Raw genomic sequence first — 71,677 nt, 5'->3', positions numbered from 1 at the left:
CACAGGTTCCGAACAAACTTCGCCTCTTATAGAAAACCCTCAAACCAAAACCCCCAGTTCTGGATGTGCCGCTAAGAGGCATCGTCCCGAACGAACAGCCCCGTAGGGGGCACCTGTGAAAGCAGGTGTTTGGAGAGTGGCGTCTCCATGGACCCCAAGCCATGCGGGTTCGCCCGCCCACGTCTGGCTGTGCGTGACTTTCCCGTGTCTGGGGAAAAGGGAATCCTGGTGGTTGAGCCGAGCCCGGGGCAGGTTTGGACCCTTCGGGGCCCCCCGGGCGAGGCAACACCACTTCGGCCCCCGCTTCTCATAGACGGGAGTCCTGGTAAGGCCCGACCAGGATGATTCATGGCGAATTCGGGTGGTCAATCGCCGGCGAGCTCACGCCGGCGGCACAGGCAACGAAAACCGCGCCAGCGGCGCACCACGTGACCCTCTCCACCCGAACACAATGCGCCTGCAACTGGCGTTTTCATCTGCCTGGGTCGCGCGTGAACTTCGTTAACTTCTTCCACGATTATTTTATGATACAATAGGCACGCTCTAGGCATCAGCAACATATGTTCGGACTCTGAGATGTGGGTAAACAAATTGTAATATATTTTGTTTAGATTCTCGAGGAACTGTTGCCATCTTACAAGGATCCTAGAAGGCTCACCAGCGTTGCCATTTTATATTTCATTTTCTTGTTATTACCTTTTTGCTGGAATCCTCAGCATTTTGATTTGACCCAGCCCTCTAAAATAGTAATGCGCGTTCAAGTGTCGAGCTGCAGCACTATCAATACATTTTTTACAGCGGTGTAATAACACGCTGTGTCCCATAGGAAACTGATCTTGCGGAAGCTTCCTTTAAAATATTTTATCTTTATCTCCGTTGTTTTTGCTGTCTTTCTGGGACCACGGAGGGGTGTCTGTCTCAATGGCTTCGTTTTCTACTCGAATCCGCTATCGGCGACCATTGTTTCGTTTGGTTCCCTTTCCCGATTCGGATATGACGATACCGGATACAGTCTGGCAGACAAGCTGCCCGACCTCTTGGAGCTCGGGCAAAAATTGTGCCGGTAAATTGCCAGCACACGCCTGAGAAGTGCCACCCGAACGGCGCGCACTCGCCAGCCTTTGACCACGCGAACGCCCTTGGCGGAGATATGGCAAAATATTTTGCCGGGAAATGACCACGCGAATTCGCCATCAGTCTAGTCGCCACTTCTACTATCCCCTCTCTACTTTCACTTTTGTCTGCTCCTCCTTTTCACTCTTCTGATTTCTCTTATTTCCTTTTTCAACTCCTTTGGCGGCAAGGGCTAACCTTGGGTGGCGAAAGACCTCTTGTCCAAAACCACACTTGGTTATAGAGACTGGGCAGCACTAATAGAGTAACGTCGACCTTCAGCCAAGCCCATCTTGTTATGAAGTGTTACCTATTCCCTTGTTGGGCTCGGTGGTGGGCGGTGCACCACAGTTTCCGAACACCATTCCCCTCTTATGGGTTCCAAGCTGAAACAACCTGATCGGCCTCCGAAAAGAGGCCGGACCGAAGCACTTTTAACATTTCTAAAACTAGACAACTCAGACGACCACTTTACAAGATTTTTCGTCTTACACCCCGACGACACTTCTAAGCCGCTGTCAAAACTATCTCCATTCCTTGTTGCCAAAACTCTCCAAAACACGCTCGGGGCAAAATATGAAGCAAAAAAGCTTTTTTCCGGTGACCTTCTTGTCGAGATTTGTGAAAGGTATCAGGCAACTGCTTTGCTTAATCTGAAAATGATACATGACCTCAAAGTGACTGCATCTGCACACCGTACGTTGAACACCATTCGCGGTGTGATATCAGAGGATGATCTTGTAACCAGTTATGTAGAGGAAATCGTGGAGGGTCTAAGCACTCAAGGTGTCGTGGCCGCAAAACGAATTAAAATTCGTAAGGATGGTGAGGAACGACCCACCAAACATGTGATACTAACATTCGAGAAAAACTCGCTGCCCCCTACTGTATAGGCGGGTTACATCAACTCCAAAGTGCGGCCGTATGTCCCGAACCCGCTACGCTGCTTTCGCTACCAGTGGTACGGTCACGGTTCACGAGCGTGCCGTGGTCGTGAGACCTGTGCCAGGTGCAGCGGAACTGACCATACCGCTGATGACTGCAACCTTGACTATAAATGTGCAAACTGCAATGCCAACCATCCTGCCTACTCTCGATCATGTAACCACTTTAAAAAGGAAAAAGAAATACTTGCTCTCAAGGTGAAAGAAAACATTTCCTTCCTGGATGCAAAGCGCCGCCTCTCTGCTTTCCAGAGAGGCTCTTTTGCCGAGGCGGTGTCCAGCAGAGGACGTGCACCGTCTAAGGTATCGGTGGCGACCCAGGTGTCTTTTTCAGACCACGGGAGCCACTGCAGTCCTCTACGCCCAGACTGAAGCTTGCGCTTCCTGGGCATTTTATCTCAGCTGTGAAAGCAGCAGAGCCACCTATTCGCACCAAGGACATAGGTGCCGCAGCAGCAACGGAGGTCACACCTTCGTCTCTGCCTCCTGGTCCCTCCCCTCAGGCAACGGAGCGAGCGTCTCGCTCCTCCTCCCCGGGGAGAACTTCCCCGTCTAGGAGGCAGCACGTGCCATCTGCAACAGACGATACCGGCGGGACTGTGGGCCGACCTAGCACGTCAACCGCTGCCCCATCAGGTCAATGCAAGGGCTGTGGGTTGCCCTTACGATCCGTAGACAACTCTAAGGCCTCCGGTAGGCCTGCCAAGAAGTCCCTACAAGCAGAAAAAACTGTAGAGGTAGGCGACCTTTCTGCCCCAGAGCCAGATGCAGAGGATGTAGAGTGGCAGACCCAGAAACCAAAACATAAAGGGAAAACACCAGTTTTCCCTTTTAAATGAAGCATCACATACATGACCCCTTTTTCAGTGATGTGATTGCTGCGCCAATTGCGCCAAACTGCGCCAAGGGGCTAACCCTGCTACATCCTGCTACATTTCGCCAAAATGTGGCTAATCTGCGCCAAGCCTGCGCCAAAGGACCAATTTTGGTCGCCTTTCAAAAACGAAACTAAACTGGGAACCGTAATTGAGCATGCATGAGCTTGGTGGCACAAAAGACGCCGCCAGACACAAAGTTCCCTGCACCAATCGTCTATTCGGTCTTGCATGATTTTTCCCGTCGTCTCGCGTTTCACGCTGTCGTCGTCTCGGGAATCTCGTCCGGCGTCTTTCTTACTTTTTTATTTTTTTTTTATTTTCTTAGCGATAGACGCGGGCCTGTGCGGGCGCTCCGATGTTAGTGTGCCGAGTGCCAGACATGCCGCGCGGCGAGAGTTCCTTGCGCGGCGAGTTACTTTGTGAGCTGAAGCGCTCGCGCGACAACAGTAGCCGTGGTTGCGCGACGTCGTGTGTTGCCGTCCCCACGTCGCTGCGGATATGGCGCTTTTTAAACTGAAACGCATCGACATTCCTGCTCTTGTTTAAATCATACGCTGCTACAAAAATCCCTCTTTAACTCAATGACTGCTTGGCGAAGTTTTGATTACCTAGGTTTCTCTCGATAAGCTTTCTTTCGAGAGGGACCCCGGTACGTGAAAAATCTGCCTCGAAAAAGTTGATGACGAGAAGTGAGCTAAAGCAAAGAAGGCAATGTCTGCACGCTGAACCCGCACACCGCGCTCGTTTCTCTCGAGTTCAGTCGTTGCACAAAGCGGCCCAAGAATTTTTTGACCCTGATTCGCAATGTCTTGTATCGATACGCTCAGGTTCTTTTTCTGTGTGTATAGACCAACACGCGGCTCTGACGTCACGCTCCTGCGGTGGCGCTGTTGTCGCCACGGCGCATGCGCAGATGCTTCACCTCATGTGAATCTGGTTTCTGCGCTTGCGCAGTGCCCACACCTGGTGTGGGCAAATGCGCGCTTGTTTGTAAACAGCGTGTCGGTCTATAGCCTGTACCTCACCTGCCGGCCTGGCAAGCACGCGCCGCTGGACTGTTTATTGTCGTATGCTGGACAGTTACATTTTGCATACTATTTTGGGAACCAGTTGGCGACTGAGCGGAGTGGCATGGTTTCGGTTTCGGTCGAACAGGCGTTGTCTCCGCTCGCGCGACGAAGCACGCGCAACTGCAAGCCTGCCGAAGTTGCCTTCACGTGCATGTGAACATGATTGCACGAGAGGCACCAGCCGGGACGCTTGCAATTCATTGTTTTACATTTGCTTACTTATAAAAATCTGCCACGTCGGGAAGCAGTAAAACAATAGCAAGTTTTTTTTTTTCTTTTTTTTTTTTTTTTTTTCGGAATTGCTTGGCAACGCTTACAGCACTGTATACTTGTGGGATGTCTCAGCAGCAAAAACACAAGCAGCGAGTTCCGCCCCAACACGTCACAACACAACACATAGTGCCCTTCGTTTGTCCAGCACTTATAACAAGTATTTATTTTTCTAAGAATATATGCTCCAAAAGTAACTTTTTTAGCTCCGAAACACTGTTTTGGCTGCTCCAAAGGCCACATTTGCTGCTCCAAAACACTGTTTTGGCTGCTCCAAAAGGTGCTCCAAAATGGCTCAGGCCAATCACATCACTGCTTTTTTCTATCACTCCTCTGATAGTTAAATTTCTATAAAGAATGACGGCGATCATGCAGTGGAATTGCCGAGCTGTACTGAGGAACTTTGATGATATCGAGTTCCTCCTGGAGCAACACCGCCCACAAGCTTTATGTTTACAAGAAACGCATCTCAGTTCGAAGCATACTAACTTTCTTAGACGCTACCATATTTTTAGAAAAGACCGAGAGGATGCATGTATTTCTGCAGGAGGAATTGCAGTGGTTGTCCCAAAGCACCTTCCCTGTTCCGAAATCGCTCTTAATACTGCGTTAGAGGCAGTAGCGGTACGTCTCCTCCTTCACAAAGTAGTGACTGTTTGTTCCTTGTACATTCCTCCTTCTTTTACTTTTTCGACAAATGATTTTAATGATCTTTTACTCCAACTCCCGGAGCCCTTCCTTTTACTTGGAGATTTTAATGCCCACAACCGTCTATGGGGTAGCGACCACGTTGACGCCCGTGGTCGAATGATTGAGTCAATTTTAATGTCGCATGCAGTTTGCCTTTTTAACACTGGAGAACCGACCTATTTTAGCCCATCATCCTTATCGTCCTCATGTATTGATCTTTCCATCGGTAGTGCATCCATTTTTACTTTTACGTGGGCAGCAGGCACTAACCCATATGGAAGCGATCACTTTCCTATTTTTTTAAAGAACACCATTCCTCCAAAATGCATGCCAACGCGTACTGTCCGTTGGAAGTTTGAGAAAGCGAATTGGTCTCTTTTCACTGAAGCGACACAACTTGCATGCACGTCACTTGATGAACTTTCTGTCGACCAAGTTACAGAGTTGCTAAGTAATTTTATTCTTCAAGCTGCGGAGCTTGCTATTCCCAGGACTTCTACGCATCTCCCGCGGCGACCCATGCCGTGGTGGAATGAAGAGTGTACTGAGTCACGGAAAAAACAAAACAGAGCCTGGGGTATCTTTCGATGTTACCCCCCGCAAAGCAGCCTCCGCTGCTTTAAACAAATGAAAGCTCAGGCGAGGTACATCTGACAACAGTCAAAGCGTAAAAACTTCCAGGGGTAGGCCTCTTCCATTAATAGTAGTGTAACAGTCAAAGAAGTCTGGGACAAAGTTCATCGCATTGAAGGGAGATATCATGCCTTCTCAGTCCCACTCCTCTCCTACAATGGCATTTGTCCGGAAAGTCTAAAGGAGCAAGCGGATCTTCTCGGTGAGCATTTTCTCTTGTATCGACCTCCGAACGTTATTCATCTGCATTTCTCGCATACAAAGCATGTGCAGAATCACATGCTGTGAAGACTGCAGGTGCCGCCCATGAAGACTACAATATACCTCTTACGATGCGTGAACTCGAAATGGTCCTTCACTTAACTAAGCCTTCAGCTGCAGGACCTGATGGCATACACTACCAGATGTTAGCACATCTTCATCCTTCTACATTATTTCTTGTTCTGTACCTTTTTAATTGCATATGGCACGAGGGCAAATTTCCTTCAGCATGGAAGTAGCCACGGTTGTTCCCATTGATGTGATTGCTGCGCCAAACTGCGCCGAAGGGCTAACCCTGCTACATCCTGATACATTTCGCCAAAATGTAGGTAACCTGCGCCAAGCTTGCGCCAAAGAACCAATTTTGCTCGCCTTTCAAAACCAAATCTAAGCTGAGTACTGTAATGAGCACGCGTGAGCTAAATGGCGCAAGCAGGCACCCGACACAAAGTACCCTGCATCACTCGTTCATCCGGTCTTGCATGGTTTTTCCCGTCGTCTCTCGTTTCACGCTCTCGTTGTCTCGCGTTTTTTCAAAAATTTTTCAACGATAGACGCGGGTGTCTGCGGACGCTCCGACACCAGCGTGGGTACCAGCCATGTCATCATGCTCTGAAACGAAACCACGTTTTTGCGCGGCGGGAGTTTTTTTTTGTGAGCTGAAGCACTTGCTCCTGAAAGCAATGGCCGTGGGAAAACTACATTTGGTACCTGCCTGCCAGTCGCCGTGGTCGCGCGACGTCGAGTGTTGCCGTCGCCACGTCGCTGCAGATATGGCGCTTTCTAAACTGAAACGTAAGGACCGCCTTAATCTTCACCAACATTCTCATTCTTGTTTAATGCTCCACTAAAAAAATTTCCTCTAGTTCAAAGACTGCTGTGTCGAAGTTTTGCCTGGGTTTCTCTCGGTAAGCTTTTTTTCGAGGGGTCGCCGGTACTTGAAAAATCTGCCGCAAGAGAGTTAGTGAAATGAAGTGAGCTAAAGCAAAGAAGGCAATGTCTGTTACGCTGAAATCGCACAGCGCGCTTGTTTGTCTCGAGTTCAGTCGTTGCTCAAAGCGCTCCAAGAACTTTCTGACCCTGGCTCGTGATATCCTGCATCGATGTGCTCAGATTCTTCTTTTTTCTGTATGTTTAGCTTATACCTCGCCAGCCGCTCTGGCAAGCACGTGCGGCTGGGCTGTTTTTTGTCGTATGCTGGACAGTTACATTTTGTGTACAATTTTGGCAACCAGTTGGCGACGGAGCGGAGTGGCATGGTTTCGATCGAAGAGCTATCTCCGCTTGCGTGACAATTTCGTATTGCACTGCAGTGGTAACGTGGATCAAAAGTTAGAGACTGTTTCTATTTATTATATAACTAGTCAACCTAATGCTGCGATATTTAATACTAAGCTGCATGGTCACTTTAAAATAAATTTTAATAGATGCAGTTTGATTTTTAGTTACCTATAGCAGGTACATATATATGGTACCATTTTACTGAAAGGAGCAGAGCAGCGATATTCAATTGGAATGTTTTTCACTTGACACGAGCTTACTGGCACACCTGGGACTTAAGGATACTCACACGCAACGCCACTGGCCAAGAAACTCCTTTGTTGCGGTGTAATTTCAAGGACAAAAGCGATCATTTTCATTCAATCTCTCCTTTGCAAAATTTGATGACGTAACGTGGGGATCGCAGTACACCCAAGTGACGATATTTTAATGGAGTTCATAGATTGGACCCGAGCATTGCGTGGGTACTCGACTTGGGCTCGTGATAATTGCTAGCTCGAGAAGCATTCGGGTAGTGACCCGTGTCCAATCGCTGCAACGGCGACAACAGCCGAGCCATAACAATGTCTGGAACTCAGCGCGTGTCCTGCGCTTTGCCAACCCCAGCGCGTGGCTATGATCACTGGCGGCATATAATCTGCTCCAGATCGCGTGGCCACTTGTTCTGACTACGAGTTGAGGGAGTGAACGCTGCTGGTTTTTCTTTCATTTTTTTCTGGGACTTCTTTTGCGTGGGGTGAAAAACGAACGCGTGTTTCATAGGTCATAACGTCAGGGATCCGTTTTAAGCGGTATTTGCGCAAAGTACAAAAATTGTTGCATTGCTCCTTGAAGCATTGAATTATGTTTCATGTGATTGGCATTTCAGTTACATGTTGAAAGACTCCCAGGTGGTCTAACTTGACTATAATATGTTTACTGCGGCGAGAAAAGTGTCCTTCGTTTGTCCAGCACTTAAAACGAATAATTTTATTTTTCTAAGAATATCTGCTCCAAAGTGCACTTTTGCTGCTCCAAAACACTGTTTTGGCTGCTCCGAAAGGTGCTCCAAAACGGCTTAGGCCAATCACATCACTGTGTTCCTCTTTTAAAACCTGGTAAGGATCCTTGTGCGCCAAGCTATCGCCCTATCCTCTTACTAGCTGTTTGAGCAAGACTTTTGAGCGTATTGTGAACAAAAGACTTATGTACTATTTAGAAAAAGAGAATATCTTAAATCTTGGATAAGAATCAATGTGGGTTTTGTTCCTATCGTTCTACAGTTGAACATTTGGTTCGTCTTGAGATCGTAATTCGTGAAGCTTTCGTAAACAGACAGTTGTGCGTGTCAGTGTTTTTTGATATGGAGAAGGCATATGACACAGCATGGCGCCATGGAATCCTCCGTGATTTGCCTGAAGTTGGGATACGAGGTAGGATGCTTGCTACCATCAATAGCTACCTTTCTAATCGAACCGTTTTGGTGAAGCTAGGAGCATCTTTCTCTAAAGAATTCGTCCAGGAGACTGGTGTCCCTCAAGGGGGAGTCCTCAGCGTTACTCTCTTTTTGGTAAAGATGAACTCAATAGCCCGTTCCCTACCTTCTTCTGTGCAATACTCGCTTTATGTTGATGACCTTCAAATCTGTTTCATCGTGCAATCTTTCTATTTGTGAACGGAGGCTTCAAGTTGCCATCAACAATCTCCTAAAGTGGGCGGATGAAAAAGGCTTTAGTTTCTCTCCGGAAAAGACGGTTACTGTCTGTTACTCCCGTATACGGGGAGTCCCTGCGGTTCCTTCTCTATATATGCGGCAGACCCCTATCCCGGTGAAAGTAGATCACAAGTTTCTGGGCCTCACTTTCGACCGTAAGCTTTCGTTTGTGCTTCATATAAAAAGTCTGAAGTTAAAATGCCAGAAATCACTGAACCTCCTTAAAGTCTTGTGCCACAAAACATGGGGCTCTGACCGTCTATGTCTTTTGTGAATCTATCGCTCGGTAATCCGCTCACGCCTGGACTATGGCAGCTTTGTGTACGGATCTGCTAGGCCATCAGCTGTTAAGGCACTTGATCCCATCCATCATCAGGGACTTCGCTTGGCAATAGGTGCCTTCAGAACGTCGCCTGTGCTCAGTCTCTACGCTGAGGGAAATGAGATGTACCCCTCGACAGACGGCGATTCTCCTTGGGATTTATTTATTCATTAAGGATACAATCAGTCGCTCAGCATCCAGCCCGGGAGGCAGTGGAGGGCACGAAATATCAAAGGACATTCGAAAACAAGCCTAGCATTATCCCTCCATTCGGGATGAGAAATAGGAATGTGGCAGAGTCAGTTGGGATAGACAGTAAGCTTCCAGTTGCCGCAGTTCCAAAAACGGTGGCACCTTGGGATTTCAGCTGCATACGTTGCGATTTGTCACTAACAAAGTTTAATAAAAAGGATACCCCATCCGAGGTCATGCGACAAGAATTTTACGAACTCCAGAAGCAGCATGATTCTCATTCACACTATTACACAGACGGCACAAAAACGGAATCATTTGTTGGCTGTGCCATGATCGGCCCATCAGTAAGAAGTGCTCGTAGGCTAAATTCGTTCGCGACAGTTTTCACTGCTGAACTGTGCGGCCTTCTGCTTACAATAGATCACATCATCCAAACACGTTACTCCCGGTCAGTTGTATATACAGATTCGTTGAGTGTGTTACGGGCTCTGATTTCACTTGAAACCCCAAAGAATGCACTCTTTGTTTTATTACAAAGCAAAATAGTAGCAGCGACCAGGAAAGGATGTGATGTTCTATTCTGCTGGGTGCCGAGCCATGTCGGAATCCCAGGGAATGAAGAGGTAGATTGTGCTGCGGGCACTTGTGGCACTCGTACTGAGGACATTAGTGGTATCCCATTTAGAGATTACTGTGCCCTAGTCAAATGTCATCTTAAAGCTCAGTGGCAAACACAATGGAGCCTACAGGTGTCCAACAAACTGCACATGATTAAGCCTTTTCTTAGTGAATGGGAGAGTGCTAGGCACAGAGACAGGTTTTATGAGGTAGTCCTCTGTCGCCTACGCATTGGGCACACGCGTCTGACGCATGGACACCTTTTGCGTAGGGAGGACCCTCCGGAATGTGAGCATTGCCAGCAACCTTTGAGTGTCTTGCATATCCTTCTCGAATGCCCAGCACATGATGATAAACGCCGCCATTACTTCTCCCAGCTCTACAGAGAGCATATTCCTCTACACCTATGTGTGTTGCTTGGAAATGAGCCACTACTCCCACCCACCTAGGTTTTTAAGTTTTTAAAGAAGTATTGATCTTTTACACAAATTGTAGCATTATATATAATATAAGGTCCTAGTCCTATTTGATACATTTTTTAAATTACCAGCTACTAAAGCTCTTTCTCCTTCAAAACCCTCTTCTGCAATAGTATCATTTCTTGGCGCATCATAGCCTTAAGCGCGAAACACATGTACGACGAAACCGTCCGATCCGACGTGCGGACTGCCGGAATGACCTTGGGAGGAGAGGGTTTCCGTAGCATCGGAGAGCGTTGAAAACCCTCGCCTCCGACCGTCGTATTGCGCGGTCGGACGTCGGATCGGACGGTTTCGTCGTACATGTGTTTCGCGCTTTAGTTGCTTTTGCGCCACAAAACCCCAGTCTACTACTACTACCACCCGAACGAACAATCATAGTGAAAGATAAAGAAGATGAGACTTTTTCAAGATTCATGATGATCCACTCCAAGGTCCCTGACAAACCTCTCTCTAAGATGTCACTGTTTCTTGTAGCGAAGATTCTCGACAGTCAGATTGGGGGTGATTACAAGGCAAAGAAACTGCATTCTGGTGATCTGCTTGTAAAAGTTGCAAGAAAGTCCCAGAGCATTACTCTTCTAAAATTGATATCCCTACGTGACATACAGGTAACAGTGAGCACACACAGAACCCTCAACACCATTCGAGGGGTGATTTCAGAATCTTGAAAGGCTTGCGGGCATCTAGAGTAGTGGCGGTCAAACGCATTATGACGAGCCGTGACGGTGCAGAGGTTAAAACTAAACGCCTTAAGGTCTCCCTCCCCCGACAGCTGCGCGACCCGTGACCAAAACGCTGGCAACGGAAGTATCGCTGTGGGTTCGGGACGTACGGTCTGACACGACAATTCAAGTAGCCAGCTTTCACAAGTGCAGGAAGCGTGTGACGTTCAAACGTCAGGATAAAGACCGTACGTCTCGAACCCACACTGATGGTTTTGTTGCCAGCGTTGTGGTCACGGGTCGCGCAGCTGTCGGGGGAGGGAGACGTGTGCAAAGTGTCGGAGCCACGACCATGTGGCCGACGTCTGTGAAGGTTCGGTTGCCTGCGCGAACTGCAGGGGTCCTCACCCTGCTTACTGTCACTCCTGCCCACTGTGGCGACAAGAAAAGGAGATCCTTACCTTACGCGCCAAAGAGAACTTATCATACCCTGAAGGAAAACAAAGGTTTGCCTTCATTTCCAAAGGTACCTACTCCAACGCGGTGCGCAGGGGCCCTGCACCATGTACGGAGTCCAGGGCCACTCAGTTCTCTCTTGAGGACTTGGCAGGCCTCTTTCAGGCCCCGAAACAACCTGCGGGGAAGCAGGGTGCCCCAAGTAATGCTGGGAGCACTCAGACTCCCCAGTCGATTCAGGCACGAACTCCGGCTGACCGGCAGCCTCGTGCCAGTGGCTCTTCTCAAGATGGAGAGCGAGGCCGTCGTTCCAATTCCTCAGAGGCGGCCCGCCTTGTTACGAAGCAACAGGGCCCACCTGCTGCTCCATCAATGTCAAAGGACGTTGAAAGCGTGAATGTAGGAGGGTCCCGGCCTGGTACGTCGAAGCCTTGTTTGGCGGGGTCTGGCCGTGGCCGGAAACTCGTGGCTCAGGTCTCCGACCACGTCGGAACTGGCAAACCTGCGTCCAAGGTTCAGGATGCAGTGGGAGCTGTTGACATTGCCGACTCTTCAGCTCCTTCCTCGGATTAGGAGGACGTGGAATGGCAAACTGCTAAATCGAAACAAAAAGGAAAAAGGCCGGTGGTTCCTCCTTAGTGTGTAGCACATGCAGATTTGCTTTAATTCATTTATGAAATCTTTTATCCTTTAAAGTGGGCTCTGTAATTCTTCAGTGGAACTGCCGTGGCTTATTCACTAACCATGCAGATGTTGAGTTCCTTTTAGAAGAGTATAAGGCATCTATCTGCCTTATGCTTGCAGGAAACACACTTGAATACATCTCACTAACTTTCTGAAACGCTACGGTATATTTCGTAAAGACCTCCCTAGCACGCCCGTTTCTTGTGGTGGCATGGCGGTGGTGCTCCAAAAGATATTCCGTGTGCAGAGGTTCCGCTTCAGACGCCACTCGAAGCTATCGCTGTTCGACTCTTGTTGCATAAAGCCATAACTGTATGTTCAGTGTATTTTCCACCTTCTCTTTCTCTGAAGTGACAAGATCTCGACTCTCTTTGAAGCCAGCTTCCAGAGCCCTTTCTTATACTCAGTGATTTTAACACACATAGCACCCTTTGGGGAAGTGATCATACAGATACATGTGGAAAGATAATCGAATCCATATTATTTTGACACTCACTATGCATATTTAATACTGGCCATCCTACATATTTTAGTCCTTCATCCTTCTCATCTGTTGTAGCGTGCGGATTGAGTTATCGCGACTGAGTCATCGCGGAAGCGCCGCCCGGCTCGTGACGTCATGTCTGTGATAAAAACGCTGCGCTCAGGAATAAAGCACTTCTTGTTCGCCAGCACGCCATGGTCTACAGTCACTTCATTTGGCGACGAGGCTGTCTACGTGCCCTCGTAGGCAACGGAAAGCGACAGCGAGGCGAGTGACGCGAAGGAACGCACGGCCACGGAAGAGCAAGCGCAGCTTGTCATGCGTTGAAGCCTGCCAGCGACGCTACATATTCCCGGAGTATGACATCGCAAGCAGCACGCCGGCCACCGCCTTCGTGTACCGACAAAGGGCAACGAGCAACGCCCCCGAGATTTCGCCTTGGGGAACGCGACTTGAACAGCAACGGGGACAACCTGCTACGCAAGGGAACGTCGAGCGGATGAGTACTGTGTTTCTTTTGGGGTTCCGAAATGTCACGCTTGGGAAGAATATCGGAGTTTGACCCTAAGACACAGAACATTGAATCGTATTTGGAACGATTTGAACATTTTTTAGTGGCAAACGACATAAAAGACGAGAAAGTGCTTCCCGTATTTCTGACAGTGATAGGCCCTGAGGCTTATGAAGTGCTAAAGAGTCTGGTCGTGCCGGCGTCCCCTGGCGAGAAGTCGTATGCAGTTGTTAAACAGTTGTTAATAGAACATTACAGCCCTAAGAGTTCTGTTATAGCGGAGCGCTGTAAGTTCAACAGACGTGTTCAGGACGAACATGAAAGCGTAGAAGACTTCATAGTTGAACTGAAACACTTGGCTAGGAAATGCGACTTCGGCAACTTCTTGCAAGACGCCCTTCGGGACAGGCTAGTAGCAGGCATACGTAATGAAGAGAGCCAGCGTGCCTTGTTTGCCGAGGAAAACTTAACGTTTGAAGGCGCTTGCAAGATTGCGCTCGATCGAGAACTGGCGGCTCGAGACGCTGCACTCATGCAATCGAGAGACAAAGAGGCATCGTTAAACGCTATAAAGAGTCGACAAAAGGGACGATCAAAGGGCTCGAAACCTAAAGATATTCAAGGGCCTAAAAAGGAAAGGTGTGAAAGATGTGGTAGGAGTCATGCATCGAATGTTTGTTGGTACAAGAGCTTTGTCTGCCGCAAGTGCTCGAGAGTAGGACATTTGCAGAAAATGTGTCCAAACACAAGGGTGCCGAAGAACACGAATGCTCTGGAATGTTCTGACGAAGACACTGAGCATGACGTGTACCATTTTATAAATACGACTCAATCGTGTTACGAAGTGAGTGTTCAAGTTGAAGGGAAACCCTTAATCATGCAAATTGACACAGGAGCGGCAGTCACAATTGTTCCTGAGAGCGTGTACGACTCTGTTTTTCCACATGTAAAATGTGGTCCGGCTAAAATGTCACTTCGCACGTACACTGGAGAACATCTGCAGCTCAAAGGACAGTGTGATGTCGCTGTTGTGTACAAGGGTCAAAGTATGACGTTGCCCGTAGTAATTGTCAAAGACAATGGAAGGAGGCTTCCAGTGCTGCTTGGACGGAATTGGCTCCAGCGTTTAAGGCTGGACTGGCATGAGATTGGCCAAGTCACAACGGAAGATAGGGCTCAGGCACTGCAAAGGAAATACCCTTCCGTGTTCTCAAAAACACTGGGCACCATACAGAAGTTCGAAGCGACGATCTTGCTGAAGTCTGGTTCGGTCCCTGTGTTTAGCCGTGCTAGACCTGTTCCCTTTGCTTTGCGAGAGCAGGTAGAAACCCAGCTGCGCAGCATGGTAGAAACGGGCATGCTTCGACAAGTAGCGCGCAGTGACTGGGCAACACCACTTGTCGTTGTCCCAAAAAAGGACGGTAGTCTCAGACTCTGTGGAGACTACAAGGTAACGATAAACCCTGTTTTGAAAACCGATCACTATCCGCTGCCCAGGCCGGAGGACCTGTATTCTGTCCTCGCAGGAGGCAAGGTTTTTTGCGTACTTGACCTCTCTGCGGCGTATCAGCAGGTGCCACTCACTCCAGAGTCCAGACCATTTTTGACAGTTAACACTAGCTTGGGTCTTTTTGAATTCCAACGCCTTCCCTACGGTGTGGCTAGTGCACCCGCAATATTTCAGTCTATGATGGATGAGGTGCTAAAAGGCATTCCGCACGTCGGATGCTACATTGACGATGTAATCGTGGCAGGATCTGACACGGCAGACTGCCAAAAGACTCTCGAACGTGTCTTGGGAAGGTTGCGTGAGTACAACATCACGCTCAACGCGGACAAGTGCCGTTTCTTCCAAGAATCCGTGACGTATCTGGGTCACACGGTGACCGCAGACGGGATTTACCCTACAGAGGCCAAGAAAAGAGCGATCTTGGCAGCACCTGAGCCCACCACCGTCACAGAATTGAAGGCATATCTGGGCATGTTGAACTTCTATTCGAAGTTTTTACAGAATGGTTCAACAGTCGCAGAGCCGCTTTATCGGCTTTTGAAGAAGGATCAGAAATGGTCATGGACGAAGGAATGCAGCGAGGCGTTTGCTAATACGAAAAAGTTGCTGACTAGCAGCCGGGTGCTGACATTCTATGACGTCGATAAGCCGATCGGAATGCTCTGTGACGCGTCCTCGTATGGCGTAGGAGCAGTTATCTTTCACGAGACTGCTGACGGCGAAGAGAGGCCTATCGCGTTTGCCTCGAGAACGTTAACGCCAGCCGAGAAAAAGTATGCTCAGTGCGAGCGCGAAGCTTTGGCGTTAATCTTTGGTCTCAAAAAGTTTCATCGCTATCTTTTTGGCAGAGAGTTCACAATCTACACTGATCATCAGCCGCTACTAGGCATTTTAGGTCAGGAAAGGCCTGTACCGACACTGGCTGCCGCACGAATGCAGCGTTGGGCCATGGTGCTGGCAGCTTATAAATATCGGCTGAAGTATCGCCGAGGGAAAAACATGGAAGTGGCTGATGCTCTGTCGAGATTGCCTCAGGCGGTGCCCGCTGAGGAAGAACCTGTTGAGTGCCTCTCAGTGTTTCAGTGCCTCCCATTGAACGTAGAGGAGATTGCAAAATTTTCAAAACGAAGCCTTACATTGTCCCGTGTTGCTGAGTTTACTCTAAATGGTTGGCCACGATCGCACGCGCAAGAACTTGGGCCTTATTACGTGCGCCGCGACGAGCTTTCGCTTGAACAAGGTTGTGTAACATGGGGTGTCCGTGTAGTGATCCCGGAACAGCTAAGGGATCGCGTGCTGAACTTGCTGCATGAGGAGCATCCAGGCGCCAGCCGCATGAAGATGCTGGCACGAAGTTTTGTATGGTGGCCTGGAATTGATGCGGCTATCGAGCATCACGTACAGGAGTGCCAAATCTGCCAAGCAGTTCAGCCCGCCGCCCGTCCGGTACCACTGCATCCCTGGAGCTACCCTGCCCGGTGCTGGTCGCGTGTGCACGTGGATTTCGCTTCAAAGGGTGCCCATGTGTTTCTGGTGCTCATCGATTCATTTTCGAAATGGATCGAGGTTTGGGTGATGTCTTCTACATCCACCACTAAAACATTGGAAAAACTTCGAGGAGCCTTTTCTGCTTACGGTTTGCCCGAGGTACTAGTGAGCGACAACGGTCCGCAGTTCACGTCAGCTGAGTTTGCTGACTTCATGAACGCCAACGGCGTGAAACACATTCGCACCCCGCCTTACCACGCAGCCTCTAACGGTGCCGCAGAGCGCACGGTTCAAACTGTGAAACGAGCATTGCTCAAGCAGGTGCTCGAAGGCGAAGCAACCGGTCGGCAGTGTTCTCTTCAGGAAAATGTTGACAGTTTTCTGATCTGTTATCGCAACACACCAAACAGCGTGACTGGGAAAACGCCCGCCGAACTATTCCTAAGGCGCCAGCCACGCACAAAACTTTCCCTGCTTAAACCCGACTTTGCCGGCGCCATGCAACGCAAGCAAGAACATGTGAAGGAACAACGCGATGTGTCGCGAGGTGCTGAACGTGTGTTCGACGTGGGCGACCGTGTTTTTGTGAAAACAGTGCGCGGTGAGTGTGTCTCCTGGGAAGAAGGAATCGTGTGTCAGGTTGTCAGTGCTGCGACCTACGTTGTGAAAGTGCTCAACCAGCTTCGCTTCACGCACGCTGACCACCTGCGTCCTCGACATGCGGAACCCATCGTGAGACCGGGCCGTACGACTGTGGATGACGATCCATCGATACCGCCACCCACGAGCTTTCCAGCCCAGGTGCCGTCAGCACCACCCAGTGCGAAGGCACCGACGCTAGCGGCGCCACCTCCAGACGCGGCTGGTACGACGCCGACGCCTGACGCAACAGCACCAGCGCCACCCGCAGACCCCGCCCGGGAAGGACCGGCGACACCTACTGCAGCAACGCCGGTTCCGTCTACGACAGCGGAGGAGCAACCCCTTCGACGAACTTCTCGCGCATGCAAGCCGCCTGACCGTTTTAAACCCGAGGACTTTAGGAAATGAACATTTTTGCGTGAGGGGGAAGGAAATGTTGTAGCGTGCGGATTGAGTTATCGCGACTGAGTCATCGCGGAAGCGCCGCCCGGCTCGTGACGTCATGTCTGTGATAAAAACGCTGCGCTCAGGAATAAAGCACTTCTTGTTCGCCAGCACGCCATGGTCTACAGTCACTTCATCATCTACATGCATCGATCTTTCTATCGGCAGTGCAAATCTGCTACCCGATTTTTCATGGACTGTTGATCAGAATCCCCGTGGAAGTGACCACTTCCCTATTATTTTAAAATGTAACGACACTCCGCAGTCTTCACCTGCACGCCATCCACACTGGAAGTTCGAAAAAGCACGCTGGAGCCTTTTTAAGCAATATTCATTCCCCGCAGGGGGCACCTGTGAAAGCAGGTGTTTGGAGAGTGGCGTCTCCACGGACCCCGAGCTCCGCAGGGGGCACCTGCACCTTAGGTGCTAGGTGCTTGGTGAGTAGCGTCACCACGGACCCCAGCCACGTGGGCCACCATACCCGCACGCAGGGGGCACCTACTTTTGTAGGTGCTTGGTGAGTGGCGTCACTACGAACCCCAAGCCATGTGGGTTCGCCCACCCACGTCTGGCTGTGCGTGGCGTACCCGTGTCCGGGGAAAAGGGGACCCTGGTGGTTGAGCTGAGCCCGGGGTATGTTTGGACCCTTCGGGGCCCCCCGGGCGAGGCAATACACCGCTTCGACCCCTGCTTCTCGTAGACGGGTGTCCTGGCTTGGCCCGACCAGGATGATTCAGTCAGTCGCCTCTTCTACCCTCTTCTTCCTTCTTTCACTTTTCCTTCCACCTCTTTCTCTTTTCTTCTGCACTCTCTTCCTTCCTTTTTCACCTTCTTAGGCGGCAAGGGCTAACCTTGAGTGGAAACAGGTCCTGTCCCTGCATCCACACTCGGTTATAGTGCCCGGGCAGCACTGGTAGAGTAATTGTGTCAGCCAAGCACATCTTGCTATGGCACATTACCTACCCCCTTGTTGGGCTCCGTGGTGGGCGGTGCACCCGGGCACTGAACATTCCTCCCCATGTTATGGGTTCTCGCGCTAAAACCTCCCTCGATCGGCCCCTGAAAAGGGTCCGCACCGAAGTCCAAGCCACAAAGAAGACACCGCCTACACCTACCAGATTCCCGAAGTTTTTGGTTCTTCACTCTGAAAGTGAGAAACAGCTGTCAAAATTATCTCCATTCCTTGTCGCAAAAACACTCGAAGGTGTTGTCGGAAAGGAATTTAAAGCCAAGAAAATGCCATCAGGTGACCTACTTGTCGAAATTGAATCAAGTGAGCAAAGTGCTGCTCTCCTTGCCTTGAGGACTGTAGCTGATCACGAAGTAACGGTCACACCTCACCGCACCTTAAACTCCATCCAAGGAGTTATCTCCGAGGATGACCTTCTTGAGACGAGTGACACCGAAATAGTTGAGGGCCTTTCTGATCAAGGAGTTATTGCTGCAAGGCGCATCTCTTTGCGTCGTGATGGCCAAGAACGTAAAACCAAGCACATAGTTTTAACTTTGCAATCCACCACACTTCCTGACGCGGTGAAGGCTGGGTACCTGCACTGCAGGGTTCGGCCTTATGTTCCAAACCCTCGGAGATGTTTCAACTGCCAGCGGTTTGGCCATGGCTCCCAGCATTGCCGTGGAAAGGCCACATGTGCGAAATGTGCCAAATCTGACCACCCCGCAGAGTCCTGTACCAACGACCCACACTGTGTAAACTGCGGCGAACCCCACCCTGCATACTCTCGATCCTGCAGAACGTGGAAGGAAGAAGGTCAAAGAAAATCTCTCCTACCCAGAGGCACGCCGTCGTTTCGCATTCTTGCGCAAGGGCAGCTATTCGCAGGTGGTGCAGCGGGGACCTGCACCACTGATGGTAGCGGTGGCGACCCAAACGTCCTTTCTGGACTATGGGAAGCCACGGCAGTCCCCTACGCCCCAGCTGAAGATTCAGCTCCCGGGGCATGCAATCTCGGCTGAGCGGTCCACGGACCCTCCCAGCCAGAGTGCGAACCCTCGCACTCCAACAGGGCAACAGCCTGTGTCCTCTCAGGCTGTTTCCCAAACCCAGGATGGGCCGGTGGCTACTGCAACCGTCCCTCCTCCGCAGTCTCCTTCCAGGGAGAAGGGTGAACACTCTCGCCCACACTCCCTGGAGAGAACATCATCGAAGGAGCGGCATAGCTCTCATGCTGCTCCTGCAACATCTAAGGGGCAGGAACGGGTGCACTAGGGCGATTCTCCGCCCAGCACCTCCTCCGCCCATTTGACTGGGGCTGGTCGTGGACGGGGCATGGCGCCCCATCCTCCGAGCCTGCCCAAACCAGCAGCAAAGGCCTCGCCTCAAGAGGTAGAGGCAATGGATGAGGGTACAGAAGTCTCCACTCATGCGTCTGAGCAAGACGACATGGAGTGGCAGACTTCTAAAAGTAAGCACAAAAACAAGAAACCTGTAATCCCTCCAAAGTGACGTTGATTTTTTGTTGCCATATGCGGCAGATTTACAACTTTTTACATATTCTTAACTAGTTTTACTCTTTAGTTTAGCAACTTTTTAACTTCTTTTTAGAGGAATGACCAACTTTCACTTTATGCTGTGGAACTGCCGCGGTCTTTTACGCAATATTGACGATGTTAATTTTTTTGTGGATGATCTACATCCTATTGCTCTCTCCTTACAAGAGACTCATCTTAGCGATTATCATAAGTCAGTGTTGTGTCGCCATCAAGTTTTAGAAAAGATCGCCCCGCATCTAATTCATCTGGTGGAGTGGCAGTTGTTGTCCAAAATGGGGTAGCCTGCTCTCAGATTCCTCTCATTACGCCTCTTGAGGCTGTGGCTGTGCGCCTTCTTTTGGACCGCCTTATCACTGTTGTGTCTATTTATATTCCACCAAGCATTCCGCTGCATCTTCATGATCTCCAAAGACTTATTGCACAGCTTCCTCATCCTTTTTTACTTTTAGGAGATTTTAATGCTCACCACCCCTTGTGGGGTAGCGCCCGTCAAGACTCACGTGGTGGGGTTCTTGAGTGGTTTTTATTAACATCTGGACTATGCCTTATGAATAAGAGAGAGCCAACCTTTTTTAGTGCAGCTCACAATTCATTTACATCTATTGATCTTTCTTTCTCATCCCCCTCATTGTTTTCTTTATTTACATGGAAAGTTTTAAATAATCCTTTCGGAAGTGACCACTTTCCAGTCGTCCTGGAGAGTTTGGTTTCTGTACCAAGCCTTATGAAACGTACCCCTCGTTGGAAACTGGAAAAAGCTGATTGGAGTCTTTTTAGCCTAAACTCGGACCTGAAACCTCCCATGTTCCAGTCCTTAACACATGAAGAAGCAACGACATACGTTACAGAACAGATAATTAATGCCGCTTTTCATTCCATCCCTCAGACTTCCTGTAAAATAGCCAAAAAATGTAAACCATGGTGGAATGACGATTGTTCCAACACCAAGAAGAAACAGGATAAGGCTTGGAGCATATTTCGCAGGTATCCAACATTTGTGAACTTAATAGAGTTTCAGCGAAATAGGGCTCAAGCTCGTTGGACAAGGAAGCAGGCCAAGCGGAAGTCTTGGAGAGGATATTTGTCCTCTATTAGTAGCTATGTCCCAGCAAAGGAAGTGTGGGACCGACTTCACAAGGTCGAAGGCAGATACCGCTGTTTCACAGTTCCTCTCTTTCCATCTGCATCCTCATTGCATGACCAAGGCAATCTGTTAGGTGCACATTTTGCAGCCGTTTCAAACTCTTCGCACTACTCTTCGGCGTTTTTGAAGTTTAAGTCTGATGTAGAGAGAACAAAAATCAGCTTGGCAGGAGGAGCCTCCGCACCCTACAATCAACCGTTCACAATGGTGGAACTCCAAATGGCTCTGAATGTCCGGAAGCACTCTTCCCCAGGTCCTGATCGTATACATTACGACATGATTCGACATGTATCGAAGGAATCACTCTCAGCTCTCCTAATTTATTTTAATGGTTTATGGAAAGATTCATACTTCCCTACTGAATGGAAACAGGCAGAAGTGATCCCGTTATTGAAGCCTGGAAAAGACCCTTCCCTCCCGTCAAGTTACAGGCCGATAGCATTGACGAGCTGCCTGGGAAAAACATATGAAAGGTTAATCAACAAGCGTCTTGTTTACTTCCTTGAACAAAATAATATTTTGGATGCAAATCAGTGCGGCTGCCAACCTGGACGCTCCACGACCGACCACTTGGTTCGGCTGGAGACTTTTGTACGGGAGGCATTTGTGAACAGGCAGCATTGCGTATCGGTATTTTTCGACTTGGAGAAAGCTTATGATACCACTTGGCGACATGGCATCCTGCGTGACCTTTTTGAATATGGAGTACGCGGCAGATTGCTTTACTGCATTAAAAACTTTTTATGTGATCGCTCTTTTCGTGTACGGCTAGGGACAACACTTTCCGACTTGTTTGTTCAGGAGAACGGGGTTCCTCAGGGTGGAGTCCTGAGTGTTACTCTTTTTGCTGTAAAAATTAATTCTCTCTGTCAGGTCATACCTCCTTCCGTGTCATACTCCCTATATGTGGATGATATTCAAATTTCTGTGGCATCTTGTAATATGTCTAGCTGCGAAAGACAGTTGCAGCTAACCATAAATAAAATGACTAAATGGGCAAACGAAAATGGTTTTAAGTTCTCTTCAGAAAAAACAATCTGTGTCCCCTTTTCTCTGCGGCGTGGGCTTTGGTTAGATCCGATTCTCAGTTTAAATGGAAATAGCATTGCAGTAAGACCAGAGCATAAGTTCCTGGGACTGATTTTCGACCGTAAACTTAGCTTTGTATCTCACCTCAAGTGGCTGAAGCAAAAGTGTATGCAGGCTATGAATATCCTAAAAGTTCTCTCTCACAAGTCTTGGGGCTCCGATAAAAGGTGTCTTCTTCGTCTCTATTCCTCTCTCATAAGATCTCGTCTTGATTATGGTGCTGTTGTGTATACATCTGCTCGACCGTCTGCATTGAAGATGCTTGATCCAGTGCACCATCTTGGGTTGCGTCTAGCAAGTGGTGCTTTTCGAACATCCCCTATCCCAAGCTTGTATGTTGACTCTAATGAAATGTCACTCGAGAAAAGGCGGCAACTCCTTAGTCTAGTCTATGTTTACAAAGTTTTGTCGGATTCTAGTCATCCAGCTCACACTTATATCCGAGAGTCCAGATTTTGTCGCACCTTTGACCATAAGCCAACTGTTGTTCGACCCTTGAGTCTTCGTTTTGAGAACCTGCGTCTATCCCTTGGCCTGCCTCGTGAAAATGTCTACCTCATAGAAAGTGCAAGTCACATTGCCCCATGGGATATCAAGCCTATTCGCGACTCCAACTAACTATAGGTGGCGCCACTCATTTTCCAAGATGGCGGGTTTAGTGAGGGTCAGAGATGCGTGCCGCTGTTGAGCCTGTCTAGTGTGCTGGCTTCACTGAGCGACATAAATTATTTCTGATAATACGAGGAAGCTAATATTTTATGAGCGCAGGTCACCTCTTTGACCTGAAAACAAGAACGGTGTTTAGCGTATTAATTACGGAAGGATGCGCGTTTTAATTCTGGAGCGAAACCGAAACTTACCCCTATTTTGGATTAAATTTCTCGATAGAGGTCTTAATTTCGGATTCTTTCATGACTCAAGATGTGTCTCACATCGTAATTATTTACTTAGAAAAGTTGTTCGCGGAAACTTTATTTTGTGACATACTGTTCGATCCAGGCTGATATTCGCAGTTTTTTTAAAAAATCAGTGCTGATATCTGTGCTTTCTCGCTGCCTTTTTCTCGCTCAAATAATTGTCATGGGAAATAATGACAATTACCCCAGCACAAGAATAACAGAATAATTCCAATTTTTACAATATGTCCACGAAACGCATAAACTAATAAACGCTGCTCTCACTGCAACAACCCAAGACGGAATCCGAGTCAGACAGCTGAAGTGTGTGTGTGTGTGTGTGTTTTTATAGCACCGGCGTGACGCGTAGGACTTCATATTACAACCCGTGTTTAACTGTTTGTCTATCTTGATAACTATGTCAGAGTTTTTCATATGCTAAAAATAAAACAGAATTATACCTTTCTGGAAAGACTATTAAGGTTAAATAGAGTATTCTCGTGATCCTGGCGTTTATTAGAGGCATACATTGCCAAGATTATTATTAATAATAATATTATTAAAATTCACATATTTGAATAAGTAATTCTTCAAGCTCTAATATACTTTGTTGCTTATGATCTAATTTTAAACGCGCGAAGAAATATGACAATGAAAACTGTGCTAATTATCATCACTGGTTCCAATTGCTGCATTTTAATTACAAATAAAATAAAAATAGTCTAAAATCAATGAAAAAATTCTAGCTAAGATGAGAAATCCATCTAAAATTACATTAATTCTGGGTAAAGTGTAAATTGTGCTATCAAATTCGCGACTTTTGACAATCGGCGAAACGTCCAAAGTCGCCGCGAATATACTTCCAGACTAAATGCCCAAAGGTTAAAAAAAAACTTTTTTTTAATTACTAGCTTTTTCCTAACATCTATTTACTTTTGTATTTGCTCGCCGTCGTTTTGCCAATCTCAGCCTTTCCATTCGAAGGAACGCCTACCTGCTTGCACGTCTGCTCACTGCAGCACGTTTCGTTGACGTTGGAAGCCGGTGAAACAGTAGTGGGTTTTAATACTGCGTATACGAGCAAACTCAAGCTCTGTGTGTCTGCGTTAGCTTTGCGCGTTCCACACTGCGCGTGCGCGGAGCCCGAAATTGCGGTCTTGTATGGCGCATGGCGATGAGACGCTGGGCACAACGTGGGGCACCCAGCTCTAACGCGAACGCACACCGCTTGCGTTTGCTTCTATGCGCAGTACTAAAACTCTCCAGTAAGGCACAATCCCATACCGGCTGCAGCACTACGTTGGGACAGTGAAGAATGTTGTTTGCATTCGGAAACGACATTTCGCGAGCCATGATCGCGAGCAGTTCCGCCATGCCCGCTGAGCAGGAGAATCGGGGGACCCTCACTAGAGCGCTTCCCGTTTCCGCCGCGGGAGGGCGAGCGTCGAGCTGGAGACGCGAATAGCTTGTGATTGGTACTTCACAAAATTTAATAAACATAATGTCTCGCCACTTGCTTTTCAACAAGAATTTCTTGCACTGCAAGAAAAGTACAAGACTTATCACCAATTTTACACTGATGGAGCCAAGTCCTCAACGTATGTAGGCTCATCTGTTCATTCAAATTCGTTTACACATGTGACACGGCTAAATAATATCGCTAGCATTTTTACTGCCGAGCTATATGGCGTGCTCTCAGCACTTGACTATATTATCCGGAGCAAAGTGATGAAAGCAGTTCTTTTTGTAGACTCCCGGAGCGTTGTTACTGCAGCATGTTCACTCAATCCAACCAACAACAAGCTAACTCAACTGGTACGTGCTAAAATTCAACTGGGCCTCAGAGATGGGAAGGATATTAGGTTTTGTTGGATCCCGAGCCATGTGGGCATTGCAGGCAACGAGGCTGCAGATAGACTGGCCGCCTCCTCGCGTAACCTCTTACCATCACACGCATGCATTCCATACCAAGACCTAACAAGGTTCATACGGCTTGCACTTCTAAAACTGTGGCAGTCTGAGTGGGATTTGGCTGATAACAACAAACTTCATATCATCAAGCCAAGCATCGGTACCTGGGAAAGCTCCTTTAACCGGAGCCGTTTCCGTGAGGTTCTTCTGTGCCGGTTGAGGATCGGGCACACCTTCCTCACCCATCGATACCTACTTGTTGGTGAGGAACCACCGGAGTGCGACCACTGTGGAGACACTTTGTCCGTTCTACATATTTTTCTTTGCCCTGGTCTTCTACAACAACACAAGCTCTTCTTTCCTGAACTTTTCAAGTACAGTATCCCTTTCCATCCTACCCTTTTCCTAGGGGAGCAACCTCTAATATCAATTGACCGTCTCTTAGCTTTTCTAGAACATATAGCAATTTTACACAAACTATAGTGGAAATACCTTCTTTGGTACACCGTTTCTAGTTGAATTTAATTTACCTAGTTTGGCGCAGTATGGCCATCGTTGCTCTTGCGCCATAAAACCCGCAAACAACAACAACAACAATCGTCACTGCTGGCCTGTTCTCGCTTCGATCAGCTTTAAATTGATGAGCTCAACCATCTTTTAACATCCTATATTCTCACTGCAGCGTCACTCTCAATCCCTCCGTCATCTGGAGAGCTCCGTAGACGACCGAAGCCATGGTGGAATGAAGACTGTAAAGGGAGTCGGAAACAGCAAAACAAAGCTTGGAGTGTTCTAAGAGGTTATCCAACTCGGGATAACCTGATATTTTTTTGAAAGGTAAAGCTCGTGCTAGGTACATTCGTCGCAAAGCGAAACGCGAGAGCTGGCAAAAATATGTGTCCTCTATCAATAGTGGTACTTGTTCCAAGGAAGTATGGGACAGGATTCATAAAGTAAATGGCTCATATCATGCTATCACTATTCCCCTTCTTTCCAGAAATGGAAAATGCCCAAGCAATCTTGAAGAGCAGGGCAAAATCCTTGGCGAGCATTTTGAATTCATTTCCAGCTCGCAGCATTACTCGCCTGCTTTTCTGCAACATAAAAAGAAAGCTAAAAGTATGGTACTGAAAACATCCGGTGGTGAACGCGAAGCTTATAATGCCCCCTTTACCTTACACGAACTGAACATAGTGCTCCAAAACTAAGTCATCGGCTCCTGTTTCAGATGGTATTCATTACTATATGCTTCAACATCTCCATCCTGCCACTTTTGATATTGTTTTATACCTTTTTAATCGTATTTGGTTCGAGGGCTACTTTCCATTGGACTGGAGAATGGCAACAATCATACCCATACTCAAGCCCGGTAAGGAGCCATCCTGTGCGGCTAGTTATAGGCCTATCGCTTTGACTAGCTGCTTTGGAAAGACTCTTGAACGAATAATTAATAGAAGATTGATGCATTTCCTTGAACTAAACAAACATCTAGATGTGAACCAATGCGGCTATCGTTCGTCTCTGTCCACTCTTGACCATTCGGCTGGAGACAGTCGTTCGTGAGGCCTTCGTTCATAGACAACATTGCCTATCTGTATTTTTCGACCTCGAAAAAACCTACGATACAGCCTGGCGTTTTGGTACATTAAGGGACTTTTACCTTTCGGTACCCCATTACCATCTTTTATCTAATCACTGTGCACGTTAAGTCCGCCGCGCTCCAGAGCGCAAGAGTATGGCGCTCCGTTCACTAAACGGACAGGAGCGCCTCCGGAGACTGACACTTGCGCGCGCTCTTCATGCACCTAGTATTTTTCGGAGTGCGAGTGACTTCGCGCTCCGTGACGTCACCAACGTTATGCTCGTTTCGGTAGTTTCGGTTTGGGATTGGGGTTTGTGGCTTGCTTCGACTAGTTTCGACCACGTGCATTTGGCAAAACGAAAATTAGCGCGCCGACTGGCGGAGACGGCGGGAATATTGCAATAAACTAACAGCGATAAAAGCGAAACCTGGCGAAACGGCGGGATTCTCCGGAAACTGAAACCACAGAAAGGAAACTGATCGGGTTGTCTCGTCATCTCCTTCTCCTGCAAATCCCTTACTCGTACCTCCGCGATTTTTCAAGATGAGCCAAGGGATGGAGCATGTTTTTTACATGATAGACGGCACCGAATATGGTAAGTAGAACGATTTCGTTCCATTTCCTGGGGTCCGGTTTTGGTCACCGCGAGATCTAATTCACGTCTCACGGAGCCAGCTGTATGTTTCATATTTCGCACGCGCTAGCAGGCAAATTCGTCTGCTAGCGCGTGCGAAGAAAAGAGTTTGTGTGCTGCGAAGCGTCATCTGCAGACGGAAATGAAACAAGTCACCGTACGTAGTCTGCTAAATGACCGACAAAAAGTTGATCGTCTGCTGCGGCGAAGTTCGGGATCTGTTCGAAGTGATTTTGACAACCCGTGCTTCGCAAATTTTAAGTTGTTTTGCTGCAGTACAAGCTGAAATTCACCGGTGGATAAAGAAATTGGCTCAAGGCTAGCACATCAGCGCGAGACCCCTTGCCATTTGTGTATATACTGTGACACCACGTCCAATCGACAGCAAAGAAAGCTCTCGCTCTCACCTTGACCAAAATCGAACCACTGTTACGAGCTACTGAAGCGAGATCCGCGAACCCTTGGCCGTGTGTAGCTGACCGGCGAGTTTGTGCTCACACTTGCGTACTCCGATGAAGACCGTCTTTTTCAAGATACATAGATAATAAATATGTCTTATTGAAAATAAGGGCGCATACACGCAAAATTCGGGAATTGACTTGCGTATTGTCAAGTTACGTACGACATAACTCAAAATAAAAATTGAAGTTATATTCAACATAAGTGGTGAAGTGCAATCCTGGAGTGATGAAGTGCAATACTTTATTTACAAGCATTTATTCAGAACTTACATACTCAGGTACAATGGTCAGTATTATGAAATATGTTATAAATCACAAGGATTGAAAAACGTATATACTCAAGTGCATTGGTCAGCGTTATGAAACATGTTTTGAAATACTTGGATTAAAAAAATTTAAAAATCAGAACTCTGAACAAATTGCGTCTTTCTTCTCAGCAGCAAATGGATCAATTTCATCATCATGCGCCCTGGCTGCAGCCGATTAGGGCTTCCGTCACCTTTGGCGTCATCAAAGCTAGCTGGGTGCTTGAGGATAAAATTGTGCGACATACATGGCATGACACATGCACCATTTTTAAAATTAGGCTATCCCGCCCCATGTCTAGGTACCTCATGCGCCTGAACTTTCCCTTTAGTCGTCTAAAGGCACCCTCGATAACTGGGCGTGCTGCGCTAGGACTGTTATTAAATATCAATTGCTGGCAAGTGTATCAACCATCATCCCTACATGGTTTTATTCATAACACTTTTAGAGGACATGCAGTCTCATGGGGAGGGAGGTAGCTATGGGGGCACTGTCATTAAGCATTAGAAGGAAAGTATGTGGTATTCTCACAGCTCTCAAAGTGCTAAAGCCCCCATTAGATGGGGGCTTGAGCATAAGCATGAATGCAGGATCAACATTTCATTGGGTTTTAAAATGGCCCCCAAAATGAACTACTCGTAACTAAATGAAATTATCCTCTGCAATATATGTCGGACCTTGACTCAACGATTGACATAACGAAACAGTTTATAGCGTGAATATTTTCCTACAACACAAGCAGGTCAAAAAGCGACGGAAATCTCGCGTCTTGGCGATCCCAACTATAGGCAATAGAACATCTAACTTGCTGTCTCACACACTAGCTTGTGCGATAGATCTGGAAGCACGAAAAACAAGGCGAGGAACGAGATTGTTTTCGCGTGCATTCTCTAGAAACGTTTTTTTGCAAAACTGTTAATAGCTGATGTGTTTACTTTACTCGTTGCTCGCTAAATTGCTTACATTCATTTCAGCCTTTAATTTCAAATCTTGATAGCTTTGGTTAAGAATTCACAACTAAATGAAAGAAGCATGCTTTTTTGTTTTAGTTTGTGGAAACATTTTAGTTAACTGTCATTCTTATTGCAATGCCTTTCATCAGCAGCCTATTTCTGGCCCAGTTCCATCATGGTGCTGATGATAACGATGTAACAGTAACACTGAGGTGGAATATTATTTTTTAACTACATGCTGACAGCAAGATCCCATGCGCAGCACAGGATGTTTTGTTGAGCAGGAAGGCACATAATGCAAGCATATCCCTGAATTTGCTGTAAGGAAGCTCTCAAAAGTGAGTAGGTCTGCTTCAAGAACATGGCGCACATTTTATTTTTCTGGACTATCCAAGTGCAATACTGCATACATTTTTTGCCAACATCGACAACCGAGGTACTTGGATAGAAACACAAGTGTAATCAACTATTAATATGAAGTACATAGATAAAAATTTGTTCACAACCGTGAGCAAATCACATCTCTTTTCTGAGCAGCGGAGGGCTCAATTTCATCGTTGTGCACCCTTGGCGGCCGACGAGGGTTTTCGTCGTCCTTGTCGTCGTCAAAGCCAGCTGGGTGTTTCAGAATGAAATTGTGTAACATGCATGCCGCACATACCATTTTTGGGATTAGGTCGTCACGACCCATGTCAAGGAACTTCAGGCGCCGGAACTTCCCCTTTAGGCGCCCGAAGGCCCTTTCAATGACTGAGCCTGCTGCGCTCAGTATGTTATTGAATTTTACTTGCTGGGGAGTAAGTTTGCCATCATCTCTATATGGTTTCATAAGGAATATTTTCAGTGGATACGCCGAGTCACCTAGAACATGCTTGTCTTCAGGAAGGCAGACGAGAAAGTCATCGAGGCCAGACATGGCGTACACACGGCCATCGTGCATCCTGCCTGGTTTCCCTACACAGATGTGTGAGAAGCACATGTCTTGATCACAACAGGCTTGCAAGATGACTGAGTGCACGTCATGCCTGTTGTAGAAGGCAGATTGGTCATCTTGTGGTGCTTTAATGTTTATGTGGCACCCATCCACAGCACCTACTACACCTGGAAATCTCCAGCTTGCCCTTAAGGTTATTTCGACTCCATCAATGTCAGTCGGCCAGACAACCTCTCCTTGGGCACAATCCGTCCAAAGACAGATCATCTGCTCCACGACAAAGATTAATGTGCCCTTATTCACACCAAAGCGATCAGCAACACCCCTGTAAGACTCTTGGTTGCCAAGGAGCCAAGGCGTCATCAGCATCTTTGTCTTCAACAGGATCCTGAGGGTGTGTTCGCTCTTTTTCCGTCGCGTAACATCATAGAGGAGCTGTATAAAGGAATACCAACACTTGAACCAAAACAGAGTAAAAATGTTTGCTATTTTATTCCTTCTTCATGACTTGCAGACAAGCCATCACACTGGGGTCTCTCGCAGATAGTGTCATGCAGGCACGTAGAAGATACGAAAGGAGAAATATCGACACTTGAAACAAAACAGAGTACAAATTTTCGCTATTTTATTTCTTTCTCATGACTCTCAGACATGCCATCACACTGGTCTCGGAGATACTTTCATGCTGGTCTGTAGAAGACATGAAAGGAGAGATACCGACACTTGAACCAAAACAGAGTAGAAATTTTTGTTATTTTAGTCCCTTTTCATAATTTGCCGGCATGCCATCACACTGGGGTCGGAGATAGTTAGGTCCCTAGAAGGGACGAAATATTTTGAAGTGGGAGTAAAGTAAAGGATGCACAACTCCAGATAGTGCCTACTGAGGCCTCTTCCCGACTGTTGAGAGTTGCTTTTAGTAAATGTTTGGTGCAATTTACCAAGCGAAGCAGCATCAGTTAAAAATAAAGTCGAAAATTGAAGAGGGGCAGATACAACTCGGTTAAGTATTTATCTTTAAACTTGCCCCAGTACATGCAATACATGTTAGATCATAAGTGTTAAAGCTATACAAAAAATACATACTTCAAATGTTGGCCTGTACATTCGAAAATGCTCCTTGAACTCCAGGTCTGTGTACGGGGGGACAACGTTGCAGACATAATCACGAATGCCTTGGCTTGGTGAATCTGCTGGTTCTGGAACCCGAAGTTGTGGGAGTAATATAGATAGGCATGATTTTAGTAATGGGGGATTGTGTTTTTAATATAATCAGGGCACGTCATAAACGTCAAGTGCTCAGGTCGCCAGAGCACAGCTGATCGACCGCAATTAAACGACAGTACGTCTCATCTTTATTAGCAGTGGTGCGTACTGGCCTCTGTTTACGTGTCATCTGCCTTTCTGTGGCTTCACGACTTTACATCAATATCAACGCTAAACCAACACGAACGCACGATCAGTAGTCTCTTGTGTTCTAAAATTGCCCTAGAAATTTTTAAATGTTTTAAAATTGCCCTACTATGACAATTGACTGTGCAACTGACATCATGAGATAGCTTCCCTCGGCGCGATTACCAAGACGCCGCTAGACAGCAGCCGACAAGCCGACGGTAATCTCACGTCAGAGGGGAAAAGTTTGAAAGAACGGTACACGATAAAAGTCGAGTAATGATCGCTTACCAAAAGCGATTTGCGCGCCTTTTGTAAGTCAGCTGTCTGCGCATAGATAGGCTGTGCGTATGCCTTACCCGAGAAAACGTCATCCAGGCACTCCAAAATAAATCTTCGGCGTCGTTTTTGTAGTGATGACACGACAGAACTTACTCGCGTGCCCCGCGGCAACGCGTCCATACTAGTGCGCATGCTCGGGGTTATCTTTAGTTCAAGAGAAGTAATAATAAAACACTTGGGTTCCGGACTCCGGTGTGGCTGGGCGCTCCTTCCCCGCGAGACATGGTGTCAGAAGTGGGATCCGTCCCGGGGGAGCGACGCAGCGAGTGAGCCGTCGGCGTGGCGCATCCTGCAACGCCCGCGATGGCGGACGAAGACGCTAAGCCTACGCAGTTCTGCGCCGCCGGTATCCAGCCGCCTCCGAAGTTCGACTTTTCGAACCCCGGCGAGTGGAAGGAATGGGTTTTCCTGTTTGACGACTACTGCTACGCTTCTGGGCTCTACCAGGCGCCAGGCAAAGTGCAAGTCAGGACACTGCTGTACGCCATGGGCTCCCGTGAGGCTCGACGACTCCTGGACACGTTGGCCTTGACAAGCGACGACTGGTGCTCTCTTCAAGCGGTGAAGACGGAGCTCACCGACCACTTCATACACCCGGTCAACGAAATCTATGAAAGCGTGCACTTCCACCGTCGCGTCCAGGCTGAAGGCGAGTTAGTAGATGACTTTTACACTGCACTACGTACGCTCGTCAAAAAGTGCAATTACGCCCCTGCGGAAGTTGAAGAACGCCTCGTCCGCGATAGATTCGTCGTCGGTCTTCTGGACTCTAAGCTGGTAGACAAGCTATGTCGCATGCCAAAGCTCACGCTCGAAAACGCGAGACTTCAGGCCCATACTCACGAAGACGCCGTGAAGGCCCGGTCTGAAGTTTTCCAGAAGGAATTAAATCCTGCCATTGTGGTCTCCGAAGCAAAAGTCCGAAAATGTCTTCCGAAGTCACAACGGCGTTGCGACTCGGCGGGGGAAGGCGCGACGAGGACTCCCAAGCCTCGCTCAAGCAACGGACGCTGCAGGTTCTGCGGCAGGTCACCTCACCCCCGCTCAGACTGTCCGGCAAAAGAGGCAAGATGCAGGTGGTGCGAGAAAGTTGGACACTTCGAAGCCGTCTGCGAAAAAAAAAGCCATGGGATCTGTTGAGCTGCACACAGTTGCGGCAGGCGCCCGTACCAGAGCCGAGTTCGCAACCGTGGCCGTCAACGGACACAACGTGAACTTCAAAGTGGACTCTGGAGCGGAGGTGACCGTGGTGTCGAGTTCATTACCGAAAAAGCTTCGTGCACCTGTAGGTGAGCTCACGGGCCCAGGAAACCACCCCCTGAAAGTACTGGGCACGTTCCCCGCAACGCTGCAATGGAGGGACAAGTCGACCATGTAGGACATTTACTTCATGCCTTCATAACACCCCCCTCTTCTCGGCTTCTCAGCAATACAAGCGCTGGGCGTCATTCAGTTTGTCGACAATGTGGCGACACCAGCGGTGCTGCGGAGAAACAGGCTTTTCGACGGTCTAGGGGAGCTAAAGGAGGAGTACGTCATCCGGCTTCGACCTGGTGCCAAGCCCTTCGCTCTAAGCGTGCTGAGGAGGGTCCCGATCCCGCTGCGCGACGTCGTTCATGGTGAGCTCAAGAAGCTAGAGTCTGAACGAGTCATCCGCAAGGTTGACCGCCCCACAGACTGGTGCGCGGGCATGGTCGTCGTTCCGAAGACAGGAGGAGGCTACCGCATCTGCGTAGACCTCACGCGCCTCAACGAAGTCGTACTGAGGGAACGTCACATTTTACCTTCGGTTGAGAACATCCTCCGACGTCTCGGGCAAGCATAGGTTTTCTCGAAGCTGGACGCCACTGCAAGCTTCCACCAAGTGAGGCTTTTTGAAGAAAGTAAAGAGCTGACGACGTTCATAACCCCGATGGGAAGGTTCTGTTTCCGCAGAGTGCCTCTTGGCATCTGTTCAGCGCCAGAGTACTTCGAGCGCTAGATGAGTCGCATTCTAGAGGGACTGGAAGGAGTTGTGAGCATGATCGACGACATTTTCGTCTTCGGCGCATCAAAAGGCGAGCACGATCGTCAGCTCCAGCAAGTGCTGCAAAGGCTCGACAAGGCAGGCGTCAAGCTGAAGAAGAAGTGCAGTTTCGCTTCCTCAGAAGTCAAGTTTCTCGGCGTGTTGGTCAGCGCGAGAGGAATCAGCCCGGAGCCCGAAAAGATCGAGGCCCTGCAGAAGTTGCCGATACCCTCGGACGTTAGCGGGGTACGAAGACTGCTAGGAATGGCGAACCATGTGGGGCGCTTCATCCCACACCTCTCGGACGTTACGGCGCCGATCAGAGAACTGCTGCAACAGCGCAACTCGTGGTACTGGGGACCAAGCCAGCAAGCTGCCTTTGTGAAGCTAAAGAGCATGCTTAGCTCTCATATCTGCTTGGCCAAGTACGACCCGTCCTACCCAACAGTAGTTTCAGCTGATGCGAGCTCATACGGACTCGGGGCCGTCATGCTTCAAGATCAGCCCTCTGGCGAGAGACGAGCAGGGGCCTATGTATCAAGGGCTCTCACGACCACCGAAACTCGCTACAGCCAGACCGAAAAAGAAGCCCTGGCCGTAACGTGGGTGGTCGAGCGTCTCGATCAGTTTTTGAGAGGCATTGACTTCCAAGTCGAAACGGATCACCGCCCCCTCGTCACGCTCTTGGGATCTGCAGAGTTGGATCTGATGCCACCTCGAATTCAGCAACTACGCATCCGCCTCATGCGCTACCAGTTCACCGTTCTTTATGTCCCCGGCAAACTTTTAGCTACGGCGGACACCCTGTCAAGGGCCCCGGTACAGGAACTCGATCAGCACTGCGAACGTCAGGTGGACTCCATAGAACTCTTTGCCGGCGAAGTGGTTTCAGCAGCCGCTGATTTCGTGTCATCCCGCCTGGAAGCCCTATGAAAGCACCAAGCGGAGGACGGTATCTGCTCGGGCTTGCAACGCTTCTGTGAAAAGGGATGGCCAGAACATGTGTCCAGAGTTCCTGTTCATCTAAGAGAGTACTGGAAGGAACGTGGGAACATCATCGTGTGCAAAGGCTTATTACTCAAAGACCGCCGCATCTTCATTCCGCGCTCGCTGAGACACGAGATACTGCAGCTGATACATGAAGGCCATCAGGGCATCGGACGCTGCAAGGCAAGAGGGACGCAGTTTGGTGGCCTACTCTAAACAGCGAAATAGAGCAAATCGTGACAGCCTGCGAGCGGTGCGCCCAGACAACAGTACAGCGCTCCAAGCCACTCATCAGCGCACCGACCCCCAGTCGTCCGTGGCAGAGAGTCGGAGCGGATCTATTCGAGCTCGAGGGGAGACACGTGCTCGTCGTGGACTATTACTCCCGCTTCCCAGAGGTCATCAGCTTGACGTCGACGACGTCAACGTCCGTCGTCGCAGCAGTCAAGAGCACATTCGCCCGGTTTGGGATCCCCGACGTGCTGGTATCGGACACCGGGCCGCAGTTCTCTTCGAGACAGTTCGCCGAGTTCGCCCAGAGCTACGGTTTCCAGCATGTCACGAGCAGCCCACGCTACCCACGGGCGAATGGGGAAGCGGAGCGTATGGTGCGGACCATGGAAGAGCTGTTCTACAAGTCAAGGGACCCGCACATGGCCCTCCTGGTGTATCGAAACACCCCTGGAGTGACCGGTTACAGCCCGTCTCAACTGCTAATGGGCCGACGGTTGCAGACAAAGGTACCGAAGATGCCAGAGACGTTGCAGCCGGGTTGGCCATCACGTTGAAACTTCAAAAGGAAAGACGGGGAGGCCCGAAGACGCCAACGAAAGGACTTCAATCGCCGTCACGCCGCTCGCGAACTTCGCCCGCTGTCCGTAGGCATACAGGGGTAAATTACTTTCAAAATGTAATTTAATTACAATTACAATTACTTAGCTCCAAAAGTAGTTTAACTACAATTACAATTACTACTACGCAAAAGTAGTTCATTGCAATTACAAATTACTTTTTAAAAGTAATGCAATTACTTTACAATTACTTATTTCTGAGAGTTACCCCCCACATTGGGCCATATAACTGTAAACGAGTTATATGGCCGCTGTATAAATGTCACGCATTGTACTTTCCTTTTATGAAATTTGTTAAATGGATTATAGAACTAGTAATGAACTCCTGCGTTCATATATTCTCAAAACATAAAAAATGGCGACAAAATTCCCAGGTGCGAGGTGAATCTCCTTAGAGCTTATGCAAATGGTATCCAAGTCAAACCAAGAAAAAATAAACTTAAAAATAATACAAGGAAACAAATATGCGACAGTACTGGTATCATAAAACTCACGTAAAAATGGCTAATAAGAGAAACTTGTAAACGACGTCAAACATTTAAAGGATACGACAACTTATGAAAACATTGCAGCCACGATGATTCGCTGCCTCTCCCTGTCTCTGGACTTGTAACATGCCGGATGTGGGTAACCGTAGCACACGAACTGTGGTCGCTTCCACAAAACTAGTGTCACAATAGCAGCAACTCTATTGCCAGGGATTCTGGGTTAATTCAGTGCACGGTAACACCCAAAAAGCTCCTGAGGTAAATAATAAATTTAGGATCGTCATGTAGCTAATCATTAGGATAGCAATGATTGTATCGATGTTGTGCGTCTCATAAAGAAGACCGATTTGAATTTAGCATGGCAAGAACAACCTCGAAAAATTCATGATACACTGCAAACGACTTTATTTTCGCGAATTTCGCGAATCGCCTACAATTCGCGAAAACAAATGTAAACACATTGGAATCTATATCGCGACCGCACCGCGTCGCGAAAATTAGAATCCGCGAATTCTTCCAAAACTGCGGCCTCTTGGACGCCTCGATTTCACGATTTACCTGAGCGTGTTTCAGCTGGAAGATATAGACGAGCTATTATTATTATTTTTTTATAACTGTAAGTATTATTCGAAGTAAATAGAAAGTTGCCTACCTGCAAGTGTTTCCGCAAATTGGAGGTCGCCTTTCGGTTTATTGAATTTGTTTTCAGAAACGGTCCGGAGAGTTTGCTCCTCACGATTATAGTTTTTTTACATTGGTGCTAATCTGTTTAAAGAATTTTTCGCAACAAGGCCCCGGCAGCCTTTCCTTTTCCATTGTAGATAAGACTGTTGCAGCTTTTCAATGCAAAGCGGCACTGCGCGCCTCGGGGCGGTTCCACAGGCCAAGACGAGAGGACAACGCGTGGAGGGTCACGATAGAGGTGTAAAAACAAAGTGCAAGCCAAGCCCTCTATAAAAAAAGAAGCCTTCAACGAACAACAAATGCAAAAACAAGCTCCCCACAGCTAAAGCCGCGATTTGTAAGTTTTGGAATCTCGTCCAATCAGGCTGACAAACGGTTGAAAGGGTTAGGTAGAGCGAACACTAAATAATGAAGATTTATACAAAAAGGTAGACGAGGATTGGGAGAAGGAAGAGCAGTGTAGCAAGAACAGTTCGAAGTAAGGCAGGGTGAGTCGTGTTAATGAGACCTGCTGCTTCTTTGCTTCTTCGCCTCAATGTTAGAGTAGCACGACTTACTGTTAGTGGTATCAACATACGAGATAGAAGAGAAGGACGTAAAAAACTCATAAAGAAAAGAGAAGAATTTCATGAACAAAAAAGTCCCCAAACTTGACTGAAATATGTAAGCGAATATGCTAGCGGCGAAGACGCGTAAGGAGAACCTCGAACCTCCCCGCCTCGACCGGATGATGTGATCGGAGCCAACCAGCTCGACTTCGACCTCCGATGCCCCCGTGTGAGAATGAGAAATAAGAAAGACCCCTAAAAGCAGGAGCAACAGGAAGCAAACGAGACGAAGAGTCAAATTCAACTACGACAGGAACGAAAACGGACACGAATGTAGCCCTCATTTATCAAATTATTTTTCAAATTCTTCATTAAATCGTTTTACAGTCTACAAAATCCTTCATTCCGTTCTATCCCAGCCTTTCTTTCCCATCCCTCTTTTCCATTTTTTTTAGCAGGTTGGGAGACGCTCTCTCCCCTGTCGCTTTGGCTGCGCTGTCGTCTCCGTGGCCAGAGGGGAAAAGCGCCGCCGCCACAAAATCTTGCAAAAGTAATTGTAATTGTGCCTGAAATTTAGCAATTACTGACGCTAGAAAGTAATTAAATTACAATTACAATTCCTTTTAGCCAAAAGTAATTATTACAATTACAAATTACCAGGAAAAGTAATTAAATTACAGTAATTTAATTACTGTAATTGAATTACTACCCAAGTATGTCCGTAGGAGAGGACGTGTGGCTACAAGACATGCAGTGCCGAGCAACAGTCCTCAGTCCAGCGAAGCGGCCGCGCTCCTACGTGGTCGAGACCGGGACAGGAGTCCTGCAACGCAACCGCCGGCACCTGGTACCATTCGATGCGTCTCCGGCGAGCTTCGACGCTCCGGATCCCGGCGGTTCGACCCATGAGACTACGGCTCCAGCCAGTCCGGCGATCTCAACGGCAAAAGCAAGTCCGGGTGCAGGGAGCCAACAGCAGCCGACCGCAGTTGAGCCTGCACCAACAGCAGCCCCGACGAACTTGACGAACTCCCCTTCAACATCAACGTCGACGGACGATAAGCCGATAAGAGTGACTCGGTCGGGCCGCCAAGTTAGGCGACCCGTACGTTTGGACTTGTAAAACTTTGAAGGGGGATGTAGTGATGACACGACAGTTCTCACTCGCGTGCCCCGCGGCAACTCGTCCATGCTAGTGCGCATGCTCGGGGTTATCTTTAGTTCGAGAGAAGTAATAATAAAACACTTGGGTTCCGGACTCCGGTGTGGCTGGTCGCTCCTTCCCCGCGAGACAGTTTTCATCGACGTCGGTCCTCCAGAAATTGACCAAACTCGTCGCGATCATTTCACAGTGTGGCGGACGACAACAGCAAGCGCCGGAAATACGCAGGAACAGGAAAGGTGCGGGGCGCTCCCTGGCGGCTGCTGCGGCCGTTTAGTAGTCACACTCCGAGTACGAAACTCGGAGCGTCGGAGTAGGAGCAAAGGAGTGTCGACTTAACGCGCCCACTGGCTACTAAAGCCTATTTTTTCTCTCTAGACCTTTTTCAGCAATAGTCTCGTTTTTGGCGCTCTATGGCCTTAGTGGCTTTTGCGCCATAAACACCAAAGCAGCCAACGTTAAAGGGCAACTCCGCTTCATTTTTGGTTTTGAAAAAACAATGCAGTCCTCTTCAGTATCGTCTAGGAAGACCACATGTCAAATATTACGACGCAGCTCTGTCTAAATGTTTCTTAAACGGTCCGGCAAACTTTCCAACTCGCCAAGTTGCCGAAATCGGCTGACTTGAGCGGGCGAATTCAGGCGCAGCCAACAGCGCAGTCAAGGCTACGGCATGGGCGGAGCAAACATTGGGCTAAACGCCATCTACATGGCCCCCTTTTGCTTGTTTTTACTTCTCCGATCGAGCGTAGCGCGTGACGTCAGCAACGTTGCCTCTCGGCGCTCAGCGGTGTCCACGTGATTGACGTACGCGCCTGCGCAGTGCGCTTCTTGGGAGCAGACCAACCGCCCGCCGTGATCCCGCCGTTACCGCCGTCTTCCGCGTCACAACCACCGTCGTCGTCTCACCGTTTGTGATTATTTCCTCTCGGAGTTTCGTCCACACTATGGACACCACGTGCGCAGAGTCCCAGACTTATGCCGCAGTTGTGCAGACGTCGTCTAATGCCGTAGACACCAAAACGTGGCGAACAGTGCGGTGCAGACGACACTCGCGCCTGCCGCACGCCCGCCCGCCCCCATTCCGCCCGTCGTTGGGCCGAGGATCACGTGACCTCTCGCATCACGTGATGGCCATGTACTTGGAGGCCCGAGGCCAATGTTGCCGGACGGAGCCGAAGTTTCGGTTTCGATTTCCGCTCGTGTTTAAAATTAATTAGATTTAAAAATATATATCCCATTTTTCGCGAAGCAAAAGACGTAGTGTCTTTTACTAGGGCTTTTTAATTTGAAATCACTCATTATACCGAAATCTTCGGAATTGAGTGGAGTTGCCCTTTGAAGACCCCAGGCTAGCGGTTGTACTGCACTGGCTAAATTGCTCATCTACAGCTGGGAGACTCGTAGCCCATTGAGGCAGACCAAGTTCTAGGCTGTATAAACATACACACTACCCAATCTTTTTTTTGTGGCACTGCCTTGCATGTATTTTCTCTATTGTTTGGTTATTTACTATTCTTCAGATACAAACGGCAAGCCTGATCAAAACAAACCAACTTTTCAACAAGCTGAAGCAGCCTCCTGTTTTCTTTTGTCCATAGCACGATGTTACCATGCAAGGTGTACATCTTGAATTCAACAAAATAAATTCTCTGCCTGGCAAAAAGTAAAAGAGTTACCTTTGGTACTTCAACTTCAGGTACTTCGCACAGGTACCAACGTTCTTGCTCACTTGTTCAACTTCTTGGTAGCTCCGCTGAATAGATAAATGACGGCTATACCACCCTCTATAATGGGCGGGAGCTTGTGCCATCTACCCTAAAATCTAAAAAACTGTGCCCCATATGTGCACACAAATCTGAAACTAGTGCCTTGTCATTATATTCTTTATCTAATAAAAGTAACTTACAAATCCAGTGTTTCAATATATTCATTGCGTAGTGTTATACTATTATTGCGCACTGTATGTTAGTACTTTAGTGCGAACCAATGTTACTAGAACACTTAGTTGGGAAACTTGCTCTCCAAACATGGACCACTCCCCCGCTCCAAAAACCCGCAGACCTGTAGGATTATGAAACCTGTGGGTCCCACAGAAATTGTGTGGGTGTATGGGTCCCCGCATAGTGCCTGCAGGTCTGTGGGTCCCTATGGGTCCCCACATAGTTTCTGCGGGTGCGGGTTCCTATGGGTCCCCGCATGGTTTCTGTGGGTCCCTACAGGTCTCCGCATAGCCTGTGGGGCCCGCAGACCTACAGGACTGTGGAGACCATGTGGGTGACCCACACGGTTTCATAATCCTACGCTCTGTGGGCGATCTGTGTGGGGCCTGCGGGAAATGGATGCTTGACTGCCATATTTGATTGAGCCATTGCCACGAACCGGCTGGTCTTGTTTTTATTTAGTCCTTAGTCAGACGCTTGTCCCGGCGTCTGAGATCGTTTATTTTTTCACCGAGTACCCTGTTCACCCTGGTGGTGGTGGCTTGAACTGCAATCACCTCTGGGTGCATCGCTTGCCCGTGAAGTTTTTTGATGAGGCACTCTGAAAAACATGTGACAAGATATTCAAAGGAACAGAAAGGCTTAAACATTCAATGTCCAGCTCGTTTAATCCTGATCTCAACCCGAAAACCCGCTTGGTCACAGCAGGCCAAACTACAAAGAGGTCGTTTGAGCTGCTATAAAGTATGCAAATTAGGAGCAATTCTGTATCCATTGCTGATTATAAGCTTTTGTAATTAGCTAAAGACACAAATATGGAAATTAGCATTAATGACCAGGCGAGCTGGTGGGTGATCATGGTTAAAGTTAACCCGAGACAATTGGGAAACAAAAAGGGACAAACACAACGAAGTCTCAAAACAGCTACAGCTGTGTTTTGCTATCGGTGGCCGAGTGGGCTAGTGCACACCAGCTCGGAGAACGTGAAGCGAAAGCTAGAGCTGCAGAACCCACAGATCCTGGGTTCAATCACCATCCCTAACCGTTTTGATCTGGATGAGCATCGTACCAGCATGCGGACGTGCATCACAACTGTCTGGTGCACGTTAAAGGCCCAGGCTAGTGGTTGTACTGCACTGGCCAAATTTCTTATCTACAGCTGGGAGACAAGCTGCCTGCTGAGGCAAACTAAGTTCTAGGCTGTATAAACATACACAAACCTTTTCTTTTTTTTCCCCCCCTTGTGTTGAAGTTACATTAACCACAAGTATTGACCTGATCGTGGCATTGCATGTGCACTGATCTGCTGTTCCCAACTGGCCGAAATGTATGGGAAGACGCTGGACTTTTTTCATCTAGACTATTTTATAATCTTTATTCCAGAGCAAGCCAAAAAAAAAAAAATTAAATGCTGGTGCTGAGCTCAGCAAAGAGTAACTCAGAGTCATTAACAAGGTTAAAAATTAAGCGCCGTTCACACTTGCGAGCGAGTAAGACAGAGAGAGATCAGACCGGTTTTTAAGCCTTTTGCCACTTCTTAGGACCGGATGCGGTGCAGCGCAGAGCTGGTTCTAAGAGATTGCAAGACGTTTAAAAACCGGTCGGGTCTCTCTCGGTCTCACTCGGTCGCAAGAGTGTGAATGGGCCTACGAGTCACTGGCACAAAATGGCACATACACATTAAGCTATGGCACTGAACTATTCACCACTGTGACATGCAGGAAAGAGCTGCTGCCATTTCTACAAATCACGTCACTACAATATAATCCAACTACTCAGACGAGGCATTAATTAGGAAAAAAAATTACAGGATTACTGTTTAGATTAAAATTGTGTCAGGTGATTTGCCCTCACCTCTTAAGAATGCCACCTTCTTGGGCGTTAAAGGTGGCCTCGACTCTTTCTCCTTGTTCGCATTTGATGGCACTCCCGTCACGGTCCTTGTCAGCAGCACGTCCGAGCCCCACACGGACGTGGCCAGGTTCTTGATGGCCAGACTTGACCCAATCTTTGCATCCATGGCGTTGTCCCATGCTTTTCTCTGGAGTTTAACTCCCACATCAGTGAAGTTCATCTGTAAAACATTAAGAGGTGGCAAAACAAAGGTGCCTGGTGAAAACCAAAGAGCTGCTCTCCATGCAATGCTGATTTATGCGAAGTGGTTACTGTATTTATGATACCCTAGTGGAATGTCAGAGCAAACTGGAGCACTTTACAGTCAAAGGAATCTATAAATATACATAATAACAAAAACAATCACTGCAGCTGTGAGCACCAAACTATTTTTTCTTTCTTTTACAAAGAAGACATGTAAGAAAGAACAAGCAGTGAAATCCTATTTAGTACTTGGTACATATCAAACCTGAGGCAGCTATCCTGACTGGTCAGAAAACGGTTTAGTGTGCTAAAAGGAATGTAAAAACATTTTTAGAAAGTGGTTCTGCAAACATACTTATTTTGTTCTTTGGCATTAGAGGACAACATACCATATTTCCTTGCCCTATTAACACCCTAATTTTCCTGAAAATTGTGTCAATTTTTGAAGGGGTGTGACAAATATGGGGAGGGGGGGGACTTTCTCAAATAAAAGCAGAAATGATGGTGTGTCAAACCACTGCATTGGAAATGCGACCGAGCTTCTAGATTGCAAGTGCGGCAGAGGATTTCCTGAGAACTGCTGCGACCACGGGCACGTTCAGAGGTCGTGTTTTTCTGTTTCAGATGGTTTCGATGGTGCAAACGATGTAATTTGAGCACTACCGAAAAGCACACAGAACGTAAAAGTCCAGAGCATGCTGCAGTCACACTCGTCGGCTCCCCCAAACATGCGATCCAAGCATGCGGCCTTTCTCCATTTCTTTTGGCAGCGAGTGAGCCAATGAACCCTGCAGGCTCGGCGGCTGCCTTCACCTGGCGGGCTCACGCACCCGTCGGCATGTCGCATGTATTGTTCTTGGCTATTTCGCCATCGCTTACTGGTGCTTTTTGTGATGCTTTTCAGTTATTTTAGGTATTTTAAAGGTAAATGACGGTCACATATTGCCCATGGTTTCATAACCTATTTCCTGTGGTAGGAAGGTTGCCAAAGTGATAATTTGTCGCTGCCTATTTAAACTAAACGCAATCAGAACTGCGCCGACGGCAGACCATGTGACCCTCGCCACCGGAGCATGAAATGCTGGACGGTGGCACGATCATTCCTAGGTAGCACAAGTTGCCCCCTAATACTGAAGCACTGGATATTCATAGAATTCCTCTAGTGCTTTGCATCATACTGCCTCTGGGCAAAAGGCAAAAAAGAGCAAGACCATTTATGGCCCCAACATCAATGATACAAATATGGGAGGCCATTGTTGATGCCGCCACCGATGTGCATCATTTCGCGTGCATTGCTTGCACTGTGTCCCTGCACAACAGCTACCAACAGACACTGGATCCATTTCACTCGTTTGTTGATTTCCTTAACTAATCTCCTTTCCTAATCTGGACATGAGGACACCGGATATAGTGTGGTTGCCTGCTGGCCAGGTTGTTTGGAGCTTGGACAGAAAAAGTATGAGAAAGATGCCTGTGCTTGCCCAAAAACCGCCACCCGAACGCATTGCACCCGCCGTATCGTGACCACACCAATGCTGTTGCTGGGTGTTTGGCAAAAAAGTTGCTGAACACTGACCACATGAATTCACCTTAAGTAACAAAGCAACAGAGGGCAGACTAAAAACAAAAAGGAAGCTCCCTTGATACTCCAAAGACGCACAAGTTTCGCTTGCACGCGCCTAACAAATGTAGAAAGAATTGCAGAAGTCAAATAGTATCATTAATGAAAAATGTGAGGCTTAAAAGGATACTGAACCAAAATTTGGATATTGCAAAATGAGGTTGCAGAAGCATTGAACGGGACACTACGAACTCTAGAACATAACTCATACATCTATACCTCAAACAGATGGCCATACTTTTGGAAAAGAAGGGTGCGATCAAGCGCGGTCTTTGACGTAATTGTCCTTCGAGAATTTGGGAATGAGGGGAAGCGCCTTGGCTTCTCTTCTCCTCGTTTCGGTTCACCAGCTTGACGGGACGTAGCGAGAAGGAGAAGGAATGAGAATCGTGACGTGCCTTGTCTCGTCAGGCTCGTCGGCCATGTTCAATCGTGCACGTCTTTCCCAAAAATATGGCGATCCGTTAGAGATATCGCTGTATGATGTTTTCGGGTTTTGCAGCGTTCAGCCTTGTCTTGTGAGCTCGAAATTTCGGTTCAGTATGCCTTTAAACCATTTACCCTTTAATGTCCAATGAATTTGCACAGAATGCTATGGGAACAGGTCTAGATTACCTACAAAGTTTAATTCGCTTCTGAATGTTTTCTACAACATTATGACTTTCATGCACTGGGTTGTGCCAATGCTGGTGTCTTGCTGCAAAACCAAGGAATAATTTGTCATGATGGTGCCTTTTTTTTTTTTAAATAATGAGTTTTATGCAGTGGAACTGCAGAGGTCTTTTTAGTAATTTAGATGATGTGAAGCTCTTGTTGCAGAGGCATGAACCCTCTGCATTTTGCCTGCAAGAGACTTACCTCAAACCACCCAACAGCAACTTTCTTAGATCATATCAAGTCTACAGGAAGGACCGCGTGACTACCTCTAGCGCTGCCGGTGGGGTTGCTATTGTCGTAGACAATGGCACTCCTGCCTATGAGGTCCCCCTAAACACGCCTCTGGAGGCCGTTGCGGTGAGGTTGCTACAGCAACGCCTTATTACAATTTGCTCCATTTACATCCCCCCTTCATTTGCCCTGGAACTCGCCTAACTTGAAACTTTAGTCGATCAGCTCCCTGAACCTTTTATTTTAATGGGCGACTTTAATGCACACAACCCCCTCTGGGGCAGTGTCCGAACTGACACTCGAGGTGCTGTTGTGGCGCGGTTTTTATCTCTCAGAGAAGTATGTGTATTAAATACAGGCGAGCCAACATATTTCAGTTCTGCTAATCACTCCTTTTCTTCCATTGACCTCACTATTTGTTCCGCTGCCTTGTCGCTCCCCCTGTTGGAAGATCTCTTTAGCAGATTGGAACCTTTTTCAGTCAAATATCCCTTCTTCCCTGGATCTTTCGCAAGCGGCCTCCGAGGACGAAAAAAATGCTCTCATAACAACAGCAATTGTTGAGGCAGCCCGTCTGTCCATCCCACAGACATCCGGCAAGCTGCCGAGACGTCCTAAACTGTGGTGGGATAATGAGTGTAAAGAATTCCGAAACCGCCAAAACTGTCCTTGGGCAAAATTTAGGAGGTATCCCACTTCCATAAACCTCCTGGCATTTAAGCAATTACGTGCAAAAGTCCGCTATATTAGGAAACGAGCGAAAAGGAGATCCTTTTGCTCATATGCATCTTCTATTAATAGTTTCACGCCAGCGAAGATTGTCTGGGACAGAGTAGGTAGAATGGATGGTGACTACCATCCTTTCTCAATCCCCTTGCTGTTAGACGAGAAGGGAGAAGCATTTTCATCATTATATGAACAAGCCAACGCACTGGGTAGACACTTTGCACAAGTCTCTAGTTCTGAAAACTACACTGCAGAGTTTCTGCAGTTTAAGTCCAAGTGGGAGAGAATCCAAATTCGTAGGTCAGAAGGTTGCACTGAAAAATATAATTGTCCTTTCTCCCTCGTCGAGCTTCGTCGAGCCCTTGTTGCTGCAAAGCCTACATCCCCTGGGCTTGATGCAATTTATCCTAGCATGCTTTATCATCTCCCTGAAACATTTCTAGTCATTCTCCTCCAGTTTTTTAACATCATCTGGGCGAAAGGAAAGTTTCCTAGCACCTGGAAACAGGCTATTGTCATCCCCATCTTAAAACAATGAAAGGACAGAAGTAAAGCCACGAGTTACAGGCCAATCGCCTTTACTAGCTGTTTGGGGAAAACTTTTGAGCGGCTAGTTAACAACAGGCTAATCTACATACTTGGAGAAAAGAACCTACTAAGCAATTTCCAGTGTGGTTTCCGCACTTCCAGGTCTACTGTTGACCACCTTGTACGTCTTGAGACGACGGTCCGCGAGGCTTTCATAAATAGGCAATTTTGTCTGTCTGTATTTTTCGACTTTGAAAAAGCTTACGACACCGCCTGGCGGTACGGCATACTCCAGGACCCTATGCCGATGAACATAAAAGGGAGAATGTTCAACTGCATTGCTGACTTTCTGCAGGATCGTAGCTTTCAGTTACGCCTGGGAGCTACAATCTCCGACCCTTTCCCCCAGGAGAATGGCGTGCCGCAGGGCTGTGTCTTAAGCGTCACTTTGTTTATTATAAAGATAAATTCTCTATCTCAAGTAATTCCGCCCACAATCACTCATTCTGTTTACGTCGACGATGTCCAGATTTGTTTTTCTTCATGTAACTTAGCCATCTGTGAGCGACAAGTTCGGGGGGATCGGTGGCCGAGTGGGCTGAGGCGCACACCCAGCTCGACGCGCGTGGAGCGAAAGCTCGCGCTGCAGAACCCAGGGATCCTGGGTTCGAGCCCCACCCTGCCCGTTTCGATCTGGATGAGCATCGTACCGGCGTGCGGTCGTGTATCACTACTGCGTGGTGCACGTTAAAGACCCCAGGCTAGCTGTTGTACTGCACTGGCTAAATTGCTCATCTACGGTGTAAACCAGTGTCGCCCCTACTGGCAGACCAACCTTACGCTGTATAAATCACTAAACGTCCAATATGACTTGTTGACTTTGAGCGACAAGTTCAACTTACGGTAAACAGGATGAGTAAGTGGGCTGACCAGAATAACTTCCGGTTTTCTGCCGAGAAGACTGTGGCTGTTTGTTTGTCTCGAAAACGAGGAATGTCTCCGGAGCCATCATTATATATTAAAGGTACACTCATTCCGGTTAAATGGGAGCATAAGTTTTTAGGCCTAATATTAGATAGTAAATTAACTTTTGGCTCACATATAAAGGAACTAAGGTTAAAATGTCAGCGAAAGTCGAATCTTCTTAAGGTCCTTGCACACCGTTCTTGGGGTTCCGACCGTGTCTGCCTTTTGCGAATCTACAGGGCCTGTGTTCGCTCAGTTTTGGATTATGGAAGTATTGTTTATGGTTCTGCCAAACCCTCTACACTTTAAATGTTAGACCCAATCCATCACCAGGGAATCAGACTGGCAACCGGAGCCTTTCGAACGTCCCCCGTGCCCAGCTTGTATGCCGAGTCAAATGAGTGGTCGCTTGACAAACAGATTTTATCTTAGCACGCAGTACTATTTAAGACTCCGTACTCTTTTACAGCACCCAAATTTTTCTTTGATTGAAAGCATAAAACATGAGCAGGCCTTTCAAAACAAGCCATCCGTAACGCGTCCCTTTGCACTTCGTGTGAAGGCTGCTGCAGCGACTTATAGTTTTGACCCAGACGACACACATTTGTCCAAAGGATGCCCAAAGGACGTCACCTTCAGGATGAGAAGGGTGTCCCTGGGAGCTCCCGCAAATTTCCCAAAAGCATCCCAAATGAGACTCTAATGAATGGGACTAGAAGCTCCCATAGACATCCTGCCGACATCCCGCAGGTCCTTTTTGGGATGGCAGTAGGACTCACTAGGGACACCAAATCCTGCCTGGGATCTAGAGGGGACATTGCATTTTTTTAGCTTGCTATACCGGGTATTCATAGGAAGTATTTTCCTCGCCACAAAAATAAACTATGCATCGCAGGACGCTCGGTTTTCGAGTAAATGTAGCACTACCGGTTGGAACCAGACGCCAAAGATTAAAGGCTTACTGTTATCTGGTTCGATATATATATATGCAAATCTTTTAAATATTGAAAAAAACAATTATGGCTTTCTTCAGTAGGAGGTGCTATTCATCTGTAAATTAAAAGGTCCTGTTAACTGCAAATTCCTCGTTGAAAGCTTCGAAACATTGTCTAAAATTTTTGGATCAAGTAACGGTAGGCACTGATATTGGCATCCGGTCCCAGTCACTAGTACTACATTTGGGCAAGCTGAATGGAATAAGCTTATTTCTGTGGCGAGAAAAACAGTTCTCACTTCTCATGAACATCCAGTACTTTCATAAGTTGAGCATAATGAATGCGTGCTTTAGGCACCTTCCATCACGGCAATTGATGCAACCCATGCGGAGAACAAGTTGTCTGCTTCTTGCGCAGGAGTTGCAGTGACATCAGAAAGACGCCGAGCTCCAATTGGCTCCGATGGAAGGATCGTGGGTAGACCTCAAAGCAAGCCGCCTTGAGGTCTACCCCCTATTCTTCATTCAGAACCAATCGGAGCTTGGCGTTCTGGCTTCACCACAAATCCTGCAAAAGAAGCCAACGAACTTGTGCTCTGCAAATAGTTCGCAGTGGTCATGAAAGCTGTCTGAAGTGTACTTACTCAATTTCACCCACTAATGTTCCAAAAAATGTTTTAAAACGAAGTATCTATCAAATTTGAGATGCAAACTTCTCAAGCAGTCATGCCAATCAAAGATGTTGGTATGCAAAGGTAAGGCAGCTTTTAAATTTTATTGTAAGAACACTAACACTGGATCATAAAATCGTGTTACAAACATACTTTTGCTTTTACAAGAAAATAGTCTGCTTTCACAAGAAAAAGAGACTAGTTGTAAGTGGTTTCATGATGGTTTATCCAAGAAGCCTTAAGCAACTGTTGATAAAAATAAAATAGTCTGATAACAAAGATATAAATGACTCGTTAGTGACTTAACAAAGCTTATAGAAAAAGGTTGAAGCAACTGTTCATAAAAATAAAACCACCTCTTTAGAGAACTAAAAAAAAATTCCAGACTGCAACTGTTCATAAAAATAAAGTAGTCTGTTTTACAAAACAAATAAATTATTGACTAGTTGGAACCTGAACGAGGCTTAAGGAACTGTTCATTAAAATAACAGCACATCTTCACTTGGAAAGAAAACAATTCCAGATTTCAGTCATCCTCATCTTCCTCTGGGTGTGCCATCTGTGCAGCCCCCCTACAAAGCAAGTAGAACACATCTATGAGCATACATATTCACTAAGTTGTGCTAGCTCTTCCACGTGGAAACAATCATGGCTTCAGAAACCCTGCACCACGAGACGAGTTTAAAATTATGCTGAACCCAAACTTGAGCTGTGAGTATATGTAGTAGCAAAGTGCTTGTGTGTTCCCTAAATTATGCTATTTGAATAAAAAAAATGCAGAAAGAATAAAATTGTGAACACAAGATTTGCATTGTGAGCATTTATAAAAACTATCTTCATGATGTCACAGCTTTCCTAACCTCCACTACTCTGCAGCCAAGGCACAAGGAGTTCTGCTAAGCCAGGGGGAGGAGTGAAGGTTAATTCGAGTGCAATACGTTAATGTCAGGAAGCAGGAGGGATTCAGTCGTCCACTATGCAGTAGAAGCACCAGTCGTTGACTGCTGCTTCTACTGCATAGTTAAGGGAAATCTCAATTTGGGTTCAGCATCCCTTTAACGTAGACAGAAGTGACTTGATATCTCAATGTTAAGCATTTTTTTTACACTGCAGATGAATAACAACTGCAGTGTTGACATTTTGGCAAATTTACAATGTTTCGTTCTTTGTAAAATGTTTGCAACTGCTGTATTAAAGTTCTACAGTACTGATATTACTTGCCTATCAGCCTTCACATGCAGCCTAATCGTATGCCTGCTTACCTTTTCTGGCAGTTGTCCAGGCGCTCTTTGGCATGGCGCAGCCATGTCATTGTTGTTTTCTCAATATCTTTAAGAGTGACTTCTGCTTCTTTCTTGTTTTGTTGTTCTGTTAAGCCACCTGTAAGATATATATTTTATATAAGGCAATTTAAGTAAAATAGTAGAAGTGACATTTGTCTAGGAAGCATTGGCTGCTTAAAGGTGCAAGCTACTGCTCAGTACAGCAAGTATATTCAGGTGTCCAAAATGGTGTGCCCTACAAAAATGAAACGAACTGCACGATGCTAGAAAGCATCTTGTGAGAGTTCCAGTAATTTATAATTAAGCAGAAATAATTCCTTACTTAAGAGTAATTAGCTAACTTATTAAGAAACTGGCAAATTGCTAGGAAATTGTGAAGCGGTTATGTGAAATGTTTCGCTGGCTCTTGCTTGGGCTGAATGGCTTAGTGCTGAAGTTAAGGACTCATTTCTTTTTCGCTTTAGTTAGCCTTCTCGCAAGCTTTCCGTGCATCTCCTGCAAGCATTGCAATGTCGGATGGAAGCACACTCGGCTTACGTTGCTGCCATGGGTTCAAGCCCAGGCGGCGACCGTCCCTTTAACTCTGAAACGCCCTGTCCTCCTCTGCACCGGCTACACCACGTCTAGCCGGTTGACCACGTGATTATCCAATCAGCGTCAAGCTTTCCTCATCTCCACCAGCTATACCATGCGACTTGTCCCGACCAATCAGCTTCGAGCTTGCGGTTACACAGTATACCGCATGTTAAGAGTGTAGAACCAGAGAACGTTTCACATTAATACTTATTTGAGAACCGAGGTGTCAGTGTGAAACTTGCAAAGTGCATTAAAAAGCATTGGAATTACATGACTGCAATGTGATACAGTTCACATACTTTATTTTACTGACCTGTAAAATATTACAAAATACCACGACAATGTGCCCCCTTAATCATGGACTCTTCTAAAATCTTGCGGCATTTCTTTACATATAAACAGAAGCATGCATATGCATCATGGTGCAAATATTTCAAGGTGCTTTAAAACTTTCCAATTGACATTTCAGCTCCTAAGTAAATATTTAAAAAGTTATCTAATTAGCCTCAACTAATTAATTTGGCTTACTTAAAAAAATATGACAAATTGCTGAGCAACTGTGTTGCGTACGTGAAACGTGTGAGACACAATTCTTCAAAGTTCAAAGGTTGCTGCATTATAAAACGCTTCATACTCAAACACTGCAACTCTAGCCAGATGCTTGCTAATAACAGACAGTATGCTTAACTTGCATAGAGCACTCAACTTTTTTTTTTTAATTTAAGCGAATTATTTGTGACATGCGGCATACGATCTTACCATTTATCACCTGGAAAAACATTCATAGGTTTGACGCAGCACTAAATATGAATATATGACACGACTAGAAAAGGGTGCTTTAGGTTTGCTCAGATGTGACGCTTTCTCTTGTGCATGTTTTCCTTTCCCACATTACATCCCCATAGAGCATTAGTAAAACATGAAGTGCCTTCCAGTGGCATTAAGAGCTATCATGGAAAAGGGCTTATACAGCTCCCACACTTTTGCATTCTCCTCCTTTGGGAATGCAGCATGACCAACAGTGTCATGGGATGGAAACAGCGAGAGGGACTGAGGGCACACACACGACGTTCCTGAAAATACTTCCACTCCTCGCATGCCTTTCGGGATTTTTGAAAATGGTCCATTACATAAAATTGAATAAAGTAAATTCAATTATCTGCCTTATTCAATGCTTCGTAAACCAAATTTATAGTCAGTTTAACTGATATGAAGCTCGGTACCAGGAGCTGTGTGTTAGTGACTTAGCACTCTTGATTTAGAAGGACAGTAAGGTATTAGTACGACATCACCTATACTGTACCTTAAAAACAAAGCTGTACAATTAATATTATTTCTACAAAATATCATGAGCCCTTTGAAGTGCTTACCACACATCAGCTGACAGAACTGCAGGTCACAGAATCTCCTCTTGTCTTTTGTACCATACCAAGTGAAGGCCACTCCTATGTCGTAAGTCAGAAGCTTCTTATGTATTCGGGAAGTTTTTTCCTTTGCATCGTCCCCGCCAATTATTTTGATGTACCTTTTCTGGAATAGAACATCAGACAGTCGGGCCTGAATAAGAGAGGAATACCAGGGTCTTCAGTGGCGCAAAAATTAACTCAGCATTGCAGGAAGGTGAAACTCTGCCCGAATGTGACGCTAGCTGTGCTGACAAAATGAGAAAGTTTGAGAACATGGCATTACCTAAATCAAAAGATACGGGAAAGAAACACTTCTTCACAAGCGCATGTACACTCGGCCTTTTTTCAAAAAAGATAAGTTATTTTGGCCCCTGTGGAGCTTATTTTGGTGAGAGGGCTTATAAAAAGGAAACAAAAGAAGGGTTTCTTTCGTTGTGGTACGCTTAGTGGGCGTCACTCAAAAAGAAATTTGTTTTTTTTTCTCAATTTCTTTTGATCCAAGTAATATCACATTCTCAAACATTCGAATTCTATCAGCACCGCTAGCGTCACACTGTGGCGGAGCCTCAACTTCCTGCAATGCATAGCTATTTTTTGCGTCGCTGAAGGCCCTAGTTTTTTTCTCCCCAAATTGGGCCCGGTATATGTTTTGTCCTTAAAGGGGTACCCCGGCCATTTTTTGAGCTACTCAAACAAATTGCATTTTCTGACTACCAGGACTTTAGTGTTCACAGTACGCTATTTATTTTTTTGAAGTTGATAAATAGCAATCGACAAAACCGTAAACGAAGATGATGCCGAAACCAACATTCAAATTTCCGCGCGCTCTCCAGTGGTGTGACGTCACAAATGGTACAGAGCTTTAAGTCGCGCAGGTAGTCTTAAACTGAGCATTTCAAGTGTTTTTTGCACGTTCCTTAGTGAATCAGCTACCAAGCATTCTTTTCCCACCATCAAATGTCTTGTAACCAGTTGGGAAAATGGCTTACTGCCCACTTTGTACCATTTCTGTCGTCACACTTCAATGTTGCCAGTAGGGGCCCCCGGTTTGAGAAACACGATGAAAACGAAATTATAAAATTCAATAACTTTGCAAAATCATCTTTTCACACAATACTTGGGGAGCTGGTACAGCCGTGTCTATCGGTGTGTTGAGCCATTTTTGAGGCAAATCAGAGACCACGAAAATAATGCCGGAATACCCCTTTAAAGGAACAGTGACAACCCCCAATTTTGTTTTTGTTTTTTTTTACTTTTTTGCCAGGCGGTTTATTATGGTGTCAGATCAATATTTTGCTAGTGTCACATCTATTTTTAATAAAGTAAAAAAACGCAACTGCTCGAAACCGAAACTGGACTGGGCAGGAAGAAATATAGAGGAGGGGATAGGTGGCAGAAGTCACGTAGCTGTGATACTTTTTTTCTCCCAAACGCATTTGCAGCTTTTTAGAAGCCACAAAAAACGGGTATCATATTTATTTTCTATTTTAAATGTTGTGTGCGTGCCTTCAATGACCTAGGACTTCGATTATATTTTGTGGTTCTGTCTAAACCATGAAAAAACGGCACATGGCCACGGAGAAGAGAGTGAGCGTGACTGAAACTAGCCAGTTCTCGATCGGCTGTTTTCGGTCGGAAAGAAAACGAATTCCGAGCCGCGAGTTGTTTTCTGGGTAGTTGGGCTCTCACGTGTAATGTGCAAATAAAAATATTGGCGAGCCTAAATACCCCGTCAGTTTTATCAAAGAAATTAAAAACAAATTTCATCTCACCAGTTGCAGCTTCTTTTCATCACTTGCAGCCAGGACTTTTTCGTAAGCCAAGAATTCCTCCAAATCCTTCAAAGGAGCAACAACAAGAGGTTCGGTCGGTGCAGGCAGCACACTGTCGAGCATGTTGGCAAGGAGTGCCAGTTGTTCTGATTGCTGTTGTTGTCTCTGCTTGAGTGTATGCAACATCCTCAGCACCTGCGTCATGAAATCTAAAAAGAGTATGGCATACAAATGGCATACAAAAGGCTTGAAACAAGGCCCCAGGGAAGATTGAAGGTCTCACTTCTAAAAAAATAGAAGTATTTATTACCTGTCCATTGTGGGCCCGAAATTGCCCCTGGTGGCATATGAGCAGTAATATCACGCGGCCGCCCTGCGCTGGGAACAGGGCCTGACAGAGAAATGATACACAACTCCATTTAAGATACATAGTGAGCTATAAAAGTATTTAAAACCATGGAAAAACAGCGCTAGAAATACGAGGACTAAGACAAGGGGAAACAAGAGAAGGCGATCCTACCAAAATATACAGTTGAGAGTGCCTCGTTTACCCTCATCTTAGTCCTTGTATTTTCCGGCGGTGTTTCTATTGCTATAGGAAGCGAGCATGCCGGCCGTGTCGCGGCGGTCGCCTATTGTTCGCCGCGACCTACCGGTAGCCGCCGCAGGAGCATCGGGGAGCAATGGCGACGAACAGCACGGCAGACAGTGTCCCCGTCGTGATTACGAAGGAATTTAAGGCAGTTACGAATTCGGAAAGTTCCTTCGGTAGCGGGTTCCTTCGGTAGCCGTCGGCGGAAGTAATAGCAACGAACACCACAGAGGACAGAGGGCGATTACGAATCCGGAAAACTTCTTCGGTAGCCGGTGCAGAATCATCGGGGGAAGCAATGGCGATGAGCAGCACAGCAAGCACAGCGGACAGTGTTCCCGGGGTGATTACGACGGGGTTTAAGGCGGTTACGAATCTAGAAAGCTTCTTCCGTGGTACCAATATGAAGAAGGGAAAACTCCTTCGTGAATCTGGCCGCGTGTACGACGTGAAGGAGGTCCGTTTCGACGGACAAGTGGATGTCACGGAGCGCCGTACTCCGCTAACAAAATTAAGCGTGCCCGCAAAAAAATGTAGTTGGCGTTGAGTGGACCGTGGTAATTATGTACGTTTATTTCTGAATCAGCTTGACAATAACTGGGCGATTTTTTTCGCGCCGTTCCGCGATTCCCACTACTATCTTCCTGTAGGCTGATGGAAACATCCAAGTGTAGGCTCAGGGGGGCGACCGCACTCCGCTTCTCGATTCCGGTGAAGTATTTGCCGCATACTTTAGAGTTTGCCGTCGGTGTCGATGCTGTTCCATCGTCGCTAGAATAGAAAAAAGTTAATTGTATTATTCGTCAGCAGCTGAAACAAAGCGCGAACAGAAAGGTAAGAAACGCCACTAACCTGTATGGACGCACAAGTCGCACCTGCAGGTCGCGCAGTACTCCGCCTCGTACGGCCGTACGGCTTCGAAGGGACGATGTAGTACTTCGTGCCGTGTGCGATCTTCGACGTACTGTTGCAGCCGACCACGCAGCAATTGTTGCGGCTTTCTTGGTGCGGAATAGCCATCTCAGAAATTACAACGCTAACCCACTACAACGCACAACCAACGCAGCGACTGGCAGAAGCTCCCCGATGCGATGGACCCGTTTGCCGCTAGGGGCGCCCTGGTCGGGGCTTGAATTAGATGCGCACGGTTCCTATGAACCAACAGGCGCAAATCACCACTTTACTGTAGTTTTCAAACAGTGGAATTCATACCCCCTAAAGTACGCAGGTGTGCTACAAACTTCTGGCAATGACCACTGATAAAGAAACTTAACGAGCAAGTGTATCCCAACTTTAATGCCAACTTTGGTGGGAAGAAATTTGGGGAAGCACAACGCTAACTCACCCACTTTTTCAAGTGAAAGCTTAGAAGTAAAACATCGACATGATCAGTAGCATGCACTCAGAATGCACTTCAGGTTCCCCATCTTGCCAGTCATAATATTGCCGCGCGCAGGGTCACGGACTTGTAGAAAGTTCTCGTTCATTCTTGCTGCGGACATAACTATCGTTCATCCTTGTTTTTGTTGTTCTAGAAAGTGTTTGTTCATTCTCGCCCCGAGCGCGCTACGCTCGAACCTTCTCCGCCGAATCTTCGAGATAGTGACTCACTCTAGATAAGAGGCCGCCCCCGACCTTGTCGAGTCAGTTTCGCCCCAGCGCTCGACTCTGCTGTCTCGCCGACCTCGACGCTCGCGACGCTTTGTTATTATTTTCTATTCTCTTTTTGTTTTGGCACAAGTTCGCCACATTAAACGTTTAGTTCTTCCTGTTTATTTATTGTTATTCTGGTCACCACCCGTGACATTTTGGTGGAGGTGCTGGGTACCGCATGCCTGTACAGCGTTCCCCTCCAAGATCCCGCAGTGCAAGTCCGGTACCAAGCCCAGTGAGAAGACCACTCCCCGCGGAACCCGAAACTCGGACCAGCCGGCGCATCAAGGGAGAGAATCCTGAATACGGTTTGCTACTGGACAAGCCCAAGCCGAAGAAGACGACGATGGCCGACCAGGCGCAGGCCCCGGCTGCTCCTGCCGTCGTATACCTGCCCGTCGCACCCAAAACTCCGACGCCGTTCCACGGAGACGCACACGAGGACATCGAGGACTGGCTGCAACACTATGAACGGGTGGCCCGCCATAACGGGTGGTCAGCCGAGCACTGTTTGCAGAACCTTTACTTTTCGATGGAAGGAACTGCGAGGCACTGGTTGGAAAACCACGAGGCTTCTTTGACGTCGTGGGAGGTGTGCAAGCAAGAATTAAAGAAGACGTTTGCCTGCCAACACCGACGTGAGAGGGCCGAAGATCTCCTGCGAACAAGGACCCAAGACCTACATGAGAGCGTCACCAGCTTCGTTGAGGATGTTCTCCGCCTGAGCGCCCGCGCCGATCCTCAGGCTACCGAGGAGAAGAAGCTGCACCACTTGATGAGGGGTGTGAAAAGTGAGATATTCGGCGGCCTCATTCGCAATCCCCCGACAACCGTCGACGGGTTCGTCACGGAGGCGACGAATATGGAACGGGCCCTACAAGCACGCGCCAGACACTACCAGCGACACCCCGGCGTAACCACTCTGGCGACATCCGGATCCGACCTTGGCACCACCCTCCCCGGCATCCGTGAAATTATCCGTGAAGTCGTCCAGGAGGAACTCAAGAAGCTCCTGCCCGCTGCAGTACGCCCGGCCTCACTCTCCATCGCCGAGGTTGTGCGGGAAGAAGTCCAGAGAACCTTCCAGAAAGAGGCTCCTGTCGTCGTGGCAGCCCCCGAGGAGCCCACGTTGACTTACGCCGCAGTGGCTCGACGGCCACCGCCTCCTCCTCGTCACACCTATGTCGCGCCGCCCCGACGTCAGACTCCTGCGCCGCAGCACGACCGACACCACGACGACCAGGTCCAGTACGCCTGCCCGGAGCCTCGCGCACCCCGCAAGACCGACGTGTGGCGAACGTCCGACCGCCGCCCTCTGTGCTTCCATTGCGGGGAAGCGGACCACACCTACCGCCGATGCCCATACCGACGACTCGGGCTTCGCGGGTTCCACCCGAACGACCCGCGACCCCGTTATGGTGAACGCCCTCGGGAGATCGACGAGTACCTGCGACGACCTCAGTCCCCCGAGCCTACGTCCCGCCGAGAGTTCCGGTCGCCGTCGCCACGACGTCCAGCTTCGCCGATGCACCGACCCCGACGTGAAAGTCTGTCGCCCCTCGCTCCTCGCCGGGGAAATTAGGCGCGGCAACCCCTGGAGGTGGAGTTGCCGAAGACGACCGACGCCAAGATCCTCCACGAACGTCGGAGGGCCCCCACTCGAACGCTACCAGAGATCGAAACCACGCCCCTGCAACGGTGTCCAATAACCTAAACGTCGTCATCGACGGCCACGACGCATCAGCGCTCGTGGACACTGGAGCAGACTACTCAGTCTTGAGTGGAAGGCTCTCCCGCCGCCTTCGGAAAGTCACGACGCCGTGGGATGGACCTCAGATACGAACCGCCGGAGGGCACCTCATCACACCTGTCGGGAGATGCACTGCTCGCGTCGAGATCCACGGTGAGACGTGCCCTGTCAAGTTCGTCGTTCTGCAAGACTGTTCGAGGGACGTTATCCTCGGAATGGACTTTCTCTGCGAGTATGGCGCCGTCATCGACCTCGGAGCAAACCGGCTGACGCTTCGAAAACCTGCTCCACCACAGGAGGACCCCAAAATGACGTCATCCGCGGTACGAGTCCTCGCAAACCACGTGAACCTACCGCCGCAGTCAAGTGTTTTCGTACCCGTCGGGGTCGATGAGACTTTCTGTGGCGACGTTTTGCTCGAAGGAAGCCTCCAGTTGCTTCTAGGAAGAGGGATCGGCATCGCAAGAGGCGTCACGGAGCTCCAAGACGGACGCACTACTGTCGCACTCGTAACGAACTTCCGACAGGAGGCCCAGCACCTTACGAGAGGCACCGCCGTGGGCCACGCCGAGGAACTCCCGGACGCAGCCGCAATCGCCGGAATATCAGAAGACCTCTCTTCGTGGCCACCTAAGACAACCCCACTTTCGCAGTTTGACATCGACCCAACCCTGCCTACCCCACAACGACGACAACTCAGTGACCTTCTCGCCGAGTTCAATGAGTGCTTCTCCACGTCGTCAAAGGTGCGCCAAACGACCGTTGCGAAACATCGAATTGTCACTGAAGACAACGCGCTTCCTGTGCATCGGTCGCCGTACCGTGTTTCCGTGAAAGAAAGAGAGGTCATCCAGAAGCAGGTCCAAGAAATGCTCGATGACGACATTGTCCAGCCCTCAAGCAGCCCGTGGGCTTCACCGGTAGTCCTGGTGAAAAAGAAAGACGGGACTCTTCGGTTCTGCGTGGACTATCGCCGACTAAACGCCGTAACGAAAAAGGACGTCTACCCGCTGCCACGCATCGACGACACTCTGGACCGGCTGCGCCATGCCCGATACTTTTCGTCGATGGACCTGAAGAGTGGGTACTGGCAGATCGAGGTCGACGAACGGGATCGTGAGAAGACTGCCTTCGTCACGCCGGACGGACTGTACGAATTTAAAGTGATGCCGTTCGGACTGTGCACAGCACCGGCGACGTTCCAGCGCGTAATGGACACCGTTCTTTCCGGCTTGAAATGGCAAAGCTGCCTCGTCTATCTCGACGACGTCGTGGTATTCGCAAGCGACTTCGACGAGCACCTGAGACGTTTGCGAGCCGTACTACAGGCTATCCAGAATGCTGGACTGACACTAAAGCCGTCAAAATGTCGGTTCGCTTACGGCGAGCTCAAATTCCTGGGCCATGTCGTGAGTGCTCAGGGTGTAAGCCCTGATCCTTCCAAGACATCTGCTGTTGCAGAATTTCCCAAGCCATCAGACAAGAAAGCCGTAAGAAGATTTCTTGGACTATGCGCTTATTACAGGCGTTTTGTTCGCGATTTTGCCAAGATTTCTGCACCGCTCACGCATCTGACCAAGGACGACGTGAACTTCCAGTGGGGGGAGGAGCAAGAACAAGCGTTCAACGAACTGAGGGAAAGACTCCAGTCGCCCCCTATCCTCGGACACTTCGATCCATCAGCGGAAACGGAAGTTCACACGGACGCCAGCAACGCCGGACTCGGCGCGGTACTCGTCCAAAGACAAGACGGAGCAGAGAGGGTGATCGCTTACGCAAGCCGGGCACTCTCTAAGGCAGAGAAAAATTACTCGACGACCGACAAGGAATGTCTCGCTGTCATCTGGGCGTTAACCAAGTTCCGCCCGTACCTGTACGGGATCCCGTTTCGCGTTGTCACGGACCACCACGCTCTCTGTTGGCTCGCCAACCTCAAGGACCCGTCAGGACGCCTCGCTCGCTGGAGTCTGCGACTGCAAGAATTCGACGTGGCCATTGTGCATAAGTCTGGCCGCAAGCATAACGACGCCGACTGTTTGTCTAGGGCCCCAGTCGAATCTCCTCCCGAAAGCACTGACGACGACGACGACGCCCGTTTTCTCGGTGCAGTGACAGATGCCGACATGGGAGCACTTCAACGAGACGACCCGGAACTTCGCGCCGTGATCGAACACCTCGAAGGCCAAGAAAGTTCAGTTCCGCGAGTCTTGGCCCGAGACTTGTCAAGCTTCGTTCTGCGGCGAGGTGTGCTCTTCAAGAAGAACTTCGGAACGAGCAACCCTGCTTGGCTGCTGGTTGTTCCGGCCAGCCTGCGAGAAGAAATCTTTCAAGCATGCCACGACAACCCGACGGCTGGACACCTTGGCTACAGCCGGACGCTCGCCCGGATTCGTGACAAGTACTACTGGCCGAGACTCCCGAAAACAGTCCATCTGTACACAAGGTCGTGCCATGAGTGCCAACGACGTAAGAGGCCTCCGACGAAGCCAGCTGGACTCCTGCAGCCGATACCTGCCCCGACTAGGCCTTTCCAGCAAGTCGGAATGGATTTGCTTGGGCCGTTCCCAACATCGGCGCAAGGAAATCGGTGGATTATCGTCGCGACCGATTATCTTACACGATACGCCGAGACAAAAGCCCTGCCATCAGGAACAGCCGTGGAAGTCGCCAAATTTTTCGTCGAGTCCATTCTCCTTCGACACGGCGCACCTGAAGTACTGATTACAGATCGCGGGTCATCCTTCATGGCCCAGATGACGCAAGAAGTCCTTCGTCTCAGCCACACCAGCCATCGTCGCACCACGGCGTACCACCCGCAGACCAACGGGCTGACGGAGAGACTCAACAAAACCATCGCCGACATGATTTCCATGTACGTCGACGTAGAGCACAAGACATGGGACGAGGTGCTGCCGTACGTCACGTTTGCGTACAACACAGCGGTTCAAGAAACCACGGGAATGACACCGTTCCAACTGGTACACGGCCGAACGGTTACCACGACGCTCGACGCCATGCTGCCTCACGTGCCAACCGGTGATGTCAACGACGACGTTCAACTCATCTCCCAGCGCGCGGAGGAAGCTCGTCAACTGGCAAGAGTCAAGATTCAAGACCAACAGCGAGTCGACGCACGCCGGTATAACCTTCGTCGCCGGGACGTCCACTTTCAACCCGGAGACCGGGTATGGGTTTGGACACCAATACGTCGTCGCGGTCTCAGCGAAAAACTCCTGAAACGCTATTTCGGACCCTACAAGATCATCCGACGCCTCGGCGATCTGAACTACGAAGTTCTACCCGACGGAACGCGCCCATCTGCAAGACGTCAGCCGTGACCCGAGGTGGTGCACGTCGTCCGGCTGAAGCCGTATTACGAACGATAGAACTTTCCACTCTCGTCGACGGGTGAACTGTGAACTGTGAACTGCGACTCGCGATTCTGCTGCCTTTTTGTTTTGGATTTGTTTTTGTTTGTTGTTCTTCGTTTCGTGCTGCATCGGGACGATGCACTTTTTAAAGGGGGGGATAATGCCGCGCGCAGGGTCACGGACTTGTAGAAAGTTCTCGTTCATTCTTGCTGCGGACATAACTATCGTTCATCCTTGTTTTTGTTGTTCTAGAAAGTGTTTGTTCATTCTCGCCCCGAGCGCGCTACGCTCGAACCTTCTCCGCCGAATCTTCGAGATAGTGACTCACTCTAGATAAGAGGCCGCCCGCGACCTTGTCGAGTCAGTTTCGCCCCAGCGCTCGACTCTGCTGTCTCGCCGACCTCGACGCTCGCGACGCTTTGTTATTATTTTCTATTCTCTTTTTGTTTTGGCACAAGTTCGCCACATTAAACGTTTAGTTCTTCCTGTTTATTTATTGTTATTCTGGTCACCACCCGTGACAATATAGCTAAGTATGGGAAGAAACATACCATGCTAGCAGATAAAGAACGTTGTCGTCTGTGATCGTCCTTTTCTTTTTATTCTTTCAGTTAATTTTTCTGCATTTAAACTCAGTGTAATGTACACTGCACATAATATGGTGCCTGGTCAAATAAGCAATAGAAAATAAACATGGTCAAATGAACAAGTTGCTACAGAGACGATGTGGTCTGAAAATGCACTTCAATAAAATGCCAGAACATCACAAATATGCTAGCAGAAGGAGAACATATTTTCAGTTACCATGCACATGCTGATTGAGGGCCTCGGGAGACATTGCTGAGCACCTCCCGAGTGAGGATTCTACCTCGTGATGGGAAGGGCGGCTCCCTATTGCAGAGAAGCATGTGAAATTTCAGCACAACGCAGAAAACTCTTATCGTCCGATGGGTTCTAGCTAGAACACTCTCTCTTCAGACAAAGTGACTCGACATCACTGAAGGAACCATATTAGCAGAAAGACAGTAAATAATGAATTACCATGTGCCTGCTGGGTAGAGTGCCTAGGGGAGAGTGAACGCCTCCACGGAAGTTCCTCAAACTCACGAGAAACTGAACGGCTGCCTGAGAAAAAACAGCATGCCTCCAATTCAATTTAACCATGTTACTAGATGACCTGCACATTGCTAACACTCCTTAGGGTGTGTGGGAGATGTTCACTTGTCCTGCATGACGTACATATTTGAAAGTTTTTTCAATCCTCTATAACTCTGCCACAGATATTCGTTCACATCATTTATATGTGAAACTTGAAAGGTAAGGTGCCTAGTTACCATGGACCCCACTCCTGGACCGCTCCGGTGATTTGGACTGCCTTCCATACGAGGACTTGCGCTCCCGTGAGACAGGAGGGCTGCCTGCATAAAAATAAGTTGACATAATTGCTACAAAAGTAATGCAAGCTGGTAGAGTAAGCATTTTCAAAGGAGAACATGTGTGTTCAATTACCATGCACATGCTGACTGAGAGCCTCAGGAGACATTGCTGAGCACCTCCCGAGTGAGGATTCTACCTCGTGATGGGAAGGGCAGCTCCCTATTGCAGAGAAGCATGTGAAATTTCAGCACAATGCAGAAAACTCTTATGGTCCCATGGGTTCTAGCTAGAATACTCTGCTACTCTCTTCAGACAAAGTGACTCGACATCACTGCAGGAACCATATGAGCAGAAAGACAGTAAATAATGAATTACCATGTGCCTGCTGGGTAGAGTGCCTAGGGGAGAGTGAACGCCTCCACGGAAGTTCCTCAAACTCACGAGAAACTGAACGGCTGCCTGAGAAAAAACAGCATGCCTCCAATTCAATTTAACCATGTTACTAGAAGATCTACACACTGCTAACACTCCTTAGGGTGTGTGGGAGATGTTCAGTTATCCGGCAGGACATTTTATTTTACATATTTGAAATTTTTTCAATCCCCTATAACTCTGCCACAGATATTCATGCACATCATTTATATGTGAAACTTAAAAGGTGCCTAGTTACCATGGGCCCATCGGCTGGACCACTCCGGGGATTTGAGCTGCCTTCCATGCGAGGACTCGCGCTCCCGTGAGACAGGACGGCTGCCTGCATAAAAATAAAAAGTTGACATAATTGATACAAAAGTAATGCAAGCTGGTAGAGTAAGCATTTTCAAACAGCCCCAATAAATACCATTGGATGAATTAACAGAACAATCAGCATATAGTTACAACGCGAGGAAAACATGAAATGCCCACATTCTGCTACAAAGCTCAAAGCGAGCATATTAACTGTCTTCTAGTATATGGCTCAGAGTAAAGGTGTGTTAAAACTTAATTTCAGTGCCCATTTGCAATATTGAACACAACTCCAAGATACATCATTAGGTCATTTAGCACAAGAACAGTATGCTTCGTTACCGTGCACACCCTGGCTAGACTGCTCGCATGATCTCGAAATCCTCCGAAGTGCCTGACCTTTGTTAGAGATGGGACGGCTCTCTGCAGAAATGATGTGAATAAACAGCATTTGAAAAGCAGTGCTAAGAGGAAAATAAAACTCGACCAAATCCGGATGGAAAATAAAAACATACTCATACAAAACCCCAGTTCAATGCAAAGTAAGACATAAAGAGAAATGTGATTGATGGTTTAATACCTTTCGCCTTCTGACGACCTGCCCCGTGTGACCTCGAATGCACCACAGCTTCATGTCCAGAAAAGATTAGACGGCTGCCTGATTTTGGAAAAAAAGAATACTATAAGGAAACTTTTATCAGATAGAAGAAGTCTGCGAGACAACAAAGCTACTGCCGAAGCTCATCAGAAATAAACATGGAAGACCATTTTATAAGGAGAAGTTGAGCTTATTGCTTAACACTAAATTAATTAACCAAAAGATGACACATAAAGAAAGAGATAGACACATACAGGTCTTTCATGTACCTACATGTGTTTCTGCTTTCTAGAAATTATTCAACACTACTTTCTGAGAGTGTGACGAGTGGTCCCAGGCGATCATTTTTTACCGATACCAGATGATGTTTGCAACTGATAAGGAAACCATCATGTGGCTCTGATATTAGATGTCAGATATGGTTAAGGAGATGTACAGTACACTTCCTGTCCTGAGATGTATAAAGGATAAATAGCAACTGCCCAAAATATGATGGCAGTTGACAATAAGTCAGTCATCAGAACCAGCTCATATGAACTTCCCACGTGTTATGACCACTTGCAGCAACATAAAAGGCTCCTGAATATACAAAAACACTCCAGCTACATTCCAAATATTAAAAATGTTTTTTTAGGGCTATCAAAACCCATTTCTACAGATCAATTTAAACTATTAAAATCAGTGACTGCAAGCTCTCATTGTAAACCTCTGATCTACTTCTGCATGACACGATAGACAGCAAAGTTATGAATATGAGCGCCATGCTCTGTAATGAGTATTGGTAGTGACAGCGCTTGTGCAAAAGGCATGCCTTGCAAAGCAATGAGCCGGTAAATGTAGCACTTGCTGCATCCAGTCAAACACCTGTCCAACCAAGTGTCTGGAACTGCAAAAGCACCTTGTTACACAGATCTCTTGATAGTAAACATCACCCTAGGCAAGGTATTAAAACAACTGGGTAGAACCAGATTATCCTCTCTGTTAAACAGGTTATTTCATACTAGAGGCTTTCAACTGTACTCGAAACAGAGATGAATATTGTCGGCAGTTTTGCCTCTCCCAATGAGATAGGAGACTGTTGCCATCACAGACTTCCGTTAAAAATTTATTTTGGCTGTTTTATTTAAGTATGTTTTATTTTTATGAATAAACAGCTATAGCTAGCTTAAAATCTGGAGAGATATGTGTAATTAGTTCCATTAGCATCCCACAAAAAAAAAAAAATGAAAGGATTGAATTACTCTAAGAAAGGAAAATTTTCATAAAATAGAACGCAATGTCTTCAAACTACTCACTTTTCTTTGCTTGGTCAGATCTTTCTCCAAGGCAGGGTGGTGTGGGTGGTTTAGGAGGAATGTAGCCTTCTTGGATTTCAACTTCAGAATCGCTAGACACTAGCTTCCTAGTCTTTTTTCTTTTTCCACGCCCTAATTCTACGTCACTACGTAGGTCGGACGCCTCTTCAGCAATGGGAAGTTTCAGTCTTGCCTTCTCGTAACTGTCTGCAATAATCAACTCTTGATGTTATAAATCTCACAACAAGCATTTAGGGAAATAAGGTTATTCTACTTACCATACCATCCAAGAGAAGTGAACGGTAACTCCGTCCAGCCTAGCTCTGGTAGCTTGCCTTCTATGGTCAATGCTTTAAGTTTCTTGCTTGTTGTCTTATTGGGCCAAAAACAAACGGAGCCTTTCACCCAGTTTGCATGGACAACAGCGACAGAGTCATCCTTAAGAAAATGGAACACCCCAAACTTTTTGCCATCTGGTTGAAAAAAGAATGGAAATAACAGTCAACTAACGAGCACCACTTGAACCTATGAGAAAAAGAAATGAGATGGAGGGAAACATTACTGCAGATGAACCAGAGGAAAAATCGCATGTTTCCCTTTGAAAGGAATTCGAACACATTTCTGGACAATGCTCGAGAGTGGCCACGAGCTGGTGCCGGAGAGGTCAGAGGCAAGAACGATGCCGAGCATAGATGAAGCACAGGGGTAAGTATACAGGTCAGCTGTTTCCCTGAACTGCTTGCCAATCACTTGTGCCTGGCCAGACGCTGAGCAAAAAGCAAAGTTTTGAATTCTAATGATGGTTCCATCAGCTAAGATGCAAGTGTTGTCATTCATGCGTGTCCTGAGGCAGAATTTGTGGGGGAGATTGACAGCTTTGTACTGAGGGTTAACACAGTCAGGAGGCAGTGGCCCATTATCATGTGGGAGGAAAAAATGCCTTTCACTGTTGAGATCCTTTGGTGTTGAAACACCTCGGCGCTCCATGACACGGTTGTGCAGCTGCTCTAACGGCTTCTCGGGCTTCCTCTGGAGATCTTTCAGTGATCCCATAAAATTCTCAAAAGGGAATGCACTCCATGATTGCAATGGCCCATGAACTCTCACATCATTGGCCAAGTGGATGAGATTGTGCACATTATGTGATACTCCATCCTTCCCATACAGAAACATGTATGTTTCGACAAAATGGACCAGCAACTTTTCAGCGTAGTCCACGAACTCCCGGCAGTACCTAGGACTGCTGAGAATTGTGATTGCAGAGTGCAGAACCATGAAGTTAAAAAAGTATGGCTCAGGAACCCTTGCGCAAAGCACAACTGGGCCTGTGTACAGCACGAGCAGTCGAAACTCCGTTGCCTTCCAGCGGTCCAAGTCTAGAAGACTTCTGGGCTTTCGAGCAAAGTCTGAGCAGATATGGCACTGAATTTCAAGGTTAGCCAAAGAAATTGCATCTCGTACTGCTGTTCCCAGGCGATACCTGTTGCTTCCCTTAAGCCATAATCTCAGTAGCTTGTGGACGACACCTAAGCACACAAGATGCATAAAGTCCAGAGGAACTTGCATGACCAAATCAATGGGAAGCTTTTTCAGCTCTGTTCCCTTGACATGATGTTCTTCTTGAGCACAATCTCGAAAACTTTTATCTGTTCTGAGCTTTGCATCAAGCTGGGGAAAGCACATCCTGCCGTTGATGAATTCCCCCTCCGTCTCACACTTGGTGCAGCTAAAATAGCCATTGTGTCCTTTGATGCCAAGGACATACGATTTTGCAGGAGCGTCACAGACCAATCCTGCGAGCTCTACTCGTACATGTTTTCCCTGCAGCACAACACCTTCGCTTAGTACTTGGTTGATATCTAACACAGCAGGCCGAAGGAAAGCCTCTGAACACACTGCTTTGGACTTTCCGTAGACATCGCATTTCCCCCAGTTCTTCACCTGGCACAGGATGGGCCAAAACTGGTCACGTGTGCTTTTCGTAAGGGGCAGGCCATCAATGTTAACATTGATGGTAATGATGTCTGGTATGTCACGTGCATGCTTCAGAGTGTCTTCCAACCCTGCTTCCAAGCCGAAGTGGCAGTACTTTCCTGTTCCCATGACCACTACAACTGCCTTCCTAGGTGTTTTAAGAAGCGACCTTGCACTCCCAGGGAGAGAAGCGAAGCAAGAATGCGAGCGCAAAATTTTGAGCAGCTCGTTAAGGGAGCGATGAGACACAGCTGTGTCAATGGCCCAGCCTCTGACTTGCTGCTCAATCGGCCCACGTGCATTGACCACGTAGCCTTGATGCTCGGAAGTGCCTGAACCATCGTGGCGCACAGATGCAGCCACCTGATAATCGGAATGTAGGTCCTCAATTGCGTTCTGTGAACTCGCATACCCATCTAATGAGTGATCTTGCTCTGGCGGAAATCCGCTGGGTATATAATCCTCCCTGGCTTCGGGAACTTCCCGTTCCGCTTCTTGTGCCATATAAATGTTTTGGTCTCCTTCCACGACTACGTCACCAACATCACCCAACAAAATACCGCACAAGTCTACGCGAGCTGCTTTACTAGCGCGTTTATAAAACGTGGCTTTTGGACGCTTATGCATTTTAAAACAGGCGCGTAGTTCACACGTTCAAGGAGTTGCCGCCATCAATTGAAGTTGGACGTATGATAGTCCTAACACAAGCGCTCCTAAAGCGGAAACATTCTATTTGATAGGATTGAAAATAAGCTTCGCACTGCACGGAAATGATTGAACATAAACGATTACCTTCCATTTCCATGTCGCTGCTCCTCTTGATAGCAAACCCGTTGTAGTACCTACAAGGCCTCCCTAAAAAAAACTCCGCGAAACAGCTATAAAAAAAAAAAGAGGGAAAAGTTCCGATTGGATTGGATTGGATCGTGGCTTTCGAACCGAATGACTTGTGGTGGCTATCGACAAGGTTGCCAGGATTCCAAGCCCCTCAATTCAGTTTATATAAATACAAATTTCGTAAACACACACACACACACATATATATATATATATATTTTTTTTTTTTTTTTAATATTGTATAAATTTTTTTTTTTCTTTATATCGTTGCAGGGTCTTGTCGCCCCTTTACTTTCTTTTTCTTTTGAGGAACGGGGAGGAGAGCGTGGGAGGGAGAGGGAAGGATAATTCTCCTCCCCCCTTTCCAAGAGCGGTGCGTCGGCGCAACGTTGGTCGGCGCGTCTCAGCTCGGATGCGCGTGGAGCGAAAACGATCGTGCTGCAGAACCCTGGATTCAGTCGTCCAAGACCAATTTCGATCTCGATGAGCCTGGATGAGCTTCGAACGCGTCGCCAAACTCTGGCAAAATAAGGTCTAAGATGGCTTCTTTTGTGTCAAAGTTAATTTCTATATCAAGATGCCTTTTCAAAGTATACCTACCGGTAAAGCAAATAAAAAGTCAGTCTCATCCCCCAATCGTCCCGTTGAGGTAGATTTCAGGATTGTCCACATTATGTTGTCCCAAATATATACTAGGGATAACTGCAATGGGATATGGGACGTGAAGACCACATAGGGACTTTTTTGGGACATCCCAGGGATTTTGTGTGTTGTCTGGGGACATATCTTGTTCTGTCATGGAAACTGAACAAAGACTTGCTCCTTGGGATGACCTAACTATAACATGCGACCTCTCTTTGACAAAATACAACAAGAAAGTGGCCGCCGCTAGTGTTATAAAAGAAGAATTTTTTTAGATTGCTAGTCTTTACGAGACGGACAAAAGTTTTTTTACTGATGGGACGAAAGGTCTGGCTACGCTGGCTGCGCTGCGGTTGGGTAGTCTTACCAACGTGTTATCCGAATTAATGCCAATGCATCTGTGTTTACAGCTGAGCTTCATGGACTCTTAGTGATTGTAGATGAAATAATCAAACAAAAATACAGATTATCTGACATTTACAGACTCGCTCAGTTCCCTCCTTGCCCTTAACTCTGCAAGATCCTGGAAGCATCCCCTGGTTTGTCTGTTTCGTGTTAAATTAATGAATGCTATAAAGCAAAACATCACTATTCACTTTTGCTGGGTTCCTAGCCTTATAGGAATACACGGCAATGAGGAAGCCGACCGAGCCACTCCAAATTCATTCATTCAGGGATGATTACTTTGTTTCCCCATGTGAGGCAATCACAATCTACAGAGAGCTCATCTTTACGCAGAAAAAATTGTGCCAGCTTGTCGTCCGACAATTTGGCAGGCCATCCGTTCAATACAAAAAACAATACTTTCGACAAGATAGCGTCTTTTCGCGTTTCTGTGCGAATCTTATCTGCTGGCAAAGGAATTCCCTGCACTGCTGAGAAGAACTGCACCGTTCTGCGTCGTTTGGAAGCGGCAATCGCGATAGCGCGTCACCGTTTGCGACGTGCGCTCTTTTTCTGTATACCCATTTGTAGCCTTAAGCGGCGAGCAGTAGCATCCACCGTTGCATGCGCGCGGCGGCCATTTGTGGTATGGGCTTCGTGGGGCCAAGCAGGCCCACTAGCGGAAGATGGTCGGAATAAATCGTAAATTCCCTTCCATAGAGGTACTTGTGAAATCGTTTTACTCCGAAGATAATCGAGACCGCTTCCTTCTCTATATGTGCGTACGAACTTTCAGCTTTACTCAGGGTGCGCGATGCGTACGCGATTGACTTTTCCTCTCCGTTTATTACGTGAAACAAAACCGCTCCTACCCCGTACGGGGAGGCATCGCATACAATCCCCAGCGGTTTCGCCGGCTCGTAGAAGGTCAACACACTGTCCTGAGTCAGCAACGTCTTGCTTTCGTTGAACGCTCTTTCGGCTTGCTCAGACCACAGCCATTTCTTATTTTTCTGAGTTCGTACAATGGCGAGCATCGAAGACATGTTTGGCATAAATCTTGAGTAGAAAGTTAACATTCCTAAGTAGGCTTTTAGCTCAGAGCTGTTCTTTGGTGCAGGCGCTTTTTTTATCGCTTCGATCTTTTCTGCGCATGGGTGCCCTCCTCTTTCATCAATTACATGGCCTAAATATCTTACTGATGGTGCGAAAAACGTGCATTTTTTCTCTTCTCACCCGTACGCCATGCTTCATGAACTTCTTCAGGACTGCTTCCATTCGATCCCGGCATTCCTGGTAGGTTGCCCCGGTGATGAGTACATCGTCGAGATAGCAGACCACGCCCGGTAGCCCCTTCAGTAGTTCGTCCATGATTGCCTGAAACACTGCAGGGGCACTTGAAATTCCATAGGGCATTCGGACGTACTGCTATAACCCCATATGGGTGTTCACCGTCAGTAAAGGCCGCGACTCGGGGTGCAGTTCTATTTGTTGGTATGCTGTCAAAAGATCCAACACTGTGAATACCTTCCCTCCGGCTAGTACTGTAATTAAGTCTTCGACAGTCGGGAGAGGGTAGTGATCAGTCTTTGTGCATGGATTTACTGTCACTTTATAATCCCCGCATAATATGACCTTGTTGTCTGGCTTAGGAACAACCACCAATGGTGTGGCCCAGTCGCTCTGCGTGACGGATACCAAAACGCCGTCAGCTACTAACTTGTTTAACTCAAGTTTCACCGCCCCCGCAGGGGGCACATGTGAAAGCAGGCGTTTGGAGAGTGGCGTCTCCACGGACCCCGAGCCGTGCGGGTTCGCCCGCTCACGTCTGGCTGTGCGTGGCTTTCCCGTGTCCGGGGAAAGGGCATCCTAGTGATTGAGTCGAACCCGGGGTAGGTTTGGACCCTTCGGGGCACCCCGGGTGAGGCAATACACCACTTCGGGCCCCGCTTCCCGTAGACGGGTGTCCTGGCTTGGCCCGACCAGGATGATTCAGTCAGTCGCCATTTCTTCTACTATCCCCTCTTTTCTTTCTCTTTCCTTCTTTCTCCTATTCTTCGTTTTCACCTTCTTTGGCGGCAAGGGCTAACCTTGGGTGGCGACAGAACACTCTCTTGAACCACACTTGGTTATAGTTTCCTAGTAGCACTGGTAGAGTAACATACTCAGACAACCCAGACCTGTTATGAGATGTTACCTATCCCCTTGTTGGACTCCGCGGTGGGTGGTGCGCTACGGATGCCGAAGTTTCTGCCCTTCATATGGGTTCCAAGCAAAAAACCTCCCCCGATCGAACCCTGAAAAGGGTCCGGACCGAAGTATTTAGCAAAGAGACATCAGCTGCTGCCCAGAATAGCTTCAGCCGCTTTCTGGTAATGCACTCAGAAAATGGAAAACCACTTGCCAAACTTTCACCATTTCTTATTTCAAAGACTTTAGAAAACCTAATTGGTAAAAACTTCAAAGCAAAGAAACTAGCATCTGGCGACTTGCTCGTTGAGGTGGAAAACGGAGTGCAAAGTGTTGTTCTTTTAGACTTAAACAAGATCTCGGACTACAAAGTATCTGTCACCCCACATCGCACCTTGAACAGCTGCCAGGGCGTCATCTCAGAGGCCGACCTGCTGGAGTCTAGCGAAGAGAAGATCTTGGAGGGCCTTTCCGGGCAGGGTTTGGTCGCCGTGCGACGCATCTTCATACGCAGAGACGGACAGGAGAGACCATCGAAGCACTTAGTCCTCACTTTTGCTCCCACTGTGCTGCCCGAGAACATCAAGGCAGGCTATTTTCACTGCAAGGTGCGCCCCTACATACCAAACCCGAGACGATGTTTCAAATGCCAACGATTTGGTCAC

At 47.7% G+C, this 71,677-nt stretch overlaps 2 protein-coding genes and 1 non-coding gene across 4 annotated transcripts; all 3 read right to left on the bottom strand.

The window, feature by feature from the left end:
* Nucleotides 1-29,318: 29,318 nt before the first annotated feature.
* Nucleotides 29,319-31,607, bottom strand: LOC120847354 (putative nuclease HARBI1). Its single transcript, XM_040219066.1, has 2 exons — nt 31,581-31,607; nt 29,319-30,188 (listed from the first exon to the last, which is right to left on the bottom strand). The coding sequence occupies exons 1-2, from the start codon at nt 31,605-31,607 to the stop codon at nt 29,319-29,321; spliced, it is 897 nt and encodes a 298-aa protein (XP_040075000.1).
* An 8,832-nt stretch (nt 31,608-40,439) lies between these two features.
* Nucleotides 40,440-42,224, bottom strand: LOC120847352 (BEN domain-containing protein 5-like). Its single transcript, XM_040219065.3, has 2 exons — nt 42,010-42,224; nt 40,440-40,756 (listed from the first exon to the last, which is right to left on the bottom strand). Exons 1-2 carry the CDS (start codon nt 42,173-42,175, stop codon nt 40,614-40,616), a joined length of 309 nt encoding a protein of 102 aa, XP_040074999.1. The 5' UTR covers nt 42,176-42,224; the 3' UTR covers nt 40,440-40,613.
* A 6,447-nt stretch (nt 42,225-48,671) lies between these two features.
* On the bottom strand, nt 48,672-67,971 carry LOC115332508. 2 transcript variants are annotated; one of them, XR_005717358.3, is made up of 16 exons: nt 67,752-67,965; nt 65,264-65,458; nt 64,986-65,192; nt 63,673-63,750; nt 63,435-63,515; nt 63,037-63,120; nt 62,742-62,825; nt 62,499-62,585; nt 62,324-62,407; nt 62,031-62,114; nt 61,794-61,880; nt 53,934-54,014; nt 53,624-53,832; nt 51,816-51,975; nt 49,849-49,966; nt 48,672-49,158 (listed from the first exon to the last, which is right to left on the bottom strand). It is a non-coding gene; the product is annotated as an uncharacterized LOC115332508 (transcript). The 2 variants fall into 2 exon arrangements; XR_006077784.1 differs by lacking the exons at nt 48,672-49,158; nt 49,849-49,966 and having other exon boundaries at nt 51,899-51,978; nt 53,647-53,832; nt 67,752-67,971.
* Between the last annotated feature and the right edge of the window lie 3,706 nt (nt 67,972-71,677).

The sequence above is a fragment of the Ixodes scapularis genome, unplaced genomic scaffold (assembly GCF_016920785.2).
Source record: "Ixodes scapularis isolate PalLabHiFi unplaced genomic scaffold, ASM1692078v2 PGA_scaffold1__304_contigs__length_218370807, whole genome shotgun sequence".
Taxonomy (NCBI): domain Eukaryota; kingdom Metazoa; phylum Arthropoda; class Arachnida; order Ixodida; family Ixodidae; genus Ixodes; species Ixodes scapularis.
Note: the sequence above shows the minus strand (reverse complement) of the source record. Positions and strands in the feature narration are given on the sequence as shown.

Coding starts and splice junctions, on each gene's coding strand:
- LOC120847354 (XM_040219066.1), bottom strand. CDS start 31,607: ATGGACGCGTTGCCGCGGGGCACGCGA. Junction 30,189..31,580: donor CGTTGCCGCGGGGCACGCGA/GTAAGTTCTGTC, acceptor TCCTTTATACAG/CTCCTCTATGATGTTACGCG.
- LOC120847352 (XM_040219065.3), bottom strand. CDS start 42,175: ATGGATGCAAAGATTGGGTCAAGTCTGGCCATCAAGAACCTGGCCACG. Junction 40,757..42,009: donor GAAGGTGGCATTCTTAAGAG/GTGAGGGCAAAT, acceptor CATGTTTTTCAG/AGTGCCTCATCAAAAAACTT.